The following is a 72,089-nucleotide window of genomic DNA, read 5'->3' as shown; positions in this document are numbered from 1 at the left end:
GGAAAGGAAAATATTTGGATATGGATGCCATATAGCAGCCTTCTCCAGCCTGGTGCCCTCCAGATGTTTTTGACTACAACTCTCATGAGCCTACAACCCCGAGCATGGCCAACAATCAGGGATAATGGGAGTTACAGTCCAAAACATATAGCATATACTGTGATGGCAATGTAAGAGGAGAACAATGATTTTTCCAGACAGGGGGAAGATCAATTGCAGAAGTTTATTCAAGCTGCTATAAAAAGTTGGAACTTGGCCTTTCTAGCTATGTGCTTGTGCTCTCATCTGGCTTGACTGAAGCTGTTTTCAGGTCAGAGAGAACTTGCCTCAGGGCAGTTGGCTAATCATTTGTTTTTCACCATTGCACATCAAAATATGTTTTCCATATTACTTACTGCATACATTTTCATGTACGTGCTCATTCATTAAATCATTTACAGCCTCCTTTTCTGTTAAAAACACCCAATGTAGTTCACAACTGCAAAGTTTAAAGCAATCAGTTTAAAATTCTAGAAAGTAAAAAACAGTCCGCAAATCTGCAGAACCCGTGTGACTTGGGAAAAGCCAGTCCTCCATGAAATCCACAGGCTGATCCGTAGAAATCTGAACTCATTTGATTGCATTGTGGATTTCTAGGGATGGGGGAGAAATCCTCCACGGACCCCAGTGAGGCCAGATTCAAAAGAATCTGGCCCCCTGGAGTCCGTGGAGGATTGGAAGACTTACCTCTGCCTCCTGGAGAAATCCTTGCCTGCCGGCTCCGAAGTGCCAGCGATACAGCCGCCATTGCTGTATCGCTGGCTGGGCAGATTGACTGCGGCCGCAAATGGCATCTGGGATGCCATTTGCAGCCGTAAAGGCCTTAGTTTAAGGTAAATGCAGCTGTCCATGCATCCCTGCTTTTACGTGACAGGCTACGCAGATATTTGCGTAGCCTATCATGTTAAGTAAAAGCACGGACGCAAATGGTGTCCAGGACGCCATTTGTGGCCGTAAAGGCCTTAGTTTAAGTTAATGGAGCCATTTACGGCTGCATTTACCTTAAACTGAGGCCTTTATGGCCGCAAATGATGTCCTGGATGCCATTTGCATCCACAGTCACTTCCCTTCAACCAGCTATACGGCGTAGTGGCCATATCGCTGGCAATCCAGAGCCAGAGAATCTGGCCAAAGAGGATTCCTCCAGGAGGCGGGGGTAAGTCTTCTGTTCCGCCATGGACTCGGGGGGTCTTCCTCACTGGAGTGTGTGGTGGAATTCTCCCCCATCCCTAGATGCAGGATGTGATGGAAAGTTTTGTTTTTGGTTTTTTTAAAATCCTACCTGACCACCATAAAATGCCTTGTTGACTTCCAAACTGATTTATCTGAATGCATTCGATGTGTGGCTGATTTGGAAGACTGTTCAGAAACCAGAGCTGGTCCAAAATATGATAGACATATCGATAACTGGTCCTAGCCGCACATAACATCTTACATCAATTCTCAAACGTTTACACTGCCTCCTGATGAATTTTGAGGCACAATTCAGCATGCTGAAATGGAGTCTTAAAGTTCTACATGGTTTGGGCCCACAGCATCTTGAGGATAATTCCTTAAGACATGAATCCAAGCCTTTGAATTTGCATGATTTTTACTCAATCCCTCCCCCAAGCACTGTTCTACCCCCCAGCTCTGTATCTGTATTGTATTAAAGTATAGAAAATGTATATGTTCATACTGCGGGTGGAGAGATCAAGGATTTGCTAGCGAGGCCTGTTGTACTGTACCTGGATACTAACAGCCTGAGGTGACCTAGTAGGGACTTTCCTTTAGGCTGGAGTCTTTCTTACTTTCCGCCTAGCCAGCAAAGAAGCACAAAGCTCAGAAGACCTGGTAGAGAATTCTCTGTTTTTATCCCTTTCATCCAGCATTCATGAGTAATTTCCCATTGGACCTAACCTTCATTTGTGACTATCTCCTTATTTCCCGTGGACGGTGAGTTATTTCTTTGTTCTTCCACTGAAAGAGACTGTTCAATAAAGAATTGTTTGTTGGATTTAAAGAGAGGCTTGAGTTAAACTGGCTGAAGTGAAAAGTGTCTATATGTGGGGCGCATAGGCATGGAGACAGCACAGTAAAAACAGAGTTAATCAGATTCCAGAGTAAAACTAGGTGAAAGAAGTGAAAAGCAGGGCTGTGCAGGGACCCCCCGATCTGACTCAGAACCTGCTTTGCGGCTTCTGAGGCAGGCCCGATCTAGCTTGGGCAGATTCGGGGCCCCCCCGACCCGCTTTGGCCCCGAACCTGAAGAGGGGTTCAGATGATGAACCCTGCTTTGCTCCCCCGACACCCCCCCCCAGCTCCTTACCTGGGCCGCCTCCTCCTCTGCTGCCGCCTCCGTTGCTGTGCCGCTGCCTTCTGCATCGCACTGCCACTGCCTTCGTCTTCTTCACCTTCCCCGCCGCTGCCTCCTGAAGCCTGGATGCGTGGTGACTGGTCTTCCGGGGAGTCACCATTTTTAACATGGCAACCTCCTGGAACTTCCAGGAGGTTGCCATTTTAGAAATGGCGACTCTCTGGAAGAAGACCAGTTGCCACGTGTGCAGGCCTCAGGAGATGGTGGCAGCGGTGCAGTGGCAGCAAAGAAGACAGCAGCAGCAGCAGCGGGCGGTACTGAAGAAGACGAAGGTGGTGGTGCGGTGACAGAGGCAGCAGCAGAGGAGGAGGCAGTGCAGTTAAGGAGCTGGGGGTTGCGTTGGGGTGTGTGTGGGGGGGCTGAGCCGGGAGCTGAAGCTCCGAAGTGCACTGAGCGCTTCGGTGGGCCCCTGGGCTGCTCTGATCCGCTTTGTGCCCCCTCCACTTCGCCTCGGAAGGGGCCCGAAGCAGCCTGCTTCAACTCAGGGTTCAGGTCTCGGGCCGAAGTGTTGCACAGCCCTAGTGAAAAGGATTTCAAAAAGAATTGCAGAGCCTCCAAAAAAGAAGGGGAAGGGCTTCCGCCATAACCAGTAGCAAGCCACCCAGAGAGGCTACTTCTGAGTCAGTGTCCTACTCCCATGTAACACCACAGGGCAAACAAAGAGGAGAAGTAAGGAGACTCATTAAGTGAACCCCGCTCCACATACTGGCTAAGGTCTGGTTCTAGAAGGATTAGTGCAAGTTTGCTATCTGCAACAGCTCTTAAGCCACCCAGTGTTAAACAGCAAACTGCTGCAACGGCAGAACACAGAATCACAGAGCAATAGAAGTCAGTCAAGGGAAAAGGTTTGCAAACTGGCTCCCAAGATGAGAGAATTCTTGGAGTCACAAGGGAAAGGGTTTGCAAACCCACCCTTGTCTGGGTTCTCTGGTGCCTGCCCAGCCCCTGCCCTTGCTCACCAGTCCCCGAATCACTGGGGTGAGTGTGGGCTGCTCGTGGGCAGGGGATAACTGGGGACAGGGGCTCAGCGAGTGGGGATCGGGGGTGTGGGCAGGGTGGGTTCCGCCAGATTCCCAGACAGAATCGGGTTCCCATGCCATCCCTGCAAGAGGCTGAAATTTCCAAGAAGTGTGATGAAGCATGGCTGAAAACAGCAATTGCTATGGAGATGGTCAAACACGCATCTTATGCAGACGAATTACAGAAGATTAGTGACAATATAGCAAAATGCTATGCTGCATGGCAGCAGCTGATACAAAGGCAGCACTGCATTTTAGAGAAAATGGATAAAGGTTGTGCAAGGCAGAAAGCTTAAAGGAAATTACCCGCAGACATGAGAAGCTAGTTGCTAACTTCCAGTCCAACTTAAGAAATCAGATCCTGGCTGCAGAGGAGAGAGAGCTACAGGATGCCTTGCAACTGGCACCTCACCATAACACCACTAGTGAAAGAGAGAGCCTTCCAGATCCCAAAGGCAAACGCTGTCTCTCATCCAGAGCTTCAACAATGTCAAGCTCCAAGACATCATCTAGACATACATGGAGGTCTAGCCACGCAAGTAGCAACGCTCTTGCCGTCGCTGCAGCACAAGCATTCGTGGAAGCAGCAGCAGCAGGAAAACGTGCTGAAGATGCAAAAATAGAAGAGGCAGTGCAATTCACAGCCACAGAATGTGAAGCAAGGCTGCATGCAAAAGGGGAGAATGAGGAGCTGAGGCCGCACACAAGAAGGCAGAAATTGAGGACAAGGAACTCCGCAGACATACCAGGCTGGCCGCAGCCTTAGCTGTACCCAAAGAGGAAATGGCAGTAGTGTAAGCAGCAGCATAAGCAGCAGCCCTGGCTAAAGCCCTCCAGGAAACCATAAAAGGTGAAGAGGTAGACTTCCAGTCCGAAGAGTTAGGTGAGGTGGACTGCGATAGCAGGATAGCGGAATATGGGTCAGCTCAGCCTGCCTTTCTGCTCGAGCCCAACAGGAATGAGCCCCCCATGTCCCGAGTTGGTGAAGATGAGCTGGCACAACTCACTCAAGAGCATGTGGCAGTGCCCGGCCAGCCCCGCATGCAAGACTCACGTGCCAAAAGAGATCAGGCTGGTCTGAAAGAGCCCAGCCCCAAGAGCCAACCATGGTCACATCGCCCCCATGTCAGATGGCGCGGAGTCCCTCTCTGATGACCACACCTCACTGGAGGTACCAGCAGGAAGTCCTGACATGCATGTTCCTCAAAGTGAGACACAGCCAATGCCTCTCAGGCAGCGTACAGCATCCTACAGTATGTATTAAAGGCCATAGCACACCCAGAGAGATGCCATTGATGCCTGCGACCTAGCTGCTCAGTTGTCTGAACGGGGCCTGTTACTCAGAGGACTTACAAAACTCAGTGATCATCCAGAAGACTCTGGAAGAACCCGTTTCTGAACGCCATCAGGGACGTTCAGAAACCATTCGCCATTGTTCAGAAACCATTGGCCATTGACTTATGGCCAATGAGGAATTTAATCTAATGACCACCTGGCTGGGACCTGCGTCAGCAGCCGAAGCACAGCAGATCGATGCATCCTGCATAGGTGACCCAGACACAGTGCTGAACCTGACGTGGAACAGATAGGAGATGTGCTATGGAGCCTCTGTAGAGATAGAAAACGCTCTCTTGATGAAACTGGGAAATTTTCCTAAGATTCCAAGCAAAGACTACCACAAGTTGTGCAACTTAACAGACTTGCTTTAAGAGATTGCAGCAGCAAAAGCAGACCCATGCCAGCCAGGGCTCTCGTGCCCTGACCACTACATGTCACAGAAGCCCATCATAGGGAAGCTTCCATACTCAGTCCAAGAAAAGTGGATCTCTGCAATCAAGAAACACAGGGAATGATACTATTCTCCCAGGAAGGCAGAGGTTCGTAAGGATTTGGATGAGGCAATGAACACACACTGGAAAGTTCCTCTGTTAACTTGGTTTATTCAGAGAGACAGAGGATAAATCAGATCACACACAACATAAGAGGAAAGGGAACCGATACACAAGCTCATGTCCCTTCTGTTGCTGAGGAACCCCGAATCAACACAGACATAGCTTCTACACCAGCATGCTGTGTGTCAGGGTTGGACTGGAGCCCATAGAGCGCCAAAGCAGTTCTGATTCTGAGGAAGAGATAGAAACTGTGGGAGAGGAACCCGCACACTGTTCAGGGGCGCCACCGGAGGAAGAGCCCCTCCCTGGTCACATTCCTGAGAGTGGTAGCGACCCTGGCAGGCAGGGGGAGGGACAACTGGAGCTTCGGGATGCTAGGCGTCAGAGTAGGGACAAGTAGGAGATGGAGGGCGCCGAGAGGAGGCTTGGTGCGACATCAACAACTGCGCCCCGATGCCCCACGGTAAAGGGGTGGACTTTTGCCTCCTAGCCCTTAAGTTCAGAGGCTTCCCACCTTTACCTCCAAATGGAGAACAACTGATTCATTAAGGCTAGAAACCCTAAGGCAGCTCTCTTAAGTTTCCCTCATTAGGCTCATGCAATTAGCATCTGTAAGCGTCATTAGGTTGAATGGAAATAAAGCCTTGGAAAAGAGCCCTATCGTCTCTGGGTTGATTCTGGCTGCTTGAGGATTTCAGAAGGCAGCAAGGGCATTCCTGACATTGTGGCACACATCACAATCCCAGCCCATAGACAGCTTCATGGTGAAGGGGGTCCTTTGGATTTATATTCCCTCCACCATCAACTGCAATGTAAATGGCCTATTCATCACACAGGTGTTTTGGCCTTACTGGTAACGCACACCTGACCCTGAGTAGCTCGTTGTTTCTAGCCAAATCACCTGGTCCCAGGTACAGCAAAGACTTGGGCATAGAGGAGACTTATTGTATGCATCAAATCCTAACCTCCTCACCACACGAGGGTCTTCCAGTGGGTCCCACTACAAATACCAAGGTGCTTTCCCTCCTTTCTCTATCCTTGTCAGCCTTATTGAGAAAATGGCTGAATAGAAGAACAACCCCTGTCTTGACTTCTCTACACCAAGCACCAGCAGCCCTAACTAGGACAAGCCACCTTTACATAACTTCAGACCCAGCTGAACTGTGTCTGTATGCAAGTCAGATGTAGCAGGGGCCACACTAAAGTCCAAGAGTAGAAAGACTAGACCAACTCTGCCCATTGCACAAGAAATCTCAACCTTTAAGCAAGTGTCAAGGATTCAGAGAAAAGCCCCTCCAAGAATGTAAGGCCCTGTTAAAGGACCGTAAGATTTGCTATAGGTGCTTCATCTCTACAGAGCACTTTGCTAAGGAATCATAGAATAGTAGGGTTGGAAGGTGCCTATAAGGCCATCGCATCCAACCCCCTGCTCAGTGCAGAAATCCAAGTCAGAGCATCCCTGACAGGTGGCTGTCCAGCCTCATCTTGAACGCCTCCAGTGTGAGAGAGCCCACCACCTCCCTAGGTAATTGGTTCCATTGTCGTATTGCTCTAACAGTCAGGAAGTTTTTCCTGATGTTCAGCCAGAATCTGGTTTCCTGTAACTTGAGGCCATTATTCCATGTCCTGCCCTCTGGGATGATTGAGAAGAGATCACAGCCTTCCTCTCTGTGACAGCCTTTCAAGTACTTGAAGAGAATGTGAGGTTGCCATAAAATGTGAAGAATGCAACGGTGACAGGCATAACACCGCCTCACATCCAGACTCCAAAAGAACCAACTCTTCCTGTCCTGCCTCTCCCTTCGCCAAGCACAACGGGGAGAAGACAGAGCAAGCCGATGCCACCAAACCTGGTGGAGAAGGAGCCGAGTCAACTGACACTATGGCAAAGTGCAGCCAAGTATGTAGAAATGGAGGCAAGGCAAGTCTTGTGCCAAAATGTGACAAAGTGTTCCTGGAAGGACATCCTGAGAAATCTGTGAAACTGTATGTTGTGCTGGATGACAGATGTGATCAGTCACTGGCAAAGCCTGAGTTTTTCAACATGCTTAATCTTTATGGGGACAAAACTCCCTACACAATCAAGACATGCATGGGCGTCACCATGACAGCAGATCCACCAGTTTTGGGCTATCATCCTGTGACAACAATTGGGCTCCCAACAAGCCACAAACAATTCTTTGGCAGTCTGTCAGGCATGCAACTGTGCTGGGAAACAGAAAGTGTGCTCCCCATGTGCCCTGTTTCTCAGCAGAATGGGTATTCTGCAGGGAAACAGGGCATGCAGTGACAGTTCCTCTCGCATGCTCTGTCTTGGAAAATAGGGCTCCCAACAGCCTACCAAACAGCTGTTTGGCAGACTGTCAGGACTCAGGAGCTTGATCCTATTGAGAAACAAAGTATGTGCTCCATGTACACCTTGTTTCCCAGCAGAATGACTGGGATTTTGGTGGCAGCTATTTCGGGCGGTGATGGGTTGCAGGTAGGTCTGTGCATTGCTTCAGTCTGAAGCCCGCATAACAAGTCAAAGTGGGCTGCTTCAGAGGTGCCTCTGTATGTTACAAGGCAGAGCAGAACAGCAACAAGGCACCCCGAAGGGGAGCAGCTTGTATACGAAGTGCCTTGTCTGACTCAGTGATTCATTCTAAGCAGCCAGACAGTCTGGCACCAAAAGTATCAACTTGAGAAAGTTCAGCAAGGTGTTGAGGAGTAGGGAGGGGGGAAGGGGAGAGGAGGAGGGAGGGAGCTTTGGCGAATGGAAACTCTAGTTGCCAAATCAGGGCTGAATGTAACCCAGCAATCTCCAATTGGTGACAGTGGTGGAGGAGGGGGGGAAGACTGAATAACTGCAGAAAAAGGCCACCTTCCAGACACAGAGCTCATTTTGGTGGTGTTACTTAAGGATGTGAGAACCTACCCCGTCCGGGTTCTGTGGACACCTGCCTGCCTAGCCCCTGCTCCGTTCGCTGGTCCCTCTTCCTCTGTCACGATTGCCATGTTTTTAAAAAACATGGCGATTGGAAGTCTATGTGCACATAGACTTATATGCAAAAAGCGCTGTGAATCACCTGGCAGCAGGAGGCAGAGCACGGCACATGCTCCAGCTGCTAGCCATCTCCTCCTCATGAGCAGGAGACAGCTAGCAGTGGGGGCATGTGCCATGCCTCCTCCTACCTGGTCAGCTTTCAAGGACAGCTGACCCACAGCACGGTTCATGCCCCAGCCACTAGCTAACCATCTCCTCCTTGCAAGCAGGAGATGGCTAGCGGTCCTTGACAGCTGAGCAGGCAGGAGGAGGTGCGGGGCTGAGAGGTGCAACTCTTTGCTTTGAGAGTTTTTGTGGAAAAATCAAAATTTCAGCTGCACCTAGCACAAAAAGTACTGGGCCAAACTGTCTGAAATTTGGCAGGTGAGATCCCTCCAAGGGGACAGAGAGGACCCCAAGTTTCATGTATTTAACATGTAAACTGAAAAAGTTATGGCCATTTGTGTTTTCCCATGCAAGTCAATTGGAAAACACCCAAACTGAGTGATCCGGATATCTGAATCTCGCTTCAGATCCGGATCCAAGTTGAAGTGGAGGGGGCCTGAATCTGTCCGAGTTGAAGTGGGGCTGATTCAGAGAGTCCGAAGTGGCATCTGAAGTGAAGTAGGGGGTCCGTGCACAGCCCTAGTTGCAGGGTTCTTGGGGGGGAGAATGTGCTCCCCCAGTTCCCAGAAGTTGCCCACCCCTGATCTGGATGATTGAATCTATGTGCACAACAGGTGTTTTATCACTGATCTATGGTCCTCCCCTCCCCAAAACTCTGCTAAAAGGCTTAGCAAATTGGGTGAAGCAAACACAGTCAACCTTTTGATTACTGATTTGAAGAAGCTGGAAGATATATATGATGCCAAGGAAGACTACTCTTTTATCCCACAACTAGGGATGTATGAAATGTACTTACCTTTCTGCGGATTATGTTTATGGGGGGGGGAGGCATTCCATTCCCCCCCCCGGAATCCTCGATGGCCGGCTGTGCTCCGCGGCGGCTCCGCGGAGCAGCCAGCCAGGCCCAGGCCAGAGCCATCCACAGCCGGATTTCCGGCCGTAGAGGGCTCTGGGTAAAAAAACAACAAAAAAACGCGTACACAAATGGCGGCGGCTATGGCCACCGCCATTTGCATTCCTTATTTTTGGCCGTCTGAATCTACGTAAATATTTACGTAGACTATGACGGTGAAAATAAAGGGGAACGCAAATAGCGTAGCGGGCGCTATGCGCGTCCCTTTTTGATTTGCCGTTTTAGCCTACGTAAATATTTACGTAGGCTAAAATGGCGAATCAAAAAGGGATGCAAATAGCGCCCGCTACGCTATTTGCGTCCCCCTTATTTTCGCCGTCTTAGTCTATGTAAATATTTACATAGACTAAGACACCAAAAATAAGGAACGCAAATGGCGGCGGCCATAGCCGCCGCCATTTGCTTATGCGTTTTTTTTTAAACCCAGCTATGATAGGCTATGTAAATCTTTACATAGCCTATCACGTCTTGAAACCCCCCCCCCCCAAGTCAGCAAATGGTGGCGGTGGCAGCCGGTCGGAAGACCAGCCGCCGGAGCCGCCGCCAGAGCCGCCGCCAGAGCCGCCTCCACCCAGAAGATCCGACCCAGGTAAGTCGCGTCCCAGGGGGGATCCGCGGGGGGGCAGGCCATTCCGCCACAGATTTCGGTGCATTTGGCCTCACCGAGATTCGTGGTGGAATTCTCTGCCATCCCTACCCACAACAAGAAACCATCTTGGTGTGCTTCAAGATGTAAATATGTATTATATGTTAATCATCCAGTGTATTTCAAGACCCTACAAGCTGTTTCTCAGGAAACCATAAAATATACAGATCTATTTTACAGCCATGTAAAATCCAATCAATCATATTACGATCATCTCCTAAAATATATATCCAGTGATATGAATATATATCTTTTGAAAAGGGGTTGTGATATTTAAAATGAAATATTGAATATTAGAGTTGCATATAGTATTTTTTATTCAATGTGGAGCATTTTTGTAGTAAAATAAATAATATGAGTGATTGGATTTTACATTGTTGTAAAATGGATTTGTGTATTTGTGTTGCTCCCTGGGGAAGAACCTGTAGGGGCTCAAAATGTATTAGATGTGTAAGAAAAATTGAGAATATTTGGAAGCACATTTGAAGCAGTCATTTTTGAAGGGTTTTTTTTTGGGGGGGGCAGGATTTAAATGAACTCTCATTACCTGCACCATGAACAAGTGGTAGAAAATCTTCTTCCTCTGTGGTAGATTTTGTCCTGAATGGCTAAATACTATATTTTCCAAAGCACCTAAACAAAACAAATATTGCTGTGCTGTTCCATGAGAAGAACCAATCTAAAATTCATAGTTGGGCAATACCTCTATTAGGACCAACCAAAATGCAACAAAAGTGTGCAAGCTTTTGAATTCCCCAGAACTAGATGGTGCAAAAAACAGGATGGGGCGGGGAAGGAATAGTAAAGTCCTAACATCTGTCCAGGTGTTGTGGCCATTTAGGTATAGATCAGAGGTGCAGAAACTCTTTCGACCCAAGGGCCAAGTTCCATTTTGGAAACACTTACGGGGAGCCACTTTCCAGTGGTGGAAAGGGCAAAGGCAAAAGGGGTGGAGCTGAAAATACCAGTGTAATATAGCTTAAGGGTGCAATCCTATGCAGATTTAGACAGAAAAAGGTTCTACAACTCCCAGCATTCCCCAGCTAGCATACATTGCACCCCAAAGCTCTTACTTCCAGGTACTAAGTCTTAGGAGAGGCATTTGAAACTTTTAGAATGGGGAAAGAACTGCACAAATGCTGGGAAACTACCAAACAATTGGTGGCTGGGAACCCTGGAGGGCCATATTTGGCTGCTGGGCCTGAGGTTCTAATAGGGATGTATGAAAGTCACTTACATTTTCGAAGGGTGACATTTGCGATGCGGGGGAGGCGCTCCATCCCTCCTCCCAAAATTCTCTCCAGCCAGCACCGCTCTGCGGAGATTCTGTGGAGCCACTGGCCGGGGCCGCCCACAGCCGGGCATCTGGCTGCTGGGCAGCCTGCACAGGGACGCAAATGGTGGCTGCCGTAGCTGCTGCCATTTGCATCCCTGTATTTTGCCATGATAGGCTACGTAAATATTTACATAGCCTATCACGGCAAAAACAAATAGCGAACACAAATGGCGGCGGCCACGGTGGCCGCCATTTGCGTTCCCTTTTTTTTTTGTCGTGATAGGCTATGTAAATATACATACCATCTGTGACCAGCCAGATGGGTGATTAATAAATTTAATAATAAATAAAATAAATAAATATTTATGTAGCCTATTATGGCAAAAAAAAAAGGGAACGCAAATGGCGGCCACTACGCCATTTGCGCCCCTCTCTTTTGTCGTAATAGGCTATGTAAATATTTACATAGCCTGTCACATGGCAAAAAAAAGGGAATGCAAATGGCGGCTGCCGTAGATTTGCGTTCCCTTCGTTTTGCCATGATAGGCTACATAAATACTTACGTAGCCTATCACGGCTTCCACAGGGATGCAAATGGCGTCCCTGCGTTAGCCGTGATAGGCTACGTAAGTATTTACGTAGCCTATCACGGCTACATGGGAGAAGTGAATGGCGGCCGCAGATGTGACCGCCATTTGCAATGCAGTGCGGACAGCAGCAGGTAGGTGCTCCATTCCTGGCCCATTTCGTGGGGTAGGGGGGTGGGGGGCTTCGTTCCACCATGGATTTCGGGGGGCCAAATGCACTGGCATTCTGCCTCACCGAGATCTGTGGCGGAATTCTCTGACATCCCTAGGTTCTAAGCCACTGGCTTAGATAGAACTAGGGGCAATGAGGGTTTTCCCTTCCACTGGGTAATACTCACAATTTGGCTTCAATTGATTTTTTTACATCTATTGTCAGTATGGTTGAACACCTGTTCGCTGGATTGTTCGAGCTTGTTGAGGTTCTCCGAATTCTTCCTGAAAGCTTATTTTGCCTGATTTGCATTCCCAAATGCAAACTTTTTTTCCGAGCGGGAAAAACACACATTTTTAAAAGGTGCACATTTTTTCCCAGTTGAAAACCATATGCATTTTTTTAAAAATGCATTTCTCCCCATAGGCAAAACTGTGAATATGTGGAAAATTTCCTGAGAACTGCATCCCTGCTTGTGTTCACGGTTGCGAATTACACATCTTCGCATGACTTGCAAACAGGAATGAAATTCTTGTACACCCCTACTCTAGTGCTCCACCTAAAATTAATCTCCAGCTTTGCTAATATATGTTTCACTGTAATTCTGCTTGGCGCCAGCTCAGAAACGTGCATGTTTCAGCCAAGGCAAGAAGCAGATCTGAGTTATAGCTAGCTGTTCCGTTTTCAGAAATGGAGACCAGCCATTGCTTCTCTCTCCCAGGATGCATTGCTAGTTCTAATCTGATACCTGACAACACCTACCACTCACTCATTCATTTAGTCTGCAATCTCGATTTTGAGACTGGGTGTATTTAAATCACAGACCTCACGGGCACAATATCTGACCAAATATTTTGACTTTACTATTACTTCCCTCATCCTGTGCTTTTTTGTATCATCTAGCCTGATGAAGAATTCTGGAGAACTCTGGATAAACTGAAAGCTTGCACACTTTTGTGGCATGAAGAAGTGATATTTCTACTTTTCTATTCCAAAGCTTTGTCTGGTGAAGTTCATTTTTAACTTTCTGGGGGCCAAGCTAGGTGTGATGCAAGTAGCCTGGTTTGTTGAATTAGGTGTTTACCCTGCTAATGTACAAACCCCCTGCTTGATTTTAACTTCAAAAGGGGGTGTAGGTAAGGTAAGGGATCCTTCTGTTTCCCCAAGTCAGCTTTCTGAACTGTTATCCAGTTGTTGTTGTTCAGTCGTTAAGTCATGTCCGACTCTTCATGACCCCATGGACCGTAGCACGCCATGCCTTCCTGTCCTCTGCTCTCTCCCAGACTGTGCTCAAGTTCATATTCATTGCATCGCTGATGCTATCTAGCCATCTCATCCTCTGCCATCCCCTTCTCCTTTTGCCTTCAATCTTTCCCAGCATCAGGGTCTAATCCAGGGAGTTTTCTCTTTGCATTTGGTGGCCAAAATATTTGAGCTTCAGCTTCAGTATCTGTCCTTCCAATGAGCACTCAGGGTTGATTTCCTTTAGGATTGACTGATTTGACATCCTTGCAGTCCAGGGGACTCGGAAGAGTCTTCTCCAGCACCACAGTTCGAACGCATCAATTCTTCAGCGCTCAGCCTTCCTTATAGTCCAGCTCTCACAGCCATACATTACTACTGGGAAAACCATAGCTTTGATTATACAAACCTTTGTCGGCAAGGTGATGTCTCTGCTTCTTACGATGCTGTCTAGGTTTGCCATAGCTTTCCTCCCAAGGAGCAAGCGTCTTTTAATTTCATGGCTACAGTCACTGTCTGCGGTGATCTTGGAGCCCAAGCAAATAAAATCTGTCACTGCTTCCATTTCTTCCCCTTCTATATGCCAGGAAGTGATGGGGCCAGATGCCATGATCTTCGTTTTTGTAATGTTGAGTTTCAAACCAGCTTTTGCACTCTCCTCTTTCACCCTCAACAAGAGGCTCTTTAGATCCTCTTCGCTTTCTGCCATTAGGGTGGTATCGTCTGCGTATCGGAGGTTGTTGATAATTCTCCCGGCAATCTTAATTCCGACCTGTGATTCATCCAACCCGGCGTTTCTCATGATGTACTCTGCATATAAATTAAATAAGCAGGGCGACAATATGCAGCCTTGTCATACTCCTTTCCCAATTTTGAACCAATCGGTTGTTCCATGTCCAGTTCTCACTGTTGCTTCTTGACCCTCGTACAGGTTTCTCAGGAGACAAGTAAGGTGGTCTGGTACTCCCATCTCTTTAAGAATTTGCCACAGTTTGTTGTGATCCACACAATCAAAGGCTTTAGTGTAGTCAATGAAGCAGAAATAGACGTTTTTCTGGAATTCTCTGGCTTTCTCCATGATCCGGCGAATGTTGGCAATTTGATCTCTAGTTCCTCTGCCTCTTTGAAACCCAGCTTGTACATCCGGTACTTCTCAGTTCACATGCTGCTGAAGCCTAGCTTGTAGGATTTTGAGCATAACCTTGCTGCCATGTGAAATCAATGCAATTGTACGGTAGTTTGAACACTTTTTGGCGTTGCCCTTCTTTGGAATTGGAATGTAACCTGACCTTTTCCAGTCTTGTGGCCTCTGTTGAGTGTTCCAAATGTGTTGGCATATTGAGCGCAGCACTAACAGCATAATCTTTTAGGATTTTAAATAGCTCAGCTGGAATACTGTCATCTCCGCTAGCTTTGTTGTTACTAATGCTTCCTAAGGCCCACTTGACTTCACTCTCTAGGATGTCTGGCTCAAGTTCAGTGACCGCACTATCATGGCTATCAGGGACATTCAGATATTTCCTGTATAGTTCTTCTATGTATTCTTTCCACCTCTTCTTGATCTCATCTGCTTCTGTTAGGTCCCTGCCTTCTTTGTCCTTTATCATGCCCATGCTTGTCCATTTGAGTTCGCTGATTCCCAAGATGTTGATGTTCAATCTTGCCATCTCATGTTTGACCACCTCCAGCTTACCTTGATTCATTGATCTTACATTCCAGGTTCCGAAACAATATTGTTCTTTACAGCATCGGACTTTCTTTTCACCACCACACACATCCACAGCTGAGTGTCCTTTCGGCGTTGGCCCAGCCGCTTCACTCTTTCTGGCACTACTTGGAAATTTCCTCTGCTCTTCCCCAGTAGTATATTGGACACCTTCCGATCTGAGGGGCTCATCTTCCGGCGTCATATCTTTTAGCCTTGTGATACGTTCCATGGGGTTTTGTTGGCAAGAATACTGGAGTGGGTTGCCATTTCCTTCTCCAGTGGACCACATTTTGTCAGAACTCTCCGCCATGACCTGCCCGTCTTGGGTGGCCCTGCATGGCACAGCTTATGGCTTCACTGAGTTACGCAAGCCCCTTCGCCACAACAAGGCAGTGATCCATGAAGGGGTTATCCAGTAACAGACAGCTAATCCATAAATATTCCATCTCTGACAAATATGCACACTTTGGATCATTGGTTTTCATTAACTACTGCTTCTTTCTCCTTCCTGGATCAGTTTTATAGGTGATCTCAGCCAATCAGGTATCACATAGTACTAAACAGTGTACTGCTATGAAATTATGTAAGCTACCAGATTTGACTATATGATCACTTCACAGAGGATGTCCTTAATAATTGTGAGTATTAGGAAAGTCTTGAACTTCAGTTTGCAGTTTCCTATTTTAGGTGTCATGCTTCAGGTAGTAATGGGTTTCCTTTCTCAGATCTTTCATTCCTGACAGAGTTAGTGTAGGACTTGTGACTGTGTAGCTTTTAGCTACTGTTGAATATATTGGGGAGGGAAATATCTCTCAAGAACTTTTTTGTTTGATGAAGCTGGGTTGGATTAAAGGATTCATGACAAATATTAAATGCTGCCAGCATGATGTGCTTTGGTAAAGTACATAGTAATAAAAGAATCTTGATATTTATTGATATTATTACTATCCTGCTAACACTAACAGTAGCAGTGTGAAGTCGGGATTCAAGATTAACCAAGCTCTTCTTGGGATATATAATAATTATAACTATCTCAAGAAATGCTTTGTTAATCCTGATGATCTTGTGAACCCAGACTTCCCACTGTTAGTGCTATTATACCAGCAGTAGTATGTTATTTTAAAAAATCCCCCTCCCAGCCAATTAATATTAGCTTCATTTTTAAAACAAACACACAGCCAGGATGCCCACACTTACACTCAAATATTCAACAAAAATGGGAGGTAGAAGTTGGACTTTCTTCTTATGCAAAAGTGATGAAATATATGCATGAACAAATTGACTTAAATGAGCAGTTCAGAATTATTCTTTCACAAATACGACAGAAAAATGCTTCATCTATCCATGTGTGACTTTGCAGGTGAGGAAATACTACATTAGCAATTCAGAGGCAGCAGTTGAACATGGGCAGTGTCAGGTTGTTAAGTGACCCTGACTATGAACAAGCAACAAACATATAGAAGGCTAGGGATGTGCGAATCAGCAAAACTTGAACTCACCAAAGTGCTTCACATTCCATCTCAAAGCTCGTTCTGACTTGAGTCTATAGCACATTGAGAGCTTCTTCTTTTTTTGCATGAAAATCCATATGTATTTTTGTGTGTATTTTTCCAAATATACACATCAATTGTGGGCATCTTTGAAATGTACACATTCTTCTCCCATTGATTACAGCATATTTGTTCACATTTTTCATGCGTATTTTTTAAATGGCCACATGCTGCCAAGCACATTTTCTTTGGCCTGGGAATCACACTGCAAGCTCGGAAATGTATGGACTTCAACCGCAGATTGTATCTGAGTCTGCTTTTGGTGCAGAAGGTGTGAACTGGGTAAATCTGGATCAAAAATGAACTGAAATGAATTTTTCATACATCCCTATGGAAGGCAAATGTAGAAGTTGAGAGGGAAATTGGAGAATGTCCCATTTTAGGCAAGCACTTCTGTCAGACAAATAATCTTACCAGACTGGGGCTGGTTTCCCCAGGAAGACTTTTGACTGTTTTCCTTTATATAAAAGACCTCGTGCCATAGGATGGGGGTGAGCAATTTGTGGCCCTCCAGATGTTTTGGCCTACAACTCCCAAGAGCCCTGGCTAGCATAGCCAGTGGCGTGGTATTATGGGAACTGTTGGCCAACACATCTGGAAGGTTACAAGGTGCCTGTGTCTACCACATGGCAATCTGCCTTTGAAAATCCCCTCCAGATGAAAAGATTATTGCCATGTAGCATGGTGAGTTAGAGTGTGTTGTCATCAGTATGCAGATGACACACAGCTCTACTTTTCCTTCCCTTCAGAGCCAGGTGTGGCAATGGGGTTGCTCAACCAGTAATGGACTGGACGAGGGCTAACAAACTGAGGCTCAATCCAGACAAGACAGCGACACTGTTAGTGGATGGTCCCTAAAGCCAGATGAAGGGGATTCAACCTGTTCTGAAGGATCAGGTTCATAGCTTGGGGGTGCTCTTGGCTACATTGTTGTCACTAGAGGCTCAAGTGGTCTCTGTGGCATGGAGTGCCTTTTACCAGCTTTGGTTGGTATCCCAGCTATGACCCTATCTAGAGATGGATAATCTAGTTGCAGCAATCCACGCTCTGCTAACCTTTGGCTTACTGTAATGCATGGTACGTGGAGCTGCCTTTGAATATGGCCCACAAACTTCATCTAGTGCAAGATAGGGCTGCAAGGGTTTTAACCAGGACCAGGCATTACGAATATATCACACCAATCCTTTCTTGCCTTCGCTGGCTTCCAGTTCATTTATGAGCCCAATTCAAAGTGACGTTTTCAACCTGTAACAGTCTGCATGGCTTGGGACCTTGGTATCTGATGGAACATCTCCTTCCATATGTACCTAACCTTGCCTTTAGGCCATCAATGGAAGCCCTTCTCCATGTTTCCCCTCAATCAAAATTTTGGAGCATAGCCGTGAGAGAGAGGGCTTTCTCAGTGGTGGCCCTTAGCTTTGGAGTCTTCTCCTTGGAGAAGCTCACTGGTGCCTACAGTCTTTTTGGTGCCAGGCCAAGGCCTTTCTGTTCTCCAAGGCTTTTAAAGATCTGTATTTTAGTCCCTGTAGTTGGGTTTTAACATTTCTTCCTGTTGGCTGTTTTTAGCTTTAGTAAAAGATAATGTATTATCCTGGTGCATTTTACTGGATTTTAAAAAATCATCTGTGATGGTTTTCAGTTGGTTTTACTGTATTTTCCTGTGTTTGAATTTGTATAACACCCAGAGAGATTCTGTCTGTGATTCATTTAAGAAATTTAATTAATAGCCATCAATTTAATAATTAATTAATTAAGGGTGCAATCCTAAGTATTCCTTTCTATTGTCTGTGCTGGAGTGCAAGTCACCTTCCTTGAGTGACCCCAGTTGTTAATATTATGCACGAATAAGTGTTTTGTTTTATAAGTTCAAAATTGTTTTATAAGTCCAAAACTAACAAAATGAAATCCAACAGAGACAAATGCAAAGCTCTGCATGGTGGTGGTGGTTGTGGTGGTGGTGTGTGTGTATGTATGTGCAGAATCAAGTGCACTAGTACAGGATGATGTGATGGGACTGCAAAAAAGGCAAATGCAGTTTTAGGCTTTATTAATAGAACCATAAAGTCATGAGAAGTAACAGTTCCACTGCATTCTGCACTAACTTCTTAACATGGATACAGACAAATAGGAAAGGTCAGAGGAAGACAACAAACATGGTCAGGTGTATGGAAAACAAATACTATGAGGAAAGAAATGAAGCATGTTTACCTTGGAGAAGAGTAGACTGAGTGGATTCTTCAGATTCCTGAAGGACCGTCACACAGAAGGGTAAAGACTTCTTCTCTGCTGCCTCAAAGTTTAGGACTAGGTCTACTGGCCTGACATTACAGGAGGGTAGACTTAGGAGGAGCACCCTTGAGAATAAGAGCAGTTGGACAAAGGAACCAATTACCCAGCAGTAGATGGGCTCTCCCTCGCTGGAGGTGTGCTGCAGAGCCTGGACAACTGGATGCTCTAGCTCTGGATTTCCTGTATCAAACAGGAGGCTGGACTAGATGACCTACAGGGAAACTTCCTTTCTATTAAATTCTATGGTTCTGTATTGCCAGTCATCATATTGTTACGGGAGAGGGAGAAGAATGTCTCTTTGTAACGGTAGAAGCCTTTCAATGTCTGCTGCGTGAAAGAGAAAGCAAGTCCTAGAAAATGCAGGTCAGCCGCATAGTGGTTTAAGATTCTGGATTTCACAATAATATTCCTTGCCATTTTAAGTGAACTCTGAAATCACAAAATTATCCTGCCATCAGCACAGTGACAGGCTAAAGATGAATGGAAACACAGCGTATTCTTGGGCTTCTTTGGTTGTTTATGGCTGAAACAGTCCAGCTACTGGCACCTAGGAGTTAATACAGAATTAGTATTTTGGACGGAGTGCTGGCTGATTTGCAGCTAAATTAATGCAGCAAAGTTAATTTTAAAAGCATTTAATAAGCTGTCAGCAGCATACAAGCATCCTGCTCATCACTTGAGCTGAGCTATTCATTCTTGCTGCTGAAACACGCTCATGTTCAGTCTAGTCTGAGAGATTTTTCACCTTTGCCTTGAGCAATGAAATTAGTTGCCTTCAAGGAGACAGCTTATTTGTCTCCAGTGTAGTTCCTTAGAAGCAATTTATTTCTGGCCTTTTGAAGACTTCTTCCACTTGTTCCTGATATATATATATATATATATATATATATATAGATTGAGAGAGAGAGAGAGAGAGAGAGAGTGTGCGCTCGCGAGCATTGGCACTTCCAATGTTCTTGTAATTATATTAGGAGAGATCCTTTGGATATGCTGTACATGTGCATACAAAATGATAATACTTAAACTGTTGTTAGCTCTCTAAGAGCTCAGCACTCGCTCAATTTGATGGGACAAGACAATCCTATTATGAAAACACAGATTTCCTCTTGGTTTTCAGAGTGCCCCAGCCACCACAGGCTGAAAAGCAAAAACAGGATTTGGGAGGTGAGATGGGAAGGCCAGGTGTAATCTTTTACAGTCCTCTCTTGGAAGGGCTGGAGAGGATTGTCATTAATTAATTAATTAATTAATTAATTAACTAATTACAGTATTTGTATACCACTCCACATCCAAATGCATTGGAGTGATGAACAGCAGACAGGGTAAAGAATAAAAACATCATGTTATTTTTTAATTTTTTTTTTAAGAAACAGGTTTCTGACAAAACCAAATTTGATAAACCATGGCTGGTCACTTGAGGAAGGCTGGAGGAATAACAATGTTTTCAGGAGGCGCCGAAAGTAACAGAATGCTGGAGCCTGCCTGACCTCCAAAGGCAGGGAATTCCATAGGAAGGGGGCCACCACACTGAAGGTGCTTCTCTTGGTGGATTCCAATTGGGCCATGGGTCTATGTGGAACCACCAGGAACATATTTGAAGGCTTCCTCTATCTGAAGGGCTGCCCTGTCCACTTCCAGTTTAAAGTCAATGAACCATAAGAACTGTCAATCCACAGTTGGCACCTGGGCAGCAGGTTGAACAGGCAGGCACACAGGTCACCTGGTCACAGTCTTCCACACTGTGGAAGATGTATTGTATTTCTATCTAAATTATAATAACAATTTCTAAATTTGCATCTATATATAAAAATTAGCATATGCAAATTTTACGCAAATCACAATCCTCTTTCGTCCTCTTCTTTGATGATGCATGTCCTCATTTGGGGGGATTTAGAAGTGGCCACCCTTGGTGTGAACTCCTCTCAATCCAACCCCAAACCACTCCAAATCACCCAGATAGGTTGTGAATTAAGCTCCTGGTTTGAAAGCTAGTCCTGTTGGTCCATTAAAATACCTGTTTAAAAATTAAAACAACAGGATCATACCTTTATTAGGACCAACCAAAATGTTACAAAACAGTCAGCAAGCTTTGTAGGACTCTTCTTCGGACTGGATGTCATGTTAAATAGAAACAGCAAAAAGAGGGGATATGGGGGGGTATGGTAAAAAAAGGCCCCAGTGTGAAGCCATAGTGTAATTTTTAAATGTAGAAAATGTAATTTCAGAGTTAAAACAGCAACTGTTCTTTTATGACTCATGAGATTGTGTGTATGAGATGGGATCATGGTATGTGTGTAATGGAGGAGGCCCATGTTACAAGTCTGGACTAAGGCCCCAAAAATCATGTTTGGGCCCTGGCTGGTGTAAAGATATCTAGGTTCAGGCCATCAACCTGGTTTCTGAGCATCCAGAGGCACCTGGTAAGCCATTGCTTGAAACAGAATGCTGCACTACATGGACCTTGGTCTGAAACACCCACACAAATTATTATTTTGATTAATTGGTTGATTGATTTAGCCTTCAGGAGGTTTCCAGTGAGACTTACAAAAAGTTAAACATTGCAGTAAAACCCGGTAAAACAAAAACGTTAAAATATCACAATACAATTTTTTCTTTGTATAGATGTACTTCCATATTAGATGACAATTTTATTGTTGAAGCCAACAGTAATATGAATTATAAGTAGTTTAAGCGAAAGCATGTCATTGTCTGATGACTTTACTCTTTATAATAACTAGACATCAAACAATAAACATCAGTAACACAAAGAAGTGAAAACACAGGCATGGGCATATTTTTATGAGCTCATTTGTGCTGTAAACAACCAATCATGCAATTGTAAATATTGTTTTGCTCTCATTTTATCCAAGGAATTCCAAACAGTCATTTACGGGTTAGTTTCCTGTGGAACAGAGTAGAACAGAAGCATGTGGTGCCTTAACCAATTAGTAGCTCAGAAAGAATAATAGGAGTAAGCAGTAGGAATGTATAGCAGATTGGTTGAAGCCCGAGCTGAATTGGGCCTCTTTGGACCATGTCTGGTCTTCCCAGAATGGTGGATTTCCTCCAAAATGACAAGAACCACGCTGGACTCAGACAAGGCTTCATTACCAACTTAGGCTTCATAGATGCAGACTTTCTGCCTCCTCTCTAAATAGCATCTCTTGTTTTCATTTTGCTAAACACAAACAATGAAAGAAGGAGGGGAGAGTTTAACTGCATGGGCAAGTTTTACCAGGAGGCCTCCAATCACTGTGCTTTGGCGGAGGGCAAGGATGGGACCAGGAAATGGCCTAATGCCACAAGGCTTCACTATAAAAAAGCCTTCAACTGGTTTTCAATCATCACACCTCCCTAGCCCCTGCAAACATGAAAATTGGCATGCTTATTGCCTGGTGTCATTTCTATGATGTGTGCCATTTTAATACAAATCACACCCCCCCCAGCAAAGGGAGAGCGAAGGGGAAGCAAATGACTCACTGCTCCCAAATTTGAGAACTCCCCTTCCGTTTAAACCGCTGCACCTATCCTTCTGAAACTTTGGAGGTTTCATACCTACACTGTTTCAGAACAATGGTCCACAAGGAATCTAGGGGGATAAGTGCATCCTGTTTTGGATATCCTCCAAATGATAAAGATGCTCTTTGACAACCCACCCTACAGCTATCATTTTGACTTCTGGCAGCCTCAATCCTCTCAAAAGAGAAAACTCCCTAAAATTTTAATCCAATTCTGCAAATAATTTTTTTGAAAAAGTTATTGGCAGTTCCTTTTAAAAAAAGAATTAAAATATTAAGATGTGTAGTAAAACATCTTCTGCACCTATTTTTCTGACATTTGGCAGTTGTGATACCCTGCTAAGGGGCTACTATGCCTGCAAATATCATCCAATTCTAACCAAGAGAAAAAAGGTTATACTTGATTTTTGAGCCAAATGGGGCTGTTTTCCGAAGCAGCAAATCAGGGTGAGAGCTGTATCCTTGGGTTTGTGCACACCTCTAGTAAGCAGATACCACTGGTAGTTCTGATCCTAAAACACACCATGGTTTTTGTCCTTGGCTTTAATAAGCTCCGAGTCCAAGGCCTTCTTTCCATAAATATTGATTGTCAGCCCTTTTCCCAAGCCTTGTCTGCAAGCTTGAATTAAGCAAAATATAAGTATTCCATTCCAGAGAGCTGGGCAGATGAATGGGTTCTGAGGGCTTCTTACTGCAGCTAAATGGCCAGTAAGCCAAACTGAACTATTTCCATTAGCTTGAAGGTCTAATCATGGCTCCAGGGAGGATATAATTCTCCTCACATCACGCATGGCCGTGCCAGACCATGAAACCATAAACACTGAATTCCAGGAGGCAGGATCTGATGGTGATGAATTTATTGTCCAAAAACTCCCACTCCTTTTACACTAATATCATTCTTTTACCCCATTCTCCCCCCCCCCCCGCCCCAAGACAAGCCATGTGGCTAGGAAAGGACCTGAACCGCTCCATATAGGTTTATCTCAAAGAGATAAACTGTGTGTGTGTGTGTGTGTGTGTGTGTGTGTGTCGGGGGGGGGGGAGACACACCTCTTTAGCTCCAAGTGTGCAGCTTTGATGAAGACAATAAACATTTAGAGAATCTTTCCCTGTCTGTGCTAAGATAAGAAACGTTTGGGAACAACTGGGGGTAAGGGCAAGTACACAGGGATTTAGATGCACTTACTTCCATTAAGAGTAATGAGATTTGCACAGCTTAAATTCCCCTGTGCAGAGACACTCTGGAGTGGTGTGCTGATCAGGAGATGGTTTTGCTTATCTTTATGGCAGGGACTCCACATACAATGGGGAGGCTACAGTAGGCTCAGGCTGGTCACATAAGTCCCTTGTTGTCTAATGCTAATGCCATTTCCAGAGTTCTTAACAACTTATCACTCACTGCCATGTCCTCCAGCCAGTGGGCTCTGAAATAGCAGTAATAGCACATCACAGACTGTCTATGGAGATGTCATTCGGAGGGCACTAATCTTACTTGGAGCATTTTACAAGCTACTCTTCCTGCATTTCCTTTACAAGAATTATCTCTGAGCCAGAGAGAGGGAAATGATCTTACATTCAGATATACTTTATTTGGCCCCTGTGGGGAAAAATGTATAATTTTTTCCTAAATGTAGAAATCCTCCTTTACACATGTTGGAATTCCTAAACCAATCAAAGGTCATTGGTTTTCTACCTGGCAGAATGGAGGGCTGAAATGAAAAATCTTCTTCTTCTTGTTGTTCAATAATAACATAGAACACTATAATTTGCTTAAAGCAATTATGTGGGGAGAGAGAGACTACATGGTCCTGAAGGTGGAGCCCATGAGTGTTATACCAAACAGTGAGACTTCAGGGCTTTGGCCTAGCAACCGTCGTGTTACGGCAAGAGAGGGTGGCAGGGCAGTGGATGGATCTTGTGAACAGATGGGCTTCGTGGGATTCTGAGCACAATGCACCTATGGATGGGGGAGAAAGTTGTTTACTTTGCATTTTAATGTGAACTTACCTAACTTAGCACTTTCAAACAAATATGGTAACTGAAACTCAGTTATCCTTCAAAGTTCTCCAATCGAAAAATGCACCCCAAAATACATACATATATTAGGGAAACTAACTTTCAACAATGCATTATATAAGGAAAATTACCTGCAAAAACGTGCATATTAGGCAAAATTACGTACAAAAACGTAGTATTAGGATAAATGAGTGCAAAAATGCATATGAGTTTTCATGCAAACTTTTAAAATAGTCTCAAAGTTTGGAGCAAACCAAACTAAACATTGGATAAATGAAAAACAAAGAGAAAACCAAACTGCCAAATTTGTCCATCCCTAACTGCACTTTTGTAAAGCTGAGAGTTCGATACTAAACGCCAGATTAAAAGCCGGAGGAGCGGCTAGTAGCAGTGAGAGATGAGACAAGGCTGAACAAAGATGACCAAGGGGAATGACTAACATCAGCTCCAGGCATAGTTGTCTAGCTGAGGAGAATGTACAGCTTTTTAGCTGAAGTTATCTGGCAGGTTACTCCCATCCCAAAATATACACCCATATTATCTCCCTCTAGTTGGTCATGGAACCAACTAGAGGGAACATTACTCTGGACTTAATCTTGAGTGGTTCCCAGGACCTGGTGTAAGGGTTGTCAGGCCTCTTGGGAACAGTTTTCATAGTGTTATCAAGTTCGACATACATGTAAGCAGAAACTTGCTGCGGAGTTCAAGATGGCCACATTTAATTTCAAAACAAGAAGCTCCTCCAAAATCAGGGAATGGGTTGAAACTGGGTGAGTCAAGTGCCCAAAATTTCTTCAAGAGGCTTGGAGTTTATTTAAAAGCACACAAATAGAAGTTTGGCTAGAATATAGACCACAGCTTAGGAAAGATAGCAACAAGTCAAAAATGGTGCCATATAGTTACTAAGCAAAGTCAAGGAAGCTGTAAAATGCAGGAAGCTTCCATTAAAAAGAAGTTTAGCTCAAAAGAGAAGAAAATGAAGGAACACAAAGTCTGTCAAAACATGTGTGAAAAAAGGTATCAAAAAAAGAAGAAAGAAAAGAGAAGCATATTGCTAAAAAAAATCCACAGTAACATGTCTGTAAATAATACGTCAGAAGTAGCCAGGGAGGTGGTTGGACTACTAAATTACAAAGGAGTGAAAAGAGTGCTAAAAGAGCAGAGAACCTAACTGAATTCTTTGCATTGGTCTTCACTGCAAAAGATGGAAAGATACACATCCCTGAACTACTTTGGAGTGGGGCAGGGGAGAGAGGGGAATGCATCTGAAGAATCATGTCAAAGAAAGTTGAGAAGAGATGGAGTTCTAAATCTAATTGACAAATTAAAAATTAACAATTCACCAGGTCTAAATGACATATACTCAAGAATTCTTAAAGAACTCAATTGTGAAATTAGTGTTCTTTTAATGAAAATATACAACATCTTTAGAATCAGACTTCTTACCAGAGGATTGGAAAACAGCCTAAGGCCGCAGTCCTATGCATGCTCAGACAGAAAAAAGTCTGACAACTCCCAGATGGGGAATGTGGGGAGTTGTTGGGATTTTTAAAATGTTTAAACATACATAGGACTATGCCCTAAAAAAATGATCAGGGAGGTGGGGGAAAGAGGAAATTGCTTGTCAGTTTTCCTTATTTTTTTCCCCCTGGGGAAATTGGTGAAAATGATGAGTAAAGCGCCAACTTATTAAGTATATTGAACAACCATCATGGCTTCTGCAAAGGGAAGTCCTGCCTTACCAATCTTTTGGAGTTCTTTGAGAGTGTCAACAGGCATGTGGACAGGAAAGATGTAGCAGGCATTATATACTTGGACTTCCAAAAGGATTCTGATAAAATCCCTCACCAAGATTTCCTGAGTAAATTGAGCAGTTGTGTATTAAGTGGTTAGGTTCTCTTGCAGATTACTAAATGCCGCCGCCATTTCCACTCTTGTAAAAGAAAAAGAAAGAAAGAAAAAGAAAGACGTGATAGGCTACGTAAATGAGCCACGTAAATTACGTAGCCTCTCATGACTAGGTTTTTTTTTAAAAAAAACACGACGTGATAGGCTACGTAAATCTTTACGTAGCCTATCATGGCTGGGAGGGTTAAAAAACAAAACAAAACCGCATATGCAAATGGCGGCGGCTATGGCCGCCGCCATTTGCGTTCCTTATTTTTGCCCTCTTAATTTACGTAAATATTTACATAGGCTAAAATGGGGAATCAAAAAGGGACGCAAATAGCGCCCGCTACGCTATTTGTGTTCTCCTTGATTTTCGCCGTCATAGTCTACGTAAATATCTACGTAGATTAAGAGGGCAAAATAAGGAATGCAAATAGCGGTGGCCGTAGCCGCCATTTGCGTACGCAGTTTTTTGTTTTTACCCAGAGCCCTCCGTGGCTGGAAATCCGGTTGCGGATGGCTCTGGCCTGGCCGGAGCTGCCACGGAGCACAGCTGGCCTCGGAGAATTCCGCGGGGGAGGAACGGAGTGCCTCCCCCCCAGCAAGGATTCCAGGGGGAGGGATGGAATGCCCCCCCCATCAACATAATCCGCGAACAGGTAAGTGACTTTCATACATCCCTAATTCAATTATCCAAATACCTGTCATTTTAAGGCCAGAGTTAAGGCTATCTCATGTTGGCTCAAGCTCCACAAATCTAGGAAATTGGAAGCTTAGGCTGATGCTTTAAGTGACATATGCCATGATCAGTGACAGGTAGGGATGGATGGACTTGCTTGCAACTGCCAAGCACGAGCATTCTCAGAGTTCCTGCTGTTGCTGGCCCCCATGAGCTGGGCTGCGTGAGCCCTGGGGGGCTCAGCGAGCTGTTCGGGAGCGTCCCTCAGTTCCTGCTCCTCAATGCGAGCCACCATTTTTACGCAAGATGGAGGCTCACATCAAGTAGTGGATGGCTGTGGGGGTGTCCCTGCTGCTGCTGTAGCAGGAGCGGGTGAGGGAGAAGAGGTGCTCTCTCCTCTCATCCCTGCTACCCAGAGGTGGCAACAGGCAGCTCTCTGAAGGACCGGACACCCAGATGCTTGCCCCACTCAGCACACGGCAAGTTGGGCAAGAGCTGGGGTCTGCGGACTAGTGTCTGGGGGCCTGAGTTCACAATTGCTTGCTGGACTTCAAGCCCCAATTGGATGCCTGCACCTTCCCTAGTGTGAGGCACTTCTGGTCCCAGGCACTCCATCCTCTCCATTTTGATTTGGGCCTGAAAGACCAGGGGAAAGTGTGGATGCATGGAGGGTAACTTGCAAGTAAACACAATTTGTGACATTGGACAGCATCATCACTGGTCACGGAGGACGTCTGTTAAAGCATCAGCCTTAGTTTCCAATTCCCTTGGTTTATGGAATTTGAGCCAAAAGGAGATAGCCCTAACTCTGGCCTTAAACTGACAGATTTTTGATAATTGGATTTCCCTGGTTTTTGAAGAGGAAATTTCTCCCCAAGATATTTGAATCTGCTTTCCTTGCAAGCCAACCTATATGATACATGGGATTATAAATACTTAACTAATGGTAATCATGATTTCATTTCAAAGTGCACACTTATTTTTGTAGGTGTACACCTCAAACAAACAATAAATGAAGGTAACCATGTTTACTAATTTGAACAAATCAAAAGCGTAACACTAGGGTAGTACTTTTATTAGGAATAACTAAAAGTCATAATCTAGGGAGCCAGCTTTGGAGATATCCAGAAGGCTTCTTTGTGCTGAATCATAATAAAAACTCAAGGGTCTAGAGCTGTTTATTGTAACCTTTTCTTGCAATTTATAATGAAGGGTGTGGATACCAAATGGAGGCTGCAATTCTGTTCTGACTTACTAGACAGTAAGGCTGGATCTACACTTATCGCCTTTTTTTGCTTCCAATGAGGTTTCACCACCTGCCTTTCACACTACACAGTAGCCGCCTCAAATTGGAACCGGAATTTCCCACTTCTGTGCTCCCACTTTCAATACCCTAATATCCTGGTATTTCCCCTTAATGTGCTCTGATTTTCCGCCTTCGCTACCATATCCGGTCGTAGACCTCTCCCCCACCTGTCCATATATGGCGGTGTTTGTATTTCCCTCCTGTCCAATCACAGCTCTCGATGGTCCCACGTCTTCTTCCGGCTACTGATCGCATAGCTTCCTCAGCAGCCCCTGTTTCCTCAGCAACAAGCAAAGGGCTGGATGTGCGCGCACTTGTCTGATCTTGGAAGCTAAGTGGGGTCGGCCCTGGTCAGTAGTTGGATGGGCGACCGCCTGGGAATCAGGCTTCCTGCACTGAGCAGGGGGTTATTCTATCCCTTCAAATGAGGGATAGCTTCACAAGTTCGAAGCTTTGGAGATCATGCCTGAATTACAAAAAAAAAAAAACACACACAACCAACAACATCGCAGAGAAGCCCTGATTCTGCGAGGATAATGCCTAATTTTTTTTAAAAAACCATTGAGCGGGGGATAGGAGGGGGTAAAACTTAATTGCATTTGAAGGGATAGAACAATCCCCTGCTCAATGCAGGAAGCCTGATTCCCAAGCAGTCGCCCATCCAACTACTGACCGGGGCCGACCCCACTTAGCATCCGAGATCAGACAAGCGCTCGCAGGAAAACAGCAGGAAAACAGCATAGCGCTCAAGTGTGAACTGAGCTTGTGCATTAGATGAAGCACTGCAACGGGGAAAATGGGTGAGTGTGAATAATCACATTTTAATGCGAGAGCATTTAACCCGATGGGACACCGAATTCATTGTGATGGTGGGCGCAATGTAGATCAGCCCTAAGTCTCATTAAATAAAATCCATCTTACATCTGAGTAAGAAAATATGGGATGGGAGGTGGCTCTTGGAATTTGTCCAACCCTGTTAGTAGGGCTTACTTCTGAGTAACCTGCATAGGTTTATAGTTTATAGCAGCTGTAGTTCCAGACTCCAATCCCTATTTCTAGAGACATAGGATTTACTTCTGAGTATGGCTTGTATCAAGACTTTAGTCTCCTTTTCCCTCTCCTTACTCGGTAGGGGTGGACAAAAGTCACTTACCTGTCCTTGAAGCTTGTTCGCGGTGGGGGGGAGGCGCTTCGCTGCTCCCCCCACGAAATTCAGGCCGGGGAGGAGGCTTCCCGCCTCACCTGGCCGCGAACTCAAAAGTTAAAAAAAAGCAAAAAACGCCCCCGTGATAGGCTACGTGACGAAAATAGCATTGCCCTTATTTTCGCCGTAGTCTACGTAAATCTTTACGTAGACTACAGCGACCAAATAAGGAACGGGAATGGCGGCTCCCTATGGGGGCCGCCATTTGCATACGTGCTTTTTTTTTTTTTAAAGTCACCCGTGATAGGCTACGTGACGATTTACGTAGCCTATCACTGCTGACTTTGCAGATCTAGCCGTGATAGGCTACGTTAATCATCACGTAGCCTATCACTGGGGCGTTTTTTTTCTTTTATTGGAATGGCGGGGGTGGCAGCTGGTCGAAAGAACGGCTGCCGCTCCCGCCCCGGACGAACACCTGCCGAACCGCCAGCTGGACCTGCTGCCGGGAGGGACATTTGGCAAAGGTAAGTCCTGTCCTGGGGGGGGTGCGGGGTGCGGGGGGGGTGCGGATAATTTCTCCCCGAAACTTGTTCGGGGGGCTGAACACGTTGGCGCTCGGCCCCCTGAAGTTTCGGGGAGAAATTCTCCGCCATCCCTATTACTCGGTCAGCTATCTTAACAGCCAATAACAAGAAAGGGTTCTTCCTCCCACACTGCCTTTAAGAAGCAGATGGCCCTGCCTACAAATATTAATGCTTCATCTACCAGAGGCTGTGCCACAGATCCCTTCCAGTATTAGCAGTGGCACAATTTTATTTATTTTTATTTTATTCATAATATTTATATACCGCTCCACAACAAAAGATTTTGGAGCAGTGAACAGCAAAGATAAAAGAATAAAACACCATGTTAAAACCATTAAAACATTTTAAAAGAAACATATTCTGGATTTAATAAACTCTGGCTGGTCACTCAAGGAAGGCTTCCTGAAATAACAACGGCTTCAGGAGGTGCCCAAAGCAACACAACGTTGGCACCACATTGAAGGCTCTTTTCCTGGTAAACTCCAGCCAGGCCATGGGTCCTTGTGGAGTCACCAGGGGCATGCCCTCTGATTACCTCAGTGACTGGGTAGGTTGGTAAGGAAGAAGGCGCTCTCTCAGGTATCCTGGTCCCAAGTTGTTTAGGGCTGTGTACACTAGAATTAATACCTTTAACCTGGTTTGGTAGCAAATAGCCAGCCAATACAATAGCCCTGCAGTATTTCCGACTTACAAAATGATTCTGAAACACACACACACACACACACACACCCATTAGCTGCATACATGTGTGTAAATGAATAGATATATCCTTCTATGCTCAGAAAGGCTTACTTCTGAGTAAGCCTGCACATCATTCCAACATACCCTTTCCATCTCTATCCCCTCTTCATCAGTGGTCTATCAATCCGTGAGTCATTCCCTCAACTTTCAAAATTACCTCCCCCCGCCCTTCTGCCAGAATGCTGACAGGAACACTGGAATTTCTCTCAAAACATCAGAGTACTGGCAGCATTCTAGTTTTGGAATGAAACTGAGCATGCCTGACCTAGCTTTGCCTGAAGTTGCTGCCATAGGCTTTCTTAGTGCAGAAAAAACCTTAATAACTTTTGAACCACTGCTCAACACCTCACCAAACCAATGAAAGGCACATCTCTTCAACAATCCTGAATAAAGTATATGAGTAGTTTTCACCAACATTTGAAAGAAATATATAATATGCCAAGCTGCAGCTTGGAGTAAAAAGTAAAAGTGTGTCATTTTTTGGCACTTTTTAACTTGCTGCACCTGTGGCAATTTTTGTCAGATTGCTTTGAAACTTTGCACAACTGTAGATCTCATTGGGTCAATCATAGATGCCAGCTTTCATGTTATTAGCTAAACAAGTGTCATTTTTATAAGCAGTAGAATTTGGGGCTTATAGTGAACCTTTTTTGTGACTCACCTTAGCTAAAGAAGCATTCCCATGCCCCTTTAATATTGTAGCGCTGGAAGAGATGCAGAAAAGATCAACCAAAATGATCAGGGGAGTGGGAGACCTTGCTTATGAGATATATTTCAGGCTTTTTAAATTAGAAAGACAACAACAATAACATTATAGAGGTTATAAAATTGCGTACCATGTTGAGAAAGATCATTGCCCCAAACCCCTAGAATTTGGGGTCACTCAATGAAATTGGTAATAGATTCCATTCAGAGATAGGGAAGTATTACTTGGGGGATAGATCTATCAAGAGCCAGAATAATGACCATAGCTCAATGGAACATCCATGTTCAGATGTTCTCTGGGTGAGGCATTATGGGTGCTTCCACATGGATGTCTCCCCAAGCCATAGCAGTCAAAAGACATTATGAAGCTGTTCCCTCCTTCCTTCCTTAACTGAATTTCTGTGGTAAGAAAAAAGATGCAAGAAGCAGCGGGAAAACACAGGACAGTAACAAATGGATGATAATGGGCTTCTTCAGAAGGAGCTTTTATTCTGCTATTGACCTTGGTTACTCATGGACGTTTGTAGGTCCTTTATTTTTATTTATTTATTTAAAACATTTATTGGCTGACTTTCAGGGCAGAAGCCCTCCCAAGGTGGCTTTCAACAATAAAATGATGTTGGCAACTTCCAGGGCATCTCCCGCACTAAATTACCTTTATTTTATTGTTTAAAAGATTGGTGATAATGAGCTATCAAATTACTGTGCTTGAGTTCCACTTGAGTTCCCTCCCTAAAAAGTGGAAAACCCTCAATAAAAGGAGCTAGACCACAGCACCATCTAGCGGCTGCATAATGAAACATGGAAGACTCAGATAAGGGGGGAAAGGAGGGGGGAAGGGAGTGCGTGTAAAGGGAGTCCGTCGTGATTCTGCATTTAAAATGGAAGCAGAAAGCCCCATTTTAAATGTGGGATTTTAGGCTGGTGTAGAGATATTCAACATCATCTGGACTGCCCATAAAGTTCTGTGAATGTGGCCGGGAGATAGCACAATAAAGACATTTCTGGGAGTCCGCTTTGTCTTCATGCCCTGCTTTATGGGCTTTCTGCAAACACAATGCCAGGGTAAATGACCTTTAGGTATTATCTGGCAGGACTCTTCTTATTCCTTTATTCCTGACAACAACTTTGTGAGGCAGTCAGTATTATTATCCCCATCCTGCAAATGGGAACTGAGAGAAAGTGGCTTCCCTAAGTGCTCTTAGAGTAAATTTTTGGTTCAGGCAGGATTTGAACAGGGAACTTCTTGTTTCACACTTTTAACTACTACATTACACCATTTATCTAGTTTCACAAATTACTTTGAACACCCAAAATGAGAATCATCCATTAATAAAGAAAAAGTTAGCTCATAGCTTTTCCTAGAAAAGTCCCTGTGGGAGGGGGAAAAAACCCTTTACAAAAAGCATTATCTGAAAATGCAGAATAATATAAAATAATCATATTGTGTGATTATCAGACTGTTAGGCAGCTGCCTGAAGAGGAGATTAAGAAAGTGTAAAACTAAATCCAGTATTGCCAATGAATGCATTCAATTTCCTTTAAAGTGGTGCTGGAAACTTTGCTAAAAGCTACCTCTCCGCAATTTCAGGAAAATTGATTTCTTAGCATAATTACACGGCCCCATTTTCTTGACAAGGGCATGGAAGCCTACTGCAGGAACCTGTGCTTGTGCATGCATCGTTCATTCCACTTGAAACATGATATTAAAGCAATTAGGCATGGAACCCATACAAATAAATTAAATGCAAGAATGGATGTGAGTAGGAAATCTATACCTTAGATAGTAGCTGCTGTCATTTAACATAATATGGGGATACTTAAAAACATTCAAGAAAGCTAATGGAAGCCTTGTGCCCTGCAGGACTCTAATTTTGCCCACAGCAGGCAGAAGATAATTTGGTGAGAATATCTTCCCAGAGTTGGACCGCTGGTCTCTGTAACATATTATTGCCATGACGGTGGTACGAATTGCATAAAATCTGTTCTGTGTTTCACAGATTGTCAGGTGTCTTTCGTTCTGTCATCCACCCATCTACAGACTTGGAAGGTTTTCCCCCCCAAATTTGCGCAAATGCAGATTTGCGTAAATTCAGACATGTGAAAGTGCAAAATCCACCCCAAATGCACATTTTCATGATTTAGCCTATGGGGGAAAATGCACATTTGGGGCTGTTTTTTTTTTTTTTTTAAATTGCGTCTTTTTTTACAACAATTCAGGAAAGTTAGAAAAATGGTTTTGCAAGTCTGCAGAATCATCCCGCTAGAGGAAAATTCGGTCCACTGTGGAATCCGTGGGTCAGATTTATGAAAACCCGAGCTCATTTGGTTCCATTGCAGATTTCTCCAACATCCCTACTTGTGTTAAAGCATGAGAAGGAATATATGGAAGGAGGTTTTCTTTCAGATAAGTGAAGCTCAGACCATGTAGGGCTTTTGAGTTAAAATCAGCAGCTTGAATTGAACATCCAAACCAACTGGTATCTGATGGCGATATTTGGGACCAGTGTTGTTTGGTCCTCGTATCCTATGCTATTTAGAATTCTGGCCACTGAAATCTGGATCAGTTGCAGATCCTGAACAAGGCTAGCCCCCATAGACCTCATTACATTAGTCTAATCTGAAGGTTACTAAGCATGGATCATGGAGGGTAAAGTCTCATGTAATTCTTCAGATGTTCTATCTGAGCAGGAACCTGAACATTTGTCCTGCAGTTTTCCCCTTGGGTGAAATTCTGTGCCAGCTTCAATGCAAAGGATGACTCTTCAACAAGAGCAGAATCCAGCTGTTATACTGTGCTATCATCACATTTTAAAGTAGCTTTATCTTCATCTAAAATATTTCAAGAATTATTTCAATGGGATTGGTAAGGGTCATTAGAGAGAAAGACTTCTTCAGGAGACAGAATTGTAGATGTGGAAACATTACAGAACTTTCAACTCCACAGGCATGTTTAATACTGAAATGTTAATTTTTCACACTGAAACCTGTAGCAAGACAATTGTGCAAAAGGCAGTAATATTTGCCTAATCACTGAAAAGTCCTTTCCATGCAATTAAAGCTTTTGATTAAATATGAACTACCCAAGGAACCTTAATACCATACATTAGAAAGATAATAGAAGTTGCTGATGCATTCCTTTCTTTACATTTGGTTGTATGTCAGATGGGAGAGGTGTCTAATTCGGTGCCCTGGGATTTCTCCAACCAAGAGCATCTTCACCCATAAATCACTCAGTTACATTAAGGATTTATAACAGGTGCTTGTGAGATGAATTTAGAACCTATCCCCCCAAGAACAGCACTAGGGCCAAGAGCAATCGCAGCATCTGAAATTGTTAGCTTCTTGCTTGGATCAATGCCAAGCCAATTTGTCATGCTTCCATTTCAGAGCACTGATCTTCTCCCACACCAAATAGTTCTGTCCAGGTTATGCCAGGAGTAAAAATCCACTCTGCAGTCATTAAAAAGAAAAAAAAAAGTGTTCATTGTTTATAGGTCACATTTTAAAGCTCCAAAAACACTTTTTCCTGCTCACTACAGAGATGTGCAATATTATCCTATGTGTGTTTTTTCAGAAGTAAATTCCATGTTCGATGTGCATAGGATTGCAGCCTAAATGTCTGAGACTGCTCATCTTTCCTCAAAGGTTCCTCCAGTCCCTTGGATCTGTGTCCCAGCCAAACTGACAGTTTTGCCTTGATTCACAGAAGCTGGATTGTAACCCAGTTGGAATGTTTGTGTTGTTAACATTCTGTGACATCGCTGCAGCTCTGCAAACCAATTCGAGAAACTCTGTTAAAATATCAGTTAACACACTGTAGTGGAGAATGTATTTTTTTTTCAAGAGCTAGTGTAGATTAATGGTTAAGGGACTGAACAACAAATCAGGAAATCTCTGGTTTGAATCTCACCTCTGCCATGAAATCACTACTAGGTAGGGAGGTCAGAGAATTCCGCGACGGATCTTGGTGAGGCCGAATGCACTGGCATTCGGCCACCTGAAATCCGTCGTGGAACAAAGCCCCCCCCCCACGAAAGGTGCACGGGATGAAGTTCCCACTGCCCCCACTCCACGAAAGGCATGCGAAACGGAGCACTTACCTGCTCCCGTCTGCGCTGCTTTGTGAATGGCGGCCATCCTGCGGCCGCCATTCGCTTCCTCCTCTCAATAGCTGTGATAGGCTACGTAAATACTTACATAGCCTATCAAGGCTCAATGCAGGGCTGCCCAGCAGCTGGATGTCCAGCTTGGAGCCGGCTGGGCAGGATTCCGGGGGGAGGGACAGAGCGCCTCCACCCCGTCGAGGATTCCGGGGGGAGGGACGGAGTGCCTCCCCCCCCCACGGATGCCCCTGTAAGGGATTTGTACATCCCTACTACTAGGTGGCTTAGGTTACCCATCTGCAATACGGGGGATTGACTTACTTTATAAGATTGCTGGGGAGAACAATCCTATGGCCCTTAGACAGAGTCTGGGGGGGGTGTCATAGGATAGTTTAGATTCCTGGATGCGAGGTCGGAGACAGTGCTCCGACGTCAGACCCAGGAGTCCAAGCTCCCTGCCCCCTTGGAACAAGCTCAGAGAAAACCACACCAGCTGCCTCTCTGGGGTTGCAAAGGCAATCTTGGAGGGAAGGGAAGGGGGTGTGCTGGTGGATGGGGAGGGAGGGAGGGGACCGGACGGCCTACACTGTATCCCCAGGCCTTCCCAGCCTCCTTCTCCCTCACCCAATGCCTCAGCTACATGGATGAAAAGGCCCGTCTAGCTAAATTGCAGAGCGGGAGGCATGGCGGAGGTAAAGATCTCCTCTGCCATGCCTCCTGTTCTGCACTGGATATTCATAAGCCTCCAAGTTTGGAGGCTTACAAGTATTAAGAGTGGATCCGATAGGATTGTGCCCTTAAGGATTATAACTTGATAAAGCATCTGAAGTGCCTTGGACACTTGAAAATAATATACAAAATATTTATTATTATTATTATTGTATTATTATTACTACTACTACTACTACTACTATAATTAAATAGATCTAGCTCAGGTTTGACCTAGGGCTGCAATACAAAATTCAAAAGTTTTAAATGTGGAATGTAGAGTGGAACCTCCATATTAAAATCTAGGGATGTAAGAATTCCCCACTGTCTGGTCCGGGGTTGTGTGCTGCAGGGCAATTCAGCCTGCTTGGGGCCCTGGGGAGTCCTCCGGAGCCCTGCCGCATCCATTGGAGTTGGCAGACCAGCTCTCCGGCTTCCTATAAAAAACGATACGCTAATGGTGGCCGCCATTAGCATATTGCAGGAAAATTACAGCCCTAAATGGTGTATTTTACACCATTTTTGGTTGTAAAGCACTTACTTTACTTAAGGAACCCAAGGCGGCGTACATAATCCTCCTCCTCTCCATTTTATCCTCACAACAACAACCTTGTGAGGTAGGTTGGGCTGAGAGTCTGTGACTGGCCCAAAGTCACCCAGTGAGCTTCCATGGCTGACTGGGAATAGAATCTGGATCTCTCGGCTCCCAGTCCAACACTCTCACCACTATACCACACTGGCAATATGAATCTGTCCAATTACAGTAAAATCAATGTGTGCATTTCAGGAAATCCAAGCACAATGCTCAGATAACACTGATAAGTTTTTTAAAAATAATAATAACAACAACAACAATAACAACAACAACAACAATTCAGTTAAAGGGAAGTTCATCTCAGTTCTGCTCTATGGCCAATATGTTTATTGTACAATATGCCCTTTACGGCTGTAACTTTCCTGTGATAAGCTAATGGCAGCTGCCATTAGCCTATTGCATTTATAAGAAGCCAGACAGCCACCTCGCGAGAACTCCTCCAGACCTGGAGGTTAGTACAGCCAGTCGGCTGCAGACTCCGGAGGTCAGATTCTTTGGAATCCAGCCTCATTTGAGTCTGTAGTGGATTTCTCCAGCACCCCTATGTAGTCCAAGAAGGAAAGTCAAAAGACACAGGGAGCAAACATGAAAAAGACTGAACACTGTGGAAAATAATTCAGTGACTGTGGTACCTCTTCCCTATGTAAGTTTTGGATTGCGACTTGCATTTCATAGAAAGATCACCAGCAGAACCTCATTCTCTGCTACTTCTTTTCTGATGTCTCATAGTAAAATAACGAATGTACCATTTTCCCCAACAATGCCTCACACCGCTGTATGTCCAGCTTCTCCTCCTGAGTCACTTTGCTCCCCCTTCCCTCCCATCCATTTGTATGGCTGCTGGCCTGTTGCGCTGCTGCTACTCTGGTGGTGGCAGCAAGTGGGAAGGAAAAGGAGAGAAGGGAGAGAAGGTTCTTGCCCCCTTCTCCTCCAGTGTCATATGCAATTAATTTCCCCGTTCCCCAACATCCATAGTTGGGGAAAACTACATTTCCCAGATCTGCTTGCACCTGGTGTGCTATGCAGCTGGGAGGGATTGGTTCTTCTCATGTCCATGATCAGGTTTACAATGGGGTCTGAATTAATTTGGAGTTGCTTGGAAAAAGCTCAGCTATTTCCGGAATTTGGGGGTGATAGGTCAGCTAGGAGCCAGTCTATACTGACCCTGGGAAAACTCACCCATAACTATTTTTGTTGATGTGGTTGTCTTTTAATGTTTTAATATTTTTACAATTTTAATATTGATGATTTAATTATATTTTTAACTTTTGTACAGTTGTATTTATATTTCTATTTACAGGTTTTAATTGTAGAAGTTTTAACGTTGTAAGGCCGCCTTGAGTCCCAGTATTGGAAAAAAGGCAGGATATAAATAAATATAATAAATAGATAGATAGATAGATAGATAGATAGATAGGTAGATTCATCAATATGTATAAGACATTTTGAGATGGGTACCCCCCAAAATGACATTTTGACTAGACTATTTTGTCTTAATCCAAACTACAAAGCCAACGTCCTGATCATCCTGCAGAATGGAATCCTGATTCTTGATATTATAGTACCTATGTTAGTAATGGAAATTAGAATTCTGTTTTAATGAAATTGTGCTACAGTTGATTTAGATTATAATGGTTTCAAAGACTGAAATGAAATTATCCTTCTCATACCTACTGACAATGATAAAGAATTAATAGATCAACTATATATATAATCTATAATCATAAATTAAACAGCTAATTGTGAGGGAAAGAGGAATGAACTAATCCATACTGTTGATGGACAGCCAGGTAGAAGGGGAGGAAGGATGATTATGGGCAGACCATTTCAGAAGCCTCTATTGAATCACTGATATGGCTCTGCAGTGCTTTAGGGGGATACCAAAGAGAATACTTGGGGAATAACAACACAGATGCTATTAGAATTCATTTCAAATCTAGCTATGTACATTCCTATGATGTCCATTTTAATAAACATATTGGCCATAGAACAGAACTGAAATGAACTTCCCTTTAACTGAATTTTATCCATATTATTACATATATATATATATAAAAGGGGCCGCGGTGACTTAGTGGCTAAGACGCTGAACTGCAGACTGGAAGGTCAGCAGGTCAGCAGTTCGAGACCTGAGTGCTGCGTGATGGAGTGAGCTCCCGTCTTCAGTCCCAGCTTCTGCCAACCTAGCAATTCGAAAGCAAGAAATTGCAAGTAGATAAATAGGTACTGCTTTGGCGGGAAAGGTAGCAGCGTTCCGTGTACCTCGGTGTTCAGTCATGCCGGCCACATGACCACGGAAGCATCTTCGGACAGCGCTGGCTCTTCGGCTTAGAAACGGGGATGAGCACCGCACCCTAGAGTCGGACACGACTGGTTGGGGACACCTTTACCTTTATATATATATATATATATATATATATATATATATATATATACATACACACACACACACACACACACATATACTCACACACACGTTCAGTATTATTTATCTGAGCTTTGTGCTTGGTTTTTCTGAAATGCACACATTGATTTTACTGTAATTGGACAGATTCATATTGTTCTTTTGACAATTGTAGGTAGGTGGCCAAAGCCAGATCCTGTTTCTCTTCTCTTTCTTGTCACTAAACCTCTTGTAGATTGTTCAGAACTAAACCTAGATTTTTTCATTCTCTCTTTAATCCTCCTTTGCATAATTCCTTCTCAAATCAAGAGCAGCAAAAATTAATCATTTAAACAGAAAAGCAGAGAGACTTTAGGTTAAAGAAAGAAGAGTAGATATTTGTCTGTTGCCCTCGGGAGACAGAATCAACAAACTTGTATTTAAGAAAGAGAATTCAATGCAATTTGATACCTCAGATAAAAGGTTTGAGATGGAATAAATCCAAAGGTTGCAGCAAGTCCCATTTACCATGTCAGTGACCTTTCCAGGTCAAGGATGCAATGCATTAACAAGGTTGAATGTGGGGAAACCATCTGTCAGGCCTCTTAACTTGAATGAATAAAGCTGTCTTCTGATGTAAATATTTCATTTTTAATAAGTAATAAATTCAAAGTGCAGAAAGAGAGACCTATTAAATGGAGGACAAAACAAAGGCTTTATTCCAGTGATGGAACTAAAAAAGACAAGGGCATTTCCAGAGTAAGTGCTCTGTATGTATCTCTGTGCTGGTAGACATCTTGTTTGGTGGCTGTGTGTAATATTTGTCTGTTGTTCAGTGAATTGTCTGGAAGTACCTGGTACTATAGCACTGTTGAAGCTAAGCAGGGGTGAACCTGATTCATGCTTGCAGAGTAGATATCTGAGAACCCCAAGCAAGCCCCTCTGATCTTTCTGAAGGAACAGCAGGATGTATATATAGTAACAGTTAAACAAAGTATTATAAATGGAGTTAGTGTGGTGCATTGGCCAAATGAGATAACCTCACACATGCTCTTTTGTGATGCACAAAATTCCTCAAGCTTGATTTGGAAAGCACTCATCTAAATGGTAATTCAGATCAGGCCAAATTAGTCCATGTTAAGATAAGGCCCATTTTGAACTACAGGCCTTAGGACAGTCCCAAGAATGTCATCAAAGACATCATGAGACTTGGAGGCCGACCCATCTCCATCCCAAACTTGTCATTAGCCCCCCTGGGCCGTTGTTACCAGTGCCAACTCCAGGGTTTTGAGGGCCCTTGGGCAAGATTCTCCCAATGGCCCCCCTCTCTCAGTGAGTGTGCCATCTTACCACCATTGTCACTAGCCACTATTGCTACTTGTCCTCTTTCTCATCAGTGCTACTTCTTACTTGCTTGACAGTGAGAAAGCCAGTGAACAAGTAGGCCATGGCTTCCACTGCTCCTCCTTCTCACCACCATTGTTGTCTGGGCCAGAGTGAGAGGCAGGTGGACAAGCTGGTTGCAATGGTGAGGAGGAAGAGCAACTCCTGGGAGGCCCTGATGGGGTGTGGTCCCTTGGTGGGCCCAACCTTGCCTTCCTTTGATGCTGGCCCTTCTTCTTACCTACCCCCTCCACTTAGCTGAGGGGTGATGGTAGAAACAACTTCATTTCCCAGGGATATTGGTGCATGTAATGCTAGTGCTGCCTAATGGAGGCTGTGGCAGCTTCCCTTCTTATCAACACCACAACCACCATACCAGGTTTAGCAGGAAAGGAAACAGAGTAGCTATGGTGGTGGGGCGTCTGGTGCTGGGGCCAGCTTAAGCTAATTATGAACTGAGTTTGGACTTATTTCATAATTAGCTCAGAAGTTCCAAACTTGGGACTTCAAACTCACCAGTTCTGAATGCTGGCTGCAAAAGAAGCCAAAGGAGTGGATACATATAGGAACAAATAACAAATCGACATCATCTGTCAAGGTGACCATATGCGGTGAGCACTAGTCCTGGGGAGTGATGCAGGGCAATAAATCCCACAGTCTGATCACTAAAAAAAAAATACTTGATCCCTTTTTTGCCTTTTAAGATTTCATCAGAAATGATCTCCCTCTTCTCTCAGCTTTCTAACCTATCTTTGAAACCAGAAGGGTTGCCATTGAAAGTTCACCCAAAGCTACACTTGGAACAAATTTAGAGGTTCCTAGGGATGTCAGAGAATTCCGCCATGGATGTCGGTGAGGCCGAATGCCAGTGCATTTGGCCCCTTGAAATCCGTGGTGGAACAAAGCCCCCTCGCCCCCCACCCCGTGAAAGGCGCATGAAACGGGACACCTACCTGCTGCTGTTCGCTCTGACTTGCGAATGGCAGCCGTGTCCGCAGCCGCCATTCGCTTCATCACTATAGCCATGATAGGCTACATAAATACTTACGTAGCCTATCACGGCTAACGCAGGGACGCCATTTGCGTCCCTGCGGAAGCTGTGATAGGCTGCATAAGTATTTACGTAGCCTATAACGGCAAAAAAAAAGGGAACGCAATTTCTTTTTTTTTTGGCCGTGACAGCTATTTTTTTAAAGCTTTTTAAAAGCTTTTTTTAGCCTTTTTTTTTTTTGGCCGTGATAGCTATTATGGCAAAAGAAAGGGGTGCAAATGGCGTAGTGGCTGCCATTTGTGTTCCCTTCCCCCCCCCCCCGTTATAGGCTACATAAATATTTATGTAACCTATCATGGCAAAAAAAAAAAAAAGGGGAACGCAAATGGCGGCCGCTGTAGCCACTGCCATTTGCATTCGCCGTTTTTTGTGTGTTTTTTGCCATGATAGGCTACGTAAATATTTACGTAGCCTATCACAGCAAAATACAGGGACGCAAATGGCGGCATCTACGGCAGCTGCCATTTGCGTCCCTGCAGGCTGCCCAGCAGCCAGATGTCCAGAGCCGCGGAGCGGAGCCGGCCGGAGAGAATTTCAGGGGGAGGGACAGAGCACCTCCCCCCCACCGGAATTTCACCCTTCGAAAAGATAAGTGACTTTCATACATCCCTAGAGTTTCCCCTTCAAATGATACATCCAAGGAGTTTCAAGGGAAGGAGAGCCCACACTTGTGGGATAAAAATGCCATCAATTTAACAGGCTAGGTTGACCCAACCTAGTACACTGCCAAGTGAGAGGACAGCAATTGTTTTGTTGTTGTTTATTCATTCAGTCGCTTCCGACTCTTCGTGACTTCATGGACCAGCCCACGCCAGAGCTTCCTGTTGGCTGTTGCCACCCCCAGCTCCCCCAAGGTCAAGTCTGTCATCTCCAGAATATCATCCATCCATCTTGCCCTTGCTCGGCCCCTTTTTCTTTCGCTTTCCACTTTCCACTTTCCCTAGCATCAGCATCTTCTCCAGGGTATCCTGTCTTCTCATAATGTGGCCAAAGTACTTCAGTTTTGCCTTTAAGATCATTCCCTCAAGTGAGCAGTCTGGCTTTATTTCCTGGAGTATGGACTGATTTGATCTTCTTGCAGTCCAAGGCACTCACTCTCAGAATTTTCCTCCAGCACCACAGTTCAAAAGCATCTATCTTCCTTCGCTCAGCCTTCCTTATGGTCCAGCTCTTGCAGCCATAGGTTACTATGGGGAATACCATTGCTTTAACTATGCGGACCTTTGTTGTCAGTGTGATGTCTCTGCTCTTCACTATTTTATCAAAATTTGTCATTGCTGTCCTCCCAAGAAGTAAATGTCTTCTGATTCCCTGGCTGCAGTCAGCATCTGCAGTAATCTTTGCACCTAGAAAGACAAAGTCTGTCACTGCCTCCACGTTTTCTCCCTCTATTTGCCAGTTATCAATCAAGCTGGTTGCCATAATCTTGGTTTTTTTGAGGTTTAACTGCGACCCAGCTTTTGCATTTTCTTCTTTCACCTTCATCGTAAGGTTCCTCAGCTCCTCCTCGCTTTCAGCCATCAAAGTGGTATCATCTGCATATCGGAGAATGTTAATGTTTCTCCCAGCAATTTTAACTCCAGCCTTGGCTTCATCAAGCCAGCACGTCGCATGATGTGTTCTGCGTACAGCTTGAATAGGTAGGGTGAGAGTATACAACCCTGCCGTACTCCTTTCCCAATCTTAAACCAGTCCGTTGTTCCGTGGTCTGTTCTTACCGTTGCTACTTGGTCGTTATACAGATTCCTCAGGAGGCAGACAAGATGACTTGGTATCCCCATCCCACCAAGAACTTGCCACAATTTGTTATGATCCACACAGTCAAAGGCTTTAGAATAGTCAATAAAACAGAAATAGATGTTTTTCTGAAACTCCCTGGCTTTCTCCATTATCCAGCGGATATTGGCAATTTGGTCTCTAGATCCTCTGCCTTTTCCAAACCTAGCTTGTACATCTGGCAATTCTCATTCCATGAATTGCTGGAGTCTACCTTGCAAGATCTTGAGCATTACCTTACTGGCATGTGAAATAAGTGCCACTGTTCGATAGTTTGAACATTCTTTAGTGTTTCCCTTTTTTTAAATTGGGATCTAAGTTGATTTTTTCCAATCTGGTGGCCATTCTTATATTTTCCAAATTTGCTGGCATATGGCATGCATCACCTTGACAGGATCATCTTGCAAGATTTTGAACAGTTCAGCTGGGATACCGTCGTCTCCTGCTGCCTTGTTATTAGCAATGCTTCTTAAGGCCCATTCAACTTCACTCTTCAGGGTGTCTGGCTCTAACTGACTGACCACACCGTCAAATCTATCCCCAATATTATTATCCTTCCTATATTATCTTCCGTATATTCTTGCCACCTTTTCTTGATCCCTTCTGCTTCTGTTAGGTCCTTGCCATCTTTGTTTTTGATCATACCCATTTTTGCCTGGAATTTACCTCCGATGTTTCTAATTTTCTGGAAGAAGTCTCTTGTCCTTCCTATTCTATTATCTTCTTCTGCTTCCGCGCATTGCTTGTTTAAAAATAATTCCTTCTCTCTTCTGGCTAACCTCTGGAATTTTGCATTTAATTGGGCAAATCTCCCCCTTTCACTGTTGCCTTTTGCTTTCCTTCTTTCTTGGGCTACTTCCAGTGTCTCAGCAGACAGCCATCTTGCCTTCTTGGTTTTCTTTTTCATTGGGACTTTTTTGTTGCCGCCTCCTGAACAATGTTGCGAACTTTTGTCCATAGTTCTTCCGGGACCCTACCTACTAAATCTAGTCCCTTAAAACTATTCTTCACCTCCACTGCATATTCATTAGGAATATTAGTGAGCCCATATCTAACTGATCTGTGTGTCTTCCCTATTCTCTTTAGTCTGATTCTAAATTGTGCAATAAGAAGTTCATGATCTGAACTACAGTCAGCTCCAGGTCTTGTTTTTACCGATTGTATAGATGTCCGCCACCTTTGGCTACAAAGGATGTAGTCAATCTGATTTCGGTGTCAACCCTCTCATGAAGTCCATGTACAAAGTCTTCTCTTAGGTTGTTGGAAAAGAGTGTTTGTTATGCACAGTGAGTTGTCTTGACAAAATTCTATCAGCCTATGTCCTGCTTCATTTTGTTCTCCCAGACCATGCTTGCCTGTAATTCCAGGTGTTGTTTGACCCACCTTAGCATTTCAGTCTCCTGTAATGAAAATACCATCTCTTTTTGGCATATTATCCAGTAGGTGCTGCAAATCCTCATAGAACTGATCTACTTCTGCTTCTTCAGCATCTGTGGTTGGGGCATATATTTGGATCACTGTGATGCTAAATGGCTTACCCTGAATTCGAATTGAGATCATTCTGTCATTTTTTGGATTGTATCCAAGCACTGCTTTAGCCACTTTATTATTAATTATGAAGGCTACTCCATTTCTTCTGTGGTCCTCTTGTCCACAGTAGTAGATCTGGTGGTCATCTGATGTGAAGTGGCCCATTCCAGTCCATTTCAGTTCACTGACACCCAAAATGTCTATATTTAATCTTGACATCTCCCCAATAACCACATCCAATTTGCCCTGGCTCGGAGATCTTACATTCCACAAATTAGCTTGGCAACCAGAAGTTATAAATAAATTAAGGGCAGCTTCATTCCAGTGCTACTGCAAAGGACCTTGCTGTCTTGTGGTGAATCAGCAGGCTTTGGGATGCATGGCTCTTGGTGACTCCTGCAGCTCATCCTTAGAGTTATTTGGGATGCCTTATCTGCCTAGCTGCAAATGCAACTTTGTATCTCAAAACTAGAGGCAGATGAGAATTTCATTTATTTGGTTTTGTTAAGAATTCACCAGAATGTGCAATTTGTTTCAGATTCAGGGCAGAAATAACTAGAGGTTTTAAAAAATTGACTGTGGGGAAAACCAAAACTGATGGATTCATCGATCCAGGCCCAGAGCTTTGGGTCTTAAAAGTCTGGGCTTGAATCCCTGTGTATTCAACCATGTTGGTGCTGAATTAGGGTTGCCACCTCTTTTTTCTAATAGGCTCCTCATCTTTTCCAGCACTGTAGCAGGCAGGTGCAACGTCATCCTCTCCATCCTAGAAATAGCTACACCTATTGAATTTGGCTGGTGTAGATGGGCGAGAATTTTGTTTCAGTTAATTTTTTATAAGAATTTACTAAAATGTGCAAGTATCTTCATAGAATTAAAAAAACTTGAGATTTTTAAAAAAATTAGACTGTGGGAGAATCTGAAATGTACAGGTTCATCCATGCCTTCTCAAAACAGTGTTCTCAGGCAAACATCAAAACTAGTGCATATTTAGTGTTATCCAATTCAACACTCATACTATTTTTTTACTGATAGCATTCCAAAACATGGACATACAGATTCTTGCAGAGAGATCACATGTTGGGTGTACATACGATATTCGTTAGAAATGTCATTTTGTTTAAAATTCACCCCCATGCTGCCAAAACATTGCTAGACAAATCAGTTTGCTGGTCCAATATTTGATAGCAGTGTATGAATCAAATATTTTGTCTTTCTCTAAAAATTTGTGAAAAAAATAAAACTTGTATTGTTCACTCTTAATCTTTGGCAATGAGCTAATTTCCCCACTGTAGTCTAGTGCTTTGCATAGTTTATCATATGCATGCCATACCTCTACAAAGGATCCTAGTAATTTGGTGCGCTTTGCATACCTGTGTATAGATGTGAATTCATCTACATATGTGAACGAAGACACAAGAGCAGTCCAGAGAACACTCTGTGGAAGAAGATTACTCCACTACTTCATTTATTATCTATTTCCATCATTTATATACCCACTAGGACCTGGCTGTCTAAGGGATCACCCGTCTCCCATTGCACCTGCCCAGTTGTTAAGATCTGCAGGAGAGGTCCGTTTTAGGACACCATTATTCACAGAAGCCTGTTTGTCAGGTGCGTGCGTGAAAGGGCTTTCTCCTGTGTTGCTCTCAAACTGTGGAATGGGCTCCCTCAAGAACTACAAATGGCCCGCACTTTCCAGGCTTTTATAAAGAGTGTGAAGATACATTGTCTTAATTTAGCTTTTTAAATTATGCAGCTGTTTTATTTTTTTAAATGTTTTTGTTTTGTTTATTGTGTTAAGGTTTTACTGTTTTAAATTGGTGTTCACTGCTTTGATGGCTTTCTACTGCATATATATATATATATATATATAGTATATAACTGTTAATAATAATATCACATATATGCCCATCTGCACCTTGCCCATTTTGTCAAAGCATAAAAGGCAACTACTCTCTCCTTTCTCTCGTCAGTGTATTAAGAGATGGTACCAATGCTAATATTCTCTCTTCAGAGCAGATCGTACATAGGGCAGTGGATATGAATTGGTCAATATTCTGTCTACAGTCCCCTTTAAGACATCATAACAATGAAACACTTAATCCCATCAGACCTTGCCCTCTTCCCTTAATGAGTGGTGTGATTTATGAACATCTTAAGATGAAAATATTCTCACTTCTTCACTAAACAATCATTTTGCTCAGAGAACTTTATTACTATTAAGTCAATCATTCATGAAAGCAAGGCCTTCTATTCCTGTTGGGAAGATAAAGTTTGTTTGGGGAGCATTTAAGTCATCACAGGTAAACTGAGAGAAAGGAATCAGTTATTTGCCATTTTCTTGATGCCAGATAACGTTCGCAAGGGAGGTGATTCACATTATTGAAAAGGCAAATAAACTGTTATGATCACCACAGTACAACGAGACAGCAATCATAGTGTGTTTATTAATAGATAACATCAGGAACATTCCCTCCTATGAATAGTAGTTAATATGCTCATGAACACTCCTGTACATTATAGCTTCTATTACGTCTCCATGTTCTTGGCTTCCAGCTATATAATTAATCTGGTAATGTAAGACTTGACAGGTGGTTTTAATTTTCTAGACCACTGAGGGAGAGACACACACTTACAATTAGGGAATGCAAAATATGTCTGAGATGCTTGTATTAAAGCAACCTTTTGTAGTTTGACTTTCTTGTACATGAGGAAGAGTATAATTTTGATTCAGGTTGGTACCCGTATACACTGGAAATGGTATAAATAGTATTTATTTTGTCTGTGCCCCTGGTCAGCAACTGTTTTTTTAAATGAGTTAGATTTTTTTCTTTTATTAGGACAAGGTTTAAAGGCCAGTAATGTTAGCTCCACGTACTGACACACACCCATGTAAGTTGAAACACATGAAAAGAGCTCTCTAATTCCATCATCCCCATTTCAATCTGGATTTAGGGCTGGCTTTGGTACTAAAATGGCCTTGGTCACCCTGATGGATGACCTATGTTGGGAGAGAGGTGGGGGAGTGTGACCCTGTTGATACTCCTAGCTCTTTCATTGAGTTTTTATACCTTCGACCATGGTATCTTGCTGGACTGACTGCAGGCACAGTTATATGATGGTTCCACTTCTACAGGGTCAGTTTCAGAAGATATTTTTTGGGGGGGGTTGCTTGACTTTGTGAAATTTTGGGATCCTGTGGGACCCTGTGAGGTTCCATCTTATCCCCCATGCATTTAAATATCTATATGAAGCTGCTGGAAGAGGTCATCAGGGGATATGGAGTGATTTGCCATCAATATGCTGATGACATCCAGCTCTATCCTTGTCATCTGAGTCAGGAGAGGCTGTGCAAATACTTAACTGGTGTCTGGACTCAGTAATGGGCTGGATGAGGGCCAATACACTGAAGTTGAATCCAGACATGGTGGAGGCACTCTGGGTGGGTGGTTCTTATGTCTGGGAATTGGGTATGCAACCTCTTCTTGATAGAGACACACTCCCCTTGAAAGAGCAGATGTGTAGCTTGGGTGTACACCTGGATCCAGCTTTGTCACTGGAGTCTCAAGTGCCTTCAGTAGCTCAGAGGGCCTTGAACCAGATTCAGCTGGTTCACCAGCTACAAGCATTCCTGGACAGAGATAGTCTGGCCACAATGGTCCATGCTCTGGTAACCTCCCAATTGGACTAGTGTAATGTGTTGTACATAGTGTTGCCCTTGAAGAGGATCCAAAAGCTTCAACTACTACAGAATGTTAATGGGTGCAGCCAGACTAGATCATATTACAACAATCCTTTTTTAAAAAAATACTTTTTATTATATGTTTTATCTTTATAAATGAAATAAACAGTACCAACAACGTAATCATTATCTGCAGTTTCCCAACAATACAGTATTCTTAGGAGGAGACAGCAAATGGGCGGGATAGCTAATACTTTGGAAGACAGAAACAAAATTCAAAGTGATCTGGATAGACTGGAGCGCTGGGCAGAAAACAACAGAATGACATTTAATAGGGATAAATGCCAAGTTCTGCACCTAGGAAAAAGAAACCAAATGCAGCGTTACAAGATGGGGGATATGTGGCTCAACAACACTACAAGCGAGAAAGATCTTGGAATTGTTGTCGATCACAAGCTGAATATGAGCCAACAATGTGATGTGGCTGCAAAAAAGGCAAATGCTCTTTTGGGCTGCATTAAGAGAAGCATAGCTTCCAAATCCCGGGAAGTACTAGTTCCCCTCTACTCAGCACTGGTTAGGCCTCATCTGGACTACTGTGTCCAGTTCTGGGCACCACACTTTAACAAGGATGCAGACAAGCTGGAGAGGGTTCAGAGAAGGGCAACAAAGATGATCAGGGGACTGGAAACAAAGCCCTATGAAGAGAGACTGAAAGAACTGGGCATGTTTAGCCTTGAGAAGAGAAGACTGAGGGGAGATATGATAGTGCTCTTCAAGTACTTGAAAGGTTGTCACAGAGAAGAAGGCCAGGATCTCTTCTTGATCATCCCAGAGTGCAGGACACAGAATAATGGGCTCAAGTTACAGGAAGCCAGATTCCGGCTGAACATCAGGAAAAACTTCCTGACTGTTAGAGCAATACGACAATGGAACCAATTACCTAGGGAGGTGGTGGGCTCTCCCACACTGGAGGCCTTCAAGACGAGGCTGGACAGCCATTTGTCAAGGATGCTCTGACTTGGATTCCTGCATTGAGCAGGGGGTTGGACTCGATGGCCTTGTAGGCCCCTTCCAACCCTACTATTCTATGATTCTATAATAACAAAAAGAAAAGAAAATAAGGAAAACAGAAGGAAAAGGAAGAAGAAAGCAAGAAAGAAAAAGAAAAAACATATTAAAAAGTTACTTAAAAGGGTTAAATTTAAACTCCATTACACACAAACGTCAAATACCATTCTACTTAAAAGTTATACCTATATCATTGCCAATATACAATTCAGTACAGCATAGATAATCAACCTTACATTTCAATATCCTATCATCAGTCTTATAGCAAGGGAGCAGGCCAACAATTCATTTCCAATAACCACATATTGCCCTTCAGTTAACATATAATAATAAAGCTTAACAATTCAACCAGCCAAAAATATTACTAACCAAAGTCTCATAATGATATTAATAATAATAAAAAGGAAGGAAATTAAAAAGGATAAGTAATAATAATAACAAATCACTAATAAATTTTATGCTATTATATAATAATAAAGCTTAAAATCAACCAGCCAGAAATATTACTAATCCTAGTATCATAATATTGATAATATTAATAATAATAATTAAAAAGAAAAGAATTATAAAGGATAAAAAAGAAGAAAAAATACAACAATCACTAATGTATTTTGTACTATCTATATTTTAGATAGTATCATTTCCAAATATATAAATGAGTGTGCACATTTCTATACACCCTCAGACAGTAGATTTAAGTACAGTATATCATATCCATTTTAAAGAGCAAGGATTTAAAAGAAAAAAAGAGAGAGAAAAAGATGGATATATATGAGCAGTTATCTCTGGCCTAGCCTGGATCTTACAGACTAAACATAGCCAATTGACAAAACATGTTTATAAATTCCAGTTCATGGGGCTGGAACAGAAGTCTCACGTGTTTTTCCGATTAGCCACGCCTCCGCCATTTGGTGATTTAGAAACTTCTTCATCTGACCTTCAGAGAAAATGCAAAACGTAGCAGGATATTTTAAATGATATTGTAAGTTCATTTGTTTTGCCAGGCTTCTCACCTTGGTAAATTGCCTTCTTTTATCAGCAATGTCTTTGGTGTAATCCGGAAATAACATAACTCTATCTTGTTTTGATCCCCCCCAAAGATTTTCTCCCTCTCTTGCCAAACGCAGGATATAATTTTTTGTGGAGATTCTTGCAAATTGGACTATAATCGTATAATCAGTCCCTTTGGCATTTGGCACATGGAATGCCTGCTCAATATCAAGTAAATAATCAGATGACACAGGGAGTATCTCATGCAGAAACTTATCTACAAAAATAGACAAATTTACATCAGTAGGTAGATCTTTGATACCAATAATACGTACATTTGCCCTGCGCGTGAAAGCCTCAAGTTGGGAGATTCTGACAAATTGCTGTAAAAAGCTTGCGATGCAATCTCCTGCACTGCCACTTGATCTTGCAGCTTATTAACCTTCACCTCCATCTTTTGCCAAGAAGTGTTAATTAAGTTCACAGCCCCTTGCAGGGTGGTGATGGAATTTTGAATTGTATCTAGCCTCTTAGCCTGTTCAGCAAATTGCAAAGACAAAGTTTTTATCAGAGCAAGCAACTCCCCTGTATTTCCATTGCTTCTTGGAGCCTTTGCCACGGGAGGTGTCGGCGGAGATCCTGCTCCTTTTTTCCTCCTTGATGTTGCCATCCTTCTCTTCAAACAGATCTTGCAGGTCCTCAAATATTGTTGGTATTCCTTAGTCCATAAACACTAATAACTACATTTGGAACTCGTCAGCCCTGTGTTCTCCTAATTAGATAGAAGTTTCAAAACAACTTTGAGCGATGTCTAAGCTCTGGCAGACTAACCTTGGAGTTCAACCCTTCTGCTGCTTCGCAAAATAAGCTGCTCTTCCAAGATTTCATCCAGATGCTGCTCTTGCTTCCCCTTTTAATTCCAGGGGAAGATGAAAAGGTTTTTCAACCTTTTAAAAGCTGTTTGAGATAGCGTCCCATGGAGCCTCCGCAGAACGCTGCCAAGGCAACATGGCTTCGAAATGGAAGTACATATTACACCAATCCTAAGGGAGCTGCAATGCTTGCCTATTTGCTTCCAGGCCCAATTCAAGGAGCTTATGTTTACCTATAAAGCCCAAAGGAGCTTGGGACTGAATTACCTGAAGGAACAGCTGTCCCTATTCTAGCGTACCCAAGGGTGTTGTATGAAAACTAGGGAAAGAGCCTTCTCTGTTGCAGAGCCCCATTTTTGGAACACCCTCCCCATGGAGGTGCAACTGGTTACCAACCTTCAATGGTGCCAGGTCAAACTGTTTCATTTTAAGCTGGTCAGTGTATTTTATAGTTTTTACTGCCTTTTATTATTTGATGGTTGTATTTTATTGTTTTTATTACATATTTATTTTTCACTGCCTTGATATCTTTTGATGAAGGACAGTGTGTAAATAAGTTAATAATTAATCAATCAATTAATTAAAACAACAGAGGCCTCATGCACCTTAGCCACTCATTCCCCTTCATGAGCCAAGACACAATCAACCAAGAGTGAACAGCAACCAATGATGACAGATTCAGCAACAGCTTATGTGGTGGTTGACTGGAGGGCTACCAGCTTCTGCTGCTGAGCATCAGTACAGCAGAAGGACAGGGACGCCTACCTCAGTAACATGTTGGTGAATGGCTGCTGACTAGCTGGTTAGCTGCAGCACCCAGTGTGAGCTGCGTCTGAGGCAGCAGCCCCCATAACTCCACGTCTGTATGACATCCTTCAGTGAACTACCTCACAACTGAACAGAATGCTTGCAAGTCTGACTCCTCTCTTTCTTAAGATACTGGTAATAGTGCATTTGAGATATAGTAGCACCCAATGGAAAGGGAACCCATGGCTAAGCACTAATCTGAACCTAGTACCTTCCAGGTCCAATCCTATCGATTGAATCATACCTGCTCTATTAAGTACCTGAAGTAGAAATATGGCTGATCATGATGGTGCTTTCCTGCCATCATGCTCTAAACTTGTACACCACTTCTCCTGTGTTTATTATTGTTCTAAGATAAATCCTCCAGAGGAGTCTATACGAAAATAATCCATCACCGATGTTGTGTGACTCAGTTTCATTTCCCTTTCCCTCAACTGGGATCCCTTTGGCACTGACCTCAAGCTAGAATAATGAGTCCTGAAAACTGCCAGTTGCTGATTCCACCAAAATAGAATTGGAAGGAGAAAATATTCACAGACCAGTTTGATTATAAGAGGTCACATTTTCAGGCTCTGCACTTGGAACTGGCAGTTAATGTGAAGGTCAGTCCACCAACTTCTAAAGCTGTTCACTCCTCTAAAGATCCCCATTAGGAAAGGCAAAAGGCACAATGTGAAGCAATTCAAAAATCCCACAGTGACAGCTCCAAACTGGTGTGTCACCCTTTCCTTGCAGTTTCACCTGGGACACAATTGTTAGGGCTTCTTGGAAATATAATGGTATTGTTGAGCTTCAGATTTCATGGCAGTAGGGATGGATGAGTCTGTCAGTTTCACTTTCTTCATGTTTCATTTTTTAAAATCTTAAATCCTTTCTGTCCTGTCCTGAACTTTGTGAAATTGGGCAAATTCCAATCAAAAACTAACTGAAAGAAAATTCTCACCCATCTGCACCAGCCAAATTCTATAGGTCCAGCTGTTCCCAGCATGGAGAGGAGCATGATGTACCTGCCTGCCATACAGCTGTTAAAGATGAGGAGCCTGTGAGAAAAAAAGTAGCGGCAACCCTAACTCAGCACTAGCATGGTTGCGTACACAGGGAATCAAACCTAGACCATTCACAGCTAAATACTGAAAACCCTGGGCCTGAAAGGATGAATCTGTCACTTTCAGTTCCTCCCGCATTTGAATCTTTTAAATCTCAAGTTCTTTCCACCCAAATATGAAGACATTTGCAAATCTGGTTAAATTTTTATTAAAAATGAACTGAAATGAAATTCTCCACCATCCCTACTTTGGAGCAGCTTCTGCTGCTTCCTAGCCCTACAGAAGTTTTCTTTGACTTGTCTGAGCATCTTATCTCTGCCATTGATTACATGCTGTGTCACCCCCTCCTCCTGGTAGGCTCACTCCTGCCTGAAACAGAAATGACTGAAGCCTTCTGCAACAATGGTGCTGGCTTTGATATGTAAAAGTGGGATAATAAGAAATGAGGAAAAAAATGGCAAGTCCATACAGTGCCAAACAAAATAACACAATCCGGTTAACCAATTGAATTAGCTGGTTAATTGCAATTGCACCAGATTATACAGTTTGTGTGGATTGAGGTTTATCTCACCTCTAATATTTTGTAGGATGCTCCTCATACTTTATCTGACTCTCACAGAAATAATATTTCTCCCAGTTAGTGGATGTTAGTGGTAATAAACTAGATGCTGCATTTTTACTCCTATAACACTCTCAGTAGAGTAACACTCTACTGGGGTCTCTGCTGGAGGCAAGGTGTGTGTGTTTTTTCTTAAACGAGTCCAGCTAAATCTTTTCTGACCTACTTCTAAAAAGAACTAAATTTATTAACTCTTCCAGCAAACTGGCTAAATATTTTAACTCAGCACACTTGTAAAGGAATGAATTTTGGGAAAGACAAATATGAGTGATTAGCACAGAAAAATGCAGAGATGTTTCTAGTGATCAATACTGTATGTTAATGGTAGCATTGTTGGTCATAAACAGCCACTATGACTTTTAAGTTGATGTGGCATTTTAGTTTGTAGAGGTTTCTTGTGCATCAAGATATAAATTTCGAATATTTTTTACTAAATGGAACTTATCAGTGGATTTTGTCTTTTCTTGACACTCTCCAGTATGATCTTTGCTTCTGTCTGTCTGTCTGTCTGTCTGTCTATCTGCTGTCATTGCTAGGGCTTTAGCCAATCAGAATGCTTCTGCAACCTCCTCGTACATTCAAGTTGTGCAGAAATGCATTCTAAGTCCTTTTTTTTTTTTTTAAAGAGGGCTGTGAAGAATACTATAGGAAGTCAGCAGTGGGATACAAGCACCTTACTCTGTGTTCCACTGTGGCAGTTTGATACAGAAGAATGTAGGGATGGGAAAGAAATGCATTGGATTCATATATTTATACGAGCTTACCCAATTTGTACGTCCTGGAACCAAACGTGGACTGAATGCAATTTGTGATTGGAAATCGGGACATTTATGAGGTTGCAAACCGATTAGCGTGCAAACACACAAATGCATTCAGTAGATATGTACATGTTTTAAAAAGTGCATGAAAAATGTGTACATTTGAAAAACGCACACAAAAATGCTTACATTTAGAAAAATGTGCATGGGAATACATATGCATTTCTATATAAGTTTTTAAAAAATTGCAGTCTGCTAGGTACCTGAGGTGGACTGAGCTTCACAGTGGAAAATATCGATGAACTTGAATTATGCTGATTTGCACTTCTTTAGAAGAAAGCTTTCTTTCTTTCTTTCTTTCTTTCTTTCTTTCTTTCTTTCTTTCTTTCTTGATTTGTACCCAGCCTTTCTGCCAAGACAATGGCACTCAAGGTACTAAGTTTCTCTCTGTTATGATAGCCTGCTTGTCCAATTGCTTGCCTCTAAATTACCAGCCTGGACAACATTGTCTCACCTACTTATTTCCTTAGTATTCCAGGACCAGTATAACATTATAACACTTCAGCATTATACATCCATTCACCATCATCAGCTTCATGGCAAAGTCCTTAAAGACAGTATAAGACAAAGCACAACCTTCCCTTCTCTCTCCTACCCCGTATTCTGAGGGCCCAGACTTAGAGCAGAGTAAGTTACTTTGAGTGTGGTGGAAGTGGGTTGAATATACATTTGCTGTTAAGTGTCCGGGCTGGAGGACTGACAGGTGTTTTGGAAGTGTGTGGTCAGTGATAGGCTTCAGGCAAACAGACTGGAGGATGGAGGCAAACAGGCTGGCTGAAGGCAACCACTCTGGTGCACAGAGGGAAGACTGGGTAGCCAGAGTGTTGATACTTAAAGGTAGCATTGCTTTGGCCTTCCTATATCACCAGATTTTCTAGACCAGGAAGATGTGGGATTCTTATGTGAGTCTACCAGCTACGATTCCCTGCAGTTCTCTCCTCTAGACCAGCAGTGCCAATGGCCCAGGTAGGAAGGAACCCATGTCTGACTTCCCAGTTTGAGCCCACAGCACCTAACATTCACTGCCCTGGAAACACAGTGAATACCACGATTATGGCTTGCATTCATCCTATGAAAATAAGAATTACTTCTCTTCTTGTCTCTGACCTCTGTACTTTCTCTGAGGAACTTTGAGGTTCGGGCCTTCTCTCCTGAAAATTCTTACTTAGGTTTGGGCAGGTACACAGCCATAGGGATGAGAGAGAAATACATGGCAAGCTGCCATTACTGTGGTCAGAAAAGAAATGGGCCCACATCATACACAGATAAAGTTGTCATGCTTTTGTGGTGGTCAGATAAAATGAGTATAGCATCTTCCATCATTCAGGAGGAATTAGCAGCTCCAAAACCCAATATAACTTTTGACACTTGCATTTGTATTGTGAAGTTCAAGCAGAGTAGAGACACCAAGAGAGAGGCTGTCACCAATAAATCAAAAATACTGGGGTAGACAGCATACTAGTTTGGAGAGTGATAAAGCTTACAATATTGCAGACTTTTATTATGGTTGCACAGAACAGTATTTGGTGCTGTAAGCCAGAGAGTTTTGAGGATAAAGAAGAATGATCACTAGTTTTTATGCTTTGAGAAGTATTGTTATAAGTAGGACATCTCCCTTCTTCATCGGTAAAGAACCACAAAGGGGAAAAGAAGGATTAACAACACTTCCTACATATGTTTCTAGTGACATATAATATTGCCATGGATTGCAGAGCAATAATATATTTATTTATACATACAAGTCCTATGCAGACTTGCTCACATGTAGGGGACAAAGGTTGGTGGGACATGGGTACGTATATAAGCCCTGTCCCAACATCACTGTGCACCCGGCTCCTGGTTAGACCTTCACGTATTGAGTGTGGATGTCTGTATAGGGCTCTGTAAGCACGCTCAGCTGAATGCACTTGCAGAACCCCTCATTAGCTTCTCCAGTGTTCTAGGGTTATATGCTTCCAAACCACCTCCTCAATGTTAACCCCTTCAAGTTTACCAGAAAATGAACAAGAATGCAGATATCCAGGATGTTAAATATTATAGATAATATTTGCATGTAAATGGGAAGATATGGTTTAGGAAAACAAGTGGGAAAATAAAATGTTCAGTTGACAGTTGCCACCCAAATATCTAAATCTGAAGTGAAATTGAAGGTTCCTCATCCAGCACAACAACAACTGAGGAATGTTGAGGGGAGCCAGAAGGCTTGCAATAAGCCTAGTGAATTTTCTCCCAGTTGTTCCATGCAGCCCTAGATTTCTACCCCCAAAGCGAATTTTGAGGGTTTTTTCCTCAGGCAAAATATCTAAGGTAGGGGTGTGCATTGAATCTGGACAAATCCCAAACCAGGTGATTTGGACGGATTCAGGAGTTGTCTGAACTTAAGCAAGCCTCCTTTGGAGCAGACTGAATCTGAATCTAAACAGTCCTGAAGGGTTGGGATTCAGAGGGACACAGAGACATGGAGTGTGTGTCTCCAAAAAATGATACATTTCCCCCCAAGCTCTCAGTATAAGGAAAACATGAGGGATGGAAGAGGGAGAGGAAGAAGAGTGGGAGTAATTTTGTGATTGGCTGTTCTACCTTCTAATCACAGAAAATGGTTTTACCCAGTGGCAGCAGGTGACTCCAGTTCCAGAGGGGCAGTGATTCCATTCTGGGTTTGAGTTACCACCAGCCCAAACTCTAAAGGTGCTATCCAAAGTGCTGAACCCATTTCAGAGATAAGATTCATCACCTTGGGTAGCACCTTTAGAGTTTTGGCCGGTGGTAACTAAAACCCAGAATGGACTCACTGCCCCCGCCCCCAGAACTGGGGTCACCAGCTGCCACTGGTTTTACCAATACCAGTTCTTTGGGGGGTGGGGTGGGGGATATTGAAGTAATATACTGCAGGACTGATCAGTCTGCTTTGCTAGTTCTCTCTCTCAGGAGCAGAAATGTTACAAGAGATTTGGTGGAGTCTGTGGGAGGCTGTAGCATTGAGTGCTTGATTGGAAAATGCTGGATGTTCCTTCAGCCTCTGCCATTGTATGTGCCACATCCATCTTTGCACCTCTGTCCTCTTGCACTTTCTGTGACTTTGGTGCCAACTGAGCAGAAAACAAAAAAAAAATGTCCAAACTGTTTTTCATTAATGGAGGCCAATTCCCTGGCCTCTGAACATATCCTGCTGAATTTCACTGGTTTCTTGTCTAGGGAAACCTCTACAACAATTCCATTTTAACACAAATTGCCTAAACAAACAACACACAAACAAAACCTATGGAAAGGGGGTGAGGGAAAGTGAGTCACCTTCCTCTCAAAAAACCGAACACTCCCTTTCCACAAAAAAACTTCACCTATCCTTCTGAAATTTTGCAGGTTTCTTAACTAGTACTAGTTCTATTCTGTATGTCACAACAATTACCCACAACAAACAAACAAAGAAAAACCCATAGCAGAATAAGTGAATCCTTCTTTGGAAACTCCCAAACGGTAATGGCTGCAGTTACACATTCATCTGAAACTTGGTGTATTGATCTGGGGTTCTGATTCTGTCAGGTCCCAGTCAAAGTAGATTCAAAAGGATCTACTTTGACTGGGACCTGACAGAATCAGAACCCCAGATCAATACAGTTGGTAGGATTGATCCCGTCAGAAGAGGCAACTATTCCTGTAAATATCATCCAATAGACCAAGAAATAATAAAAAGTGATTGGCAGTTCCCTTTAAAAAATAAATATGTTTAAAGGCATATAGCACAACCCCCCCACCTCTCAGGCACTTATTTGACTGAAAATTTGTAGACTTAATCCCGTCATAAGTGACCACTATGCCTGCACATTTCATCCAGTTCTGACAAACAGAAAAAATGTTATAGCCATTTGTTGATTTACAGTGGTAGTTTTGAAAAGCTTTAAGTTTTGGATTTCCAAATCAAGATTTGGATTCAGATCTGAGTCAAAGTGGGTGGCCTCTGAACTGGTCTGAGCCAAAGAAGACTGTTTCCCAAATCACCAAATTGGGGCCCAAACTAAATCTTGTGGTCAGTGCACACCCCTAACTTAAGGACCTTTGGCTTTAGCCAAAATATTTTTAATATGACTAGTTTAATTTCTCAGGGGGTTTACACCCATCCCTATTTTGGGATGTGGTTATGTTATTCTATCTATCTATCTATCTATCTATCTATCTATCTATCTATCCATCCTATCTATCTATCCATCCTTTCTATTTCCTTTTTGGAAACTCCAGATCTAGTGAAAGTGCATTATGTTGCAAAGCATTATAAAACCTAAACAAAACTGTAATTTATATAGTATTGTCCTTATGTCAGTGAAGTCTCACAGTGAACAACACAGGTATGAGGGGGAAGATGGTGAGTATTTCAGGGATGAGAGGAGGAGGAGAGAGATGGGAGATATAGAGAAGAGAAACAGTGAGAGAGTAAAAGAGAAAAATAGAAGAGAAAGATAAATTTTCCTATGGTCCACTGATTCAACAACTAAGTTGTGGGGAGATGGTGTGTGTTGGAATTTATCAGCCAAATTACAGGCTGTAGGCATATACCTGGACTGAAAATTGTCTGAAGAGCTAACTCTGCTCCACACAACCCCCTATACTAACAAACGTTCAGATGTACAAAGTGACACTTTCACGGTGGCATCGGCATGCCAAAAAATCAGCAAACCTGAAATTATTCAGTTCAGCTTCATATCCTCCTTCATGTGGATGTTAATAGATGCATTATCTTAATGGCTCTTCTAATCAGCATAACCTGAAATTCCAATTTTGTCTGATGACATTGAATTCATGCCTTCTGTAAAACAATTATGCAGAAGATGTCAGGGCAACAGGATATTGTATCTGCATTGCAAATATGGGACTTTAAAAATAATGTTGTATTACAGCTGACTGCAAGCAGCAAAATACAGCCACTTTTAATAAAAGTTTAGAATGACCATGAATGTTTACAGCTGGATCCTCTTGGAGGCCTGTCCCACTGAACTCAGCAAGACGCTCCCATGTAAGTGTGCATAGAGCGATGGCCTTAAAACTGCAGTCACAATGGGCAAGAACTTTGCAACCTTACCTGGTTGAAGCTGGAGATTTGAGATCAGGAACACAAGTCAGGTTTCACAATGCCAATTGTGTGTTTAAATAGGACAACAGTTGGGAAAAGGTTTTTACTATGAACCAGCATGAGTAGGCATGGTTGGGCACCTGCCAAGGGCCATGCCCCAGCAGGGGCCCACTGACAAGAGCCTCCTGGAATTGCTCCTCATTCTCAACATTGCAACCTGCTTGTTCACCTGCCTCACTGAGGGAAGGGACCCATAGAGGATGTATTGTCCAAGCACCCTAAAAAACCTAAAAAGCTGGTGTTGCAAAACATGTTCTGTAAAAGAGACCAAAGCAGGAATTTGTTTTGTTTTGTTTTGGTAGCAACTGCTTACCTAAAAAGGTACACTGGATGCTTCCCAGCTGAGGCTTTTATCCTGCCATCACCCTTCCTCATTCACAGAATTTTACAGGGTGCATGTGTCTGGACATCAGCTTCCACTCTTAGTTCTCCCATGTTCTCCACTGCTTCTTCTGTCCATAGAAAATCTGTTAAGGAGAAAAAGACAGAGTAGCTGTGCAATGCCATCGAATTAGTAGTGCTAGGGAACCCTCCATCTGGAAGCACCCCCCAAAACAGCAATAACCATTACACTTCAGGAATTTCATGGGTGAAGAAATCACCATGTGCCCTTGTTTGCATTTCTGTGCATATTTCAGCATCATAAGGGCGAATCCACCTTTATTAAAAAAAAAAAGAGAGAGAGAAAGAAAAAGAAAGACCATTTTTCTTCCTATCAGGCTGGCTTATTCAAGATGATCAACAAGAGGATTTGTTCAAATAAGGATACACAGAGTTCCCTGAGTTATGCCATCCCTCAGTTGACAGGGGTATGAATTGAATCCGGCAGGTAGGTTTGTTTCAAAGACAACTTGTAAAAAATGCAGATATAAATGACTTAGGATAGAGCCCTCAAGCTTGGAGAGATTTTCTGGAAGATGTATGAGCTCAGACAGGCTGTGAGCATCTCAAGGTTGTGTTCTTATAGAGTTTACAAGATACACCATTATTATTCTGAAATCAGTCTATGCTATTAGTCAGGAATCTTTGCCACTTCCTTATATGACAAACGCTGTACCCCTCTTCCCCTCCTCCACCTTTTGTAACAACTTGTATGAGAATAGAATTACAAATTACTTGGAACTTGTTGTGCATGTGTCTGTGCGAGAGGGGGAGGGATTTCCACTGCAGCATATTGCAACCAAGCGTTGGGAATATTGAGCTTAGTCAGCTGGAAAGAAACCCCCAATGTTCATGGCCAGCCAAATTAATTGAGTCTGGATCTACTACTGAGGCTGACTTTATAATTAACTTTTTTTGTCTGGCTTCCCAATGATCCATCCCAAAGACCTTGCTCCAGTATTTGTAAACTAGATTATTCTTTTCCAGTTCTTTGTGATAATAAACCTAATCCCTACGCTAACATTATTGGACTAACATATTTGCCATTTTCATGTGGCTCCATGGTGCTAAGCATTGTTGGCACACAGGAAATCAAATGGGATGACATGCCGTAATAGTTGTATGCCCAGGGCAGGCTCCCAGTTTTATTCTCCCCTCCCCAGAATATGGTACTGCACTTGGGCATGCTATTGCTAAAATTACACATTTATAGTGCTTGAGTACACTGTTCTTGATCAAAAACGCTTATGCAAAAAATGGCTGGTGGCTGCTGTTCAATGATAAATGTCTCCAATTTTCTTTTCCCCCAGCCCCAGCCATATTTAATGGTGTGGATGTCTTTTACTCTGTTAAACTGACAACACTACTACTCTTCCAGAGTTGCTGCCCTCACTAAACATCTGAACACCTTACCATTACCTACCATTCTACCTGGCTACAGCTGATGAAGAGATGGAAGGCAGGATCCATTCCTCTGGCTCTGCTGAAAGACCAGCTCCATTTGGCTCCCTCATTTTCATTCAAACTGGTTGTTATAAGACAGGTGTGGGGAACTATTTTAAGGTGGGTGTGAAGAAATGCCTTGTATATAACTATTGTTATGTAATGTTAGTTTATGTGGTCATTGAGAGGCAAGAATGTATCTGTATGGGCCTGAGGCCTTGTTTTGTTACTGTCAAAGGCCTGTGGAATAGTTGCTTACTGATATTCTGAAGAGGGAAACCCCATACATGGGATTGCCCAGTGAAGGAGCAGTTTCCCCACAGGTGATGGAAGTGCGGGGGAGAGGAATTTCCCCATAGTGGGTGGCCATATTGCTGCCCCCCGCCAACCATGGCTGGATAACATCAGTGGGTGTGGCCATAGAGGGGGTGGCAAGAGGCATATGAAGGAAGCCTTGGCCAGCACTGGGAGGGTTGACTCCTCCCAGCACCATCCGAGTCCCTGGCTTCATGCATCCCAACTGTTATCTCCATCTATTATCAGAGATTACAGGGGGGATTCCCTTGTACACCGCTCACCCTGCCTATTGGGAATGGGAGCAGCATGCAGGGGAATCCCCCCCCCCATTACCTTCAATCACAGTGGGGATTCCTCAAAGGGGTGGGGCTTCAATCCAAGGACCCTCTGTGGGCTGGATTGGGACCTCTGTGGGCCAGATTAGTCCCATGGAGAGAAGTTCCCCATCTCTGTTATAAGATCTTTGTAAGTTTAAAAACTGTTACCTGAGTTTGCCCCCCCCCCCCGTCTTTCCTCCCCATCTCTTTTCTCCTTTGTGTCCTGTCTTTTAGACTGTAAGCCTGCACACAGGGACTGTCTTGCTGGTTATTGATCTCATGTAAGCCACTTTAGGGGCCTGTTCTGCTGAAGAGCAGGATAGAAATGCTTTAAATAAATAAATAAATCTGTTGAAAATGCTTAATGTTCCATACAGAAAACATCACATAAATTAATTTTAATAACCATAAAATATTATAGTGGAATTTGGTAGGGAAAAGCAGATTTCCCCTTTTCCATTCCTATATTGTTCCATGGGTTTGCTCTGCTCTGCTCTGCTCTGCTCATGGGTTTCACTACCTCTAAATTAACAATTTAGGCTCATTTATTGAATTAATTCCAGGATTGGAGCATGTACAATTGCCTGGAGCTTTTAGTTCCTTCAGTTGATTTGCTCTCCCCACCCCACCCCCATGTTACCAAAGTTCACATTTGCTTTTTTGCAGTGTTTTATCACAGCAATCTAGATGTGACTGCTTAGGTTTTATGCCCAGACAGGTATATAAACATGTGTAAGGGGCATGGGGCCGCACATCCTGCCCCCACCCGCAAAGTTCCCAGCTCTACCCTCTCTGTTCCTGATCTTGCTGGGTTGAGCAGCAAAGTCCGAAGGGAGGTTCTCATGTTCACTTCGTCAGGGTTCCTGATCATGCCTGGGGGTGCATGGAGTCTACTTGCATTCAAGTGAATGTGAGTAGGTTCTCCCTTTAGACCGAGGGACTGAGAGGTTAGGGGCTGTGTGGCCCTATGCCCTTTACTCGCATTTGTATATCCTTAGAGGTGAAACACATGAACAGGGCTTGTATGTATAGAAACATCAAGATTTCTTTTTGTGCAGTGTTTTACTGATGCAAACACATTTCCTCTAGAAAAAGAATTTTGATGTATCATATAATCACCTCAAAGTGTGTGTGTGTGTGTGTGTGTGTGTTTTGCTGTGTTTTATCAGAGCATGTGTGTGTAATGTAAAGGGGATAATAAAAGGGCCTGGGGTAATGCAACACTCCAAATCCAGAGAAAGCTTTGATGAGGAGAATTTTGGAAGCAATGCTAATCTTAGATCCTGATTTACATCCATGTCCAGCTTAGCACAGGGCTGGTGCTTGTATCACTTACCCTAGCTATGCTCCTTTGAGATGGGTTGAATAGCCTTTCCCTGGGTGTGGGTGACATGACATGCAGGTGGGAAGTAACTATGTCATCCCACATTATTTCCCATGCATAAACTTTAGCTGAGTATCCTGGATATGAGCCTCCCGAGAAGCCATGCCACTCTGGTAATGCAACATGAGGTCTGTATTCTACCAGTTGTATTTATATCACAGACTCTGTTCCTGAGTTTGTGTGAATAATTTGGAAGACCACCATCAAGCCGCCTTCATTAAGAACTGTTTTGCTTTAAGGGTTTACCTCAGTGAAAAGTTCCACAAATCCAAAACTTACAAGAGAAGAAGCAGTATTAATTTTCCTTTGACTTATGAAACTGTTCACATGCTAGTGCTTAATACCTTGAAAATTCATTAACAGTTAATTAATTCCAGTCTTCACTGATGATAATAACCTACAGCACACAATCTACTAAAATGAAGAAAAGGCTGTTAATCTTTAAAATGCCCTATAAATTGATTCTTTTTACATATTAAACATAGTAACCACATTAGACTCAGGAGAGCTAATTAGTAAATGTAGTTTTATAGCCCTTGGTTACTGAAACTGCCTCTGTATTTACATTAACACCAATCAAAAATTGGCGAGCTTCCACAGCTTCACCCTCCTCTTCTTCTCCACACATAATTTCTTATACCTCACTAACAAAACAGAGCATTAATGATGAAACTAGCCACTAGTGATTACACTAACCACAAAAAGACAGAAAGCCAAAGCATCGTACCACATCCACAGAGTTATCACCTGTAGGAATGTGTGTGTCTTCTGGCCTAGCAGTTAGCTCCATATGTGTTAACCGAAACAAGCTTTCTGTGGTTTGAACATCCCACTGACATGAAGCAGAGGTTAATTAGTGTTGTCATTCCTTCATCTTAGATGAATGCAGATCATTGATAGGTGTATAAAACAGATGAAAAAGAAGGTCCCTCCTTTTTCCCTTTCCCTTTTTCCTTTCTTCTGCGACTTTGCACAGACTATGCACTTTTAAAAAAATAAATTTTTTTTATATATATATATATATATATATATATATATGAATGATAATATGATTCCTGAAATGGTCTTCATAGAAGGCATGTATTTCCACAAGAGGAGATTATGTTACATTAAATTTATAGCATGTAGTGGTTGGATCCTGCTTAGATATATTGTAGTAGATGGGTTGAAATCAATGGAATTTAAATTTGTCATCAATAGCTTCAAGGGGGCTATTTTACTAACACTAAATTGGGAGCGGGGGAGTCACAGTTGGAAAGGATTAAACCTGTCCTCCCTGCATGCTGTGGTTCTGATACAGATCAGGGCTCTGCACATACTTTCTGAGTATAGCAAATACATAGAGAGCTATATCCTATGAATCTTGCATGACATGTGGTTTGACTGATATTTAAGACCCTGGTCACAACTAGAGTGCATGTTTTGTATATAAGGTCCCCAATTCAGTCCCTGGCATCTGAAATTTATTGGTCTTAGGTAGCAGGGCTGGGAAACTGCCTGTATGAGATGCTAATGAACTGGTCCCAGACACAGTAGGCTAGGGGTGGGCAAGGTGTGGCCTTCCAGATGATCTGCAACTTCCATCAGCCCTAGCCTGCATAGGCAATGGTGAGGGATGATGGGATCTGTAGTCAAAACATCTAAGGGCCACAAGTTACCCATCCTTGGAGTAAACACTCCTAGACCAGTGGACTGACTTGGAGCCAGGCTTTCCTATCTATTGTACTATTCTTTTGAAGGTGGCAATACTTGATAGCGAGATATTTATATTTCAAATATATTTATACTTGTTTTATGATTTTGCTAATTTCTTTTATACTTTTGTTATGATGACTGCTGAACTGGATGCTTTTCTTGGGTTTTGTGTGGCTCTGGCCAAAAGATTCTGCCACCCAGTTCAGGAGAGCTAGCTAATAATAGCACAGGCAGGGGAGAAATCTGAGAAAAGTAATTGTGTCTCAGACATTAAACCTGCTGTGAAGATGGAAGAATTGTTGATAGAATTAGTCCACTGACTATACATTACTGTCTTACTACAACAGCTGTGATTAATCCCCACCTCATCTACAAATAAATCTAAAGCTTCAGCTGGCTAATTGGCAAATGCAGGAGACAGACCAACTGTCTGGTACTCAATATTTCAAAAAGCAAAGACAAAAAAAGGACCCTTTTAAAAAACCCTGAAGTCATAGCTGGAAATATGCGTCCTCTTCCCTCTCCCAGTGCCTGGGAATGGGTTTGCCTCTGATCTGTGTAGCCATACCCAGCCTGATTATAACATGCTGAGGCACTATGTCAGGTTTAAAAGGCCCCATAGCATTACCATTTTAAAAAAATATTAAAAAAATATTCTAACAAAAAGGACAATGAAAACAGAAATAATAAAATTTTATTTTTAGAAATATAGTTGGCAAACATGCAACAACATTAATTATCTAACAAAAACAGCTATATTGCAATAAGCTTATTTGCATTAGAAATACCTTCAAATGAAAATACATTATGGCTTCTAATTTACCATTTATGAAAACCTTTAATGTATAGAAACACAAGATCAGTTACACAGTTCAGCATTACTAAATAGCCTTAACTCTGGTCTTAAGCCAGCAGGTTTTTTGATCTTCATATTTCCCTGGTTTTTGAAAAGAGAATTTATCATTACAGTGTTCTGAAAAAACAAACAAACAAAGGAGGGAGCAATCCTCTGGCCGCTAGACAGCAGCTAGATGGCCATAGGATGTTTTCTGGGAACCGACCTTGGAGCCCGTTGTCCAAGGTTGGTTCCCAGAGAACCGACCTCCCCCCGCTTCTGCGCCGCCTCAGAGGCAGTGCGGAACAGTCCTGTCCTCTGCTCTCGCAAGAGGAGTGCGGAGCAGCCAAAAAGGGGCGTGGCTGGGGGTGTTCCGGGGCGGGGAGGGCGGAACTGCCTGCACGACACATCCTATGTGTCATACAGCAGCCTCCTTCCCTGCTCTGTCCTCCTGCTGCTAGACAGCTGCAATTGGCAGGGCAGGAGAAGTGCAGAGGGAACGATCCTCTCCGTGCTTCTCCTGCCTTGCTTAGGATAGGTGGTTGCCTCCGAGTTCGGAGGCAGCCACCTATCTGGATAGGATTGCTCCCTAAGTCATTAACTGGGTAAATGTCTGCAAATGAATATATTTGTCCCACTATCTTCAGAAAGGGTTACTTCTGAGAAATCCTGCACAGGGCTCCAGCATACCTTCTTGTTTTTTCTCTCTATCCTATCAGTGATCTATCTGTCAGGCTGTGTCAAGGGCTCCTTGGCGGCCTCTTTCAGTCTAATTCAGTAGCCAAGTCCAGACACAGACAAAGGGATTCTTTTCAAAGCTTTATTCCTCTTTTACAACTTAACAACTCTACTGTTAGCAACTAGCTATGAGCAGCAGAGTACCTATGCCCTAAGTTGGAACAGTCGGCCCCCATTTGAAGGAGAATCACTGGCAGACCCTGAACTTATGGGCTAGGGAGAGTCCCTCCCCTTTTCCCTTGGATCCTCTGGGCGCAACCGTTGTCTGTGCGCCAACCGGGCACTATGCCTCCTTTCCGCGCCCTCCATTTGGCGCCGCTCCCTGTGTCGGCATCGCGCATCCAGCAAGTCTTCTTCCCGCGCTCTCTCACTCCCGGGACTGCTATCTATGTCAGGAATGCCAGTGGGAGGAATCTCTGCCAGCTGTTGGCCCTGGGAAGGATGAGCGCGCTCCTCTCCCAGGACTGACTGCTCCACCTCAGAATCAGAACTACTCTGGGATTCTATGGGCTCAGTGTCCACCCTGACAGGCTGAGGTCTTACGACTACTACACAGCTGTGGGCTGCTATATAACTGTAGGCCTCAGCCTGGCAATCTCTGGCCTCAAAGCTGCTGTCAGATGAAGACTGTGTGAGGATTTGGGGCTGCGGTTGTCTCTGCCACTGTCCTCTTTAGCTGGTGATTCCCTCAGAATCACCTCACAAAAGACTCCTTAGAATCTCCTGTGGCATCTTATCAGGGCTGGAAAACATTGTGCTCCAGGCATCCAGCAGTGGGGCAAAGAATTAAAACCCTGCCCGCCCTCCCATGTAGCGTCCCGATCTGTGTAGCAACACATAGTTTGACTTTGCGAGGTCATATTCCATAACTAGAGGAATAGGCATTGCACATAGAATACAGTAGATTTCTTCTTTACTTTTAAAATATTTTTTGCAGAACCACAGTGTTGTAATATGTAGTGCATGGTAATAAATTATTTAAACTCACAGTGTTGTAATACTCAGTGTTTCAGTACCTAGTAATAAAATCTACAGAATTTCAGTCTTGTACATTCCAATGTATGTATGGTAATAAACCACACAATCTCATATAGATAGATGGATGCTACAGTTATTTCTGCATGGGTTTATAAACTCAATATAATAAATATTTGTGTAGCCATATAAGTATATTTTAGTCTTTTCAGATTGATAATGTCTGTTTTAGAATCTTTCCTCCTTTCTCCTTTATTTTTCAACCAATTATGTAAAACTTGAAACTTAGTCCATTTTTTTTTTATTTCAAGGCTTCTCATAATGTGAGGCCTTAAATTGTAATTTATTTAGCTTGTGCCTAGATCCAGCACTGTAGCCAAGGAGTAGGCAGTACTGGAATACAGTGCTGTGCAAAAGAAGCAGGCAGGAATTTAGGTCTGACACTTGTTCCTGTACAGGTATATCACAAACCTCTGATGCACGTGCCCCTTATGAGATCCATGCCATGTGAAAAAGCAGGGAGTTGTCAGTGGAAAAAAAATGCTTGCAAACAGTTCTGAACCACCATAAGAAAGCTAGAATTAAGGCCTCTGGGGAGAATGGTAATCATAAAATCACTACATTTGAGGCAAAAATTGAACCAGGATAACATTTAACTTACCACAGGTCCTTCAAAAGAATGGTGCCTGGTTCTGGCAATGGCCAGGAACCCACTAGAAATGGTTTTGGCAAAACAGAATTGTACATTGTTTGATGCTATTGTAGTTTGTGTGTGTGTGTGTGTGTGTCTATATCTATATCTATATCTATTATATCTATATCTATCTCACTAGTAAACCCACTAGAAATACCACTGTGAGAGTGGTGTTGTCTAGCTAAGGCCCCATCTACATGGAAACATTTTCTGAGGCAATTCCGTTTAAATCTGGATTTTCATGAAATTGGGTTTGCTCCTCCCAGGGCAAAATCAGCCAGTAAAGTGGGGTATACATTTAAAAAACAAAACAAAACGCTTCCATGGGGCAAACGGCACCTGAAACTGCATTAGTTGGGGGTTGGACAGGCAGTGTCCTGTGAGTAGAACATCATCAACTACGTAGGTGCGGGGCGGCGAATGAGCAGAGGCTCGCTTCCTGCCCTGCTCCTCACTTGTGTGCCAGTAAAGTGCAATGGAGGAAAAGGAGTTACGTCCAGGTAGATGTATTTAGCCGACATTCCCCCTTGTGTCCACCCTTTCTCAGCAGGAAAAAGGCTCCTTTGGGGGGCAATCAGCTGTTAAAATCATTACAGCCCTTTGTACCTTTGCACTTTTGTAAGAGCGGAGGTTTAAAACAGCTGGCTTGCTCCTCGCTCACTTGTCCAGTGAAGTGCAATGGAGGAAAAGGAATTACTTCCAAGTAGACATGCTTAGCCAGCATCCTCCCCCCCTTGTGTCCACCCTTTCTATGCAGGAAGAAGGCTCCTTTGGGGGTGACCACCCATTAAACTCATTAATCTCATGTACACATTCTCTGGTCCAGACATTTTTAAAAAAGGGCAAGCAAAGGGATTCTCCCGACTCCTCTCTCCACTTGTGCTCTATAAAGTGCAACTGAAGGAGATGAGTTACTTCAGAGCAGACAGGTTTTTCCCACTCCTCTCCTCGGGTCCACCCTTTCATGACACCACTTTCCCTTCCGCCAATCAGTGCTGCTCCTCCCAGCCTTCACCGAAAGCAGTTCAGGTCACACAGGCTCCCATTGAAGCTGCCGCAACGAGAAAATCTGTCAGAAAACCAGTTTGCAAAAAAATGGGGTTTACATGGCACTTGCTATGAGAGGGGCATGCGTCATGTGCCACAGTTGTCTTGGGGGTGCAGTAGAACAGGAGTGAATGCCCCCTGTAGATGAGGCCCAAGTCACCCAGTCTATTCCTTCAAACCTTTAATTGTCAGTATGAAAATCTTACTGAGTATAAGCAAAAGAGATAGATAGTTTTTTTTCTTCCAAGGACCTAATGTGTGAGTTCCAGTCTATTTTCACTGCTGCTTTACTGAAAAACAGCAAATTCATTGAGGTAATCCACATTTTTGTGAACAAATCTTCGAACTACCATTTAAATAGTTTTTGTTGTTCTATTTTTGTACACTGCCCACTACCTTGAGAACTGGAAAGGTGGCTAACAATAATAACAGTAACAATAGAATGATTTCTTTTCCTTTTCCAGGTCGGATATAACTGTTTCCATCCTCTTTCTAATATCATAGCAATTTGCCTCTTTCGCTGAGTCTTTTTAACGTAGCTTTTAAGGGGAGAAAACTTGCTGGCAGGGTACAAATGTCTTCATTTACAATTGTCAAAACTTCAGGCAAAGCAATTTTAAAAGACTTTGCAATGTACAAAAGTTCCACTTGCAATAAAATCTGACCTTGTGTGAATTATACAATGTTTTTTGTCAAGCTGTGCATCTTGTAGAATAGAGTGGGATTCCTTAAGGGTCTTGAACTATCATGTAGGACTGAATTCCTCTGCTGGTATCCTGTCACATTCACCACATTCATCTGGTGATGGTTGTTTGTAATGTCCGGGAAGAGTCTTGGTTGCTCTGGTTGTCAATGCAAATGCAAACTGTGCAGCATGATAACTAGTACTGATGTATCTGGGGTTTGAGGCTGAAAGTACCACTCAACCATGGCCAAGTGAGACCCAAAGTTGGTGTGGAGGCTGCCATTACCAGAAGGCATCCTTTGGTAGTGGCGGAGACAGGACTGCCTTGAAAATGGCTAGCAACACACGACTTGGGCGATGTCATCATTGGCCTGAACCCCCACTGGACTAAAGTAACATAGAGGAGGGTAAGGAAATGAGAGCAAAACAAACTGTACATGTTCCAATTCCAGAATTAATTTTAGAAATGCTTATAATTAAGCCAGAATTTAGGGGGAATGAAGTGAGAAGAGAAGCAATGAAAAAACCAGAATGGAGGAAATCCTCTGAACCTTAAAAATCTGTTCTCCCAAAGGTGTGACTTGGAATGTAAAACAGAATTGTACATTGTTTGATGCTACTGATGTAGTTTGTGTGTGTGTGTGTGTGTGTGTGTATATATATATATATATATATATATATATATACCACTAAACCATTCAGGTATGACTGAAATCATATCCCTTATGAATATACAGTGGAGGTGACAAATAGATTTAAGGGATTAGACCTGATAGACAGAGTGCCTGAGGAACTATGGACAGAGGTCCGTAACATTGTTCAGGAGGCAGCAACTAAACACATCCCAAAGAAAAAGAAATGCAAGAAAGCAAAGTGGCTGTCTGATGAGGCTTTACAAGTAGCTGAGGAAAGAAGGGAAGCAAAAAGCAAGGGAGAAAGGGGAAGATATACCCAACTGAATGCAGATTTCCAGAGAATAGCAAGGAGAGACAAGAAGGCCTTCTTAAATGAACAATGCAAAGAAATGGAAGAAAACAATAGAATGGGAAAGACTAGAGATCTCTTCAAGGAAATCGGAGATCTCAAGGGAACGTTTTGTGCAAAGACGGGCATGATAAAGGACAAAGAAGGCAGGGACCTAACAGAAGCAGATGAGATTAAGAAGAGGTGGCAAGAATACACAGAAGAACTATACAGGAAAGACCTGAATGTCCCTGATAGCCATGATAGTGTGGTCACTGAACTTGAGCCAGACATCCTAGAGAGTGAAGTCAAGTGGGCCTTAGGAAGCATTACTAACAACAAAGCTAGCGGAGATGACAGTATTCCAGCTGAGCTATTTAAAATCCTAAAAGATGATGCTGTTAAAGTGCTGCACTCAATATGCCAACACATTTGGAACACTCAACAGTGGCCACAAGACTGGAAAAGGTCAGTTTACATTCCAATTCCAAAGAAGGGCAATGCCAAAGAGTGTTCAAACTACTGTACAATTGCACTCATTTCACATGCCAGCAAGGTTATGCTCAAAATCCTACAAGCTAGGCTTCAGCAGTATGTGAATCGAGAACTACTGAAAGTACAAGCTGGGTTTCGAAGAGGCAGAGGAACTAGAGATCAAATCGCCAACA

Source organism: Heloderma suspectum, chromosome 5, assembly GCF_057233095.1.
Source record: "Heloderma suspectum isolate Gila_16-S chromosome 5, 16-S_ref, whole genome shotgun sequence".
NCBI classification, from domain to species: domain Eukaryota; kingdom Metazoa; phylum Chordata; class Lepidosauria; order Squamata; family Helodermatidae; genus Heloderma; species Heloderma suspectum.
Note: the sequence above shows the minus strand (reverse complement) of the source record.